Genomic DNA, 72,089 nt, shown 5'->3' with positions numbered 1-72,089 from the left:
GTTGAATGTATCGAAACAGACACTGCAGACACTGCCGGCGACCAGCAGCTCACTCAACGCCACTCGCGACCACGGAGATCGCCGGCTCGACTCGGTCTCCCGGGGCCGACAGCGATGCGGCGCGCCGTTGATTTCCTGGGTCAGGGCCACGTGCGAAACGGAAGGGCGAAATGTGAGTCGCTCAGAACCCTCCGTCACCCGACACAGCCAGACCGATTAAACTGTCACGTGGTGTACAAAGCGAGTATCGACGGCAGCTCGAGAATCGTAAGGGACAAGAGACGGCAAGTGGGAGTGTAATCAGGCAGTCATAATAGCCGTGTCTACGGCTCGATTCAGGGCCTTTCATCCCCAGGCATGACTCCTCCCTTGTCGTATTCACGTGCACGCAGAGGTCACTGGGATCACAGCGCTTGGATGAGCCAGAGGCACCACCGCTCATCCCCCCCCACCTACTCCCCCACACTCTTTGATTCCCGCGAAGCCATTCATGAAGTGCAAAGAAAAATATCCCTCATGTAGCCATTTAGGGGCAAGTGCTGTGAGTGAGCACCTGTTGGCCAGGCCAACAATCACGCTCTGTCGCCTTCGTCTCCCAGTGTTCATTATTTGCAACGCGCCACATCAATGTGATAACTTACGGCTGAGGTCCCAGGACCCGTTCAGATATTTGCCACTGATGTCAATCGTGGCTAGGAATAGGAACTCAGGTTTCTGGATTCGTAGCAGAGTGCGTTAACAACAACATTTTCACTCCACACAACGACAAAGATCTCCCCGTCTAGCCTTCACAGACTGCTGGGGCAAGTGGCCTAGGGCCAGTAACACCTCTGACGGCCGGCGCGGCGCACGAGGGGGTGAGTGGCCAACACCACGCACGCTCTGATGGTTTACGCACCGCACCAGGTACTTATTTAAATGATAATTCAATCTAGGGGCGGCCCAGGACCGGTTCATATAATTGTCACTGGCGTTGGTCGTGAGCGGGAATTGTTCTAACCGCTACACTACCGCTACACTGCTAATCCACACACACATACACGAGTACATGCATACTCTATGACAGATCGTGTCTGCGTGTGATTTTTCACTCACAGAAATCAATGCACTCTATCACTCTGACCGCTGTCATTATTCGAGGTGTAATATTATCGATGCCGTGTTATTTCATGAAAATTGATTTTACGTCAGCGCACACGATGTTCTTACCGATTCTGAAATATCGGGACTCCCAGATTAGAGAAGGGGGCCGCTTACTCACCGCAGACGAGACGTCAAAGGTAAAGGCTGCTCGGGAAAATTACGTTTCGCGAGCATCTATTGAGGCCGGAAAACGAGTGGTTTGGCCAGCACCATTGATTTTGATTTGATTTGAAATGTTGTTGTTAACGCACTCTGCTCACCGCAGGACCCCCGAAGGCCCGAGGTGCCGAGTGATCAGCTTGAGACGAATGTTCGAGAGAGGTGGGCAAGAGAGACGATGCTTACACACTGCGACCAGGTTATCATTTGAAGGCTGAGTCGACGACCTATGGGAAGGGGTCGGTCCAGTTACCAGTCCCCTCTCACGTTAAGCCCTGGCCAGGAATCGGATCGAGGTCACCGGGTTCGTAGCGCAGTGGTGTAAACACTGCGCCACCACTCTCCACATTACAGACAAAGAGACCTCCTCCCTCCCGTATAGCCTGTGCTGTTAGTGAGCACCTATATATGCACACGAGGGGGAGTGTGACCAGCACCACGCCGGGCCATCTTTGTTTGCACACAGCACCAGGTACTCGTTTTTAGACTGAGGCGACTTACGGGAGGCCCTAAGTCGACTCAGCCTCAGAATGGTTCAAATAATCGTCACTGGTGTTAGCCGTGAGCAGGAACCGAAGCCGGGTCGCCAAGTTCGTAGCGCAGCGCGCTAACCACAGCACTACATACCACTCATACACGCGTACCGTGTGTATAGATCGTAATTCAATTAGAGCGCTTAAGTCAACCCATAAGTGGCTTAAAGCCTTTCTATGCTGTGTCGTAATGGAGGTTACTTTCACCATACTTGACCTCGCTGGTTAGTGTAAGTGTGAGTTAGTGTGAGTAAGTGTGAGTGTGAGTAAGTGTAAGTGAGTGTGAGTAAGTGTGTGTGAGTAAGTGTGAGTGAGTGTAAGTGTGAGTTAGTGAAAGGGGTGGGGTTCAGGACCGTTTGCAGGTTCTCTGCCAGCCGTCACCGATGTTAGCAGTGGCCAGGAATTGAACTCGGCAAACCGGGTCCATAGCGCAGTAGGTATACTTTTATTTTGGAAGTGCCTTTGAATTGACTCCTATTGAAGGGACTCCTATTGAAGTAACTCCTATTGAAGTGACTCCTATTAAAGTGACTCCTGTTTAAGTGACTCCGATTGAAGGGACTCCTATTAAAGGGCCTCCCATTGAAGTTACTCCTATTGAAGTGACTCCTATTGAAAGGACTCCAGCACCCCCCCCCCCCCCCCCCCCCATTAATCGCATCCCTATTTTATCACTAGTTATATACTGAATTATATATTTGGGTGCTACCCTGGTGCCTGATGTAATCATAATGACAGTACTTTCATGGCGCTTAAATGCATCTGTAATACAATGCACTGGTAATTACAACCCACTGGGCACCAGCCAGCCAGTTCGATCCCATCTCGCAGCGGGGAGTAGTTGAAGCAGAGCTTGCACGATTCTTAAATCCCTCCGCCTGTTTCCACGCAGCCGAACAAATGGGTTCACACGGGTGAGCTGATTGGCTGGTCGCGCGTGGTGAGGTTAAAGGTTGTTCTCCCCTGTGGTCGCGTGGATTTTTTTTCTCCAGGTACGCATTCCTGTCCCCTCCACCCCCCTCCACATTAAGAATCAACGTCACGCGTTTAGAGTGTTTGGCTGCTGCTATAAATGTCCACGCGATGATGATGGTAAGCCACTTCGTTGAGATATCATTTGTGATGGCCAGGTGGCTTCTGAAAAATAGCTGCATAGCAGTTCAGTGGGCTTCACCTGGTAAAATAAAATGAAAAGTGTGGATTCTCCCATCTCTTCAAAGACGTCTGACCAGCGTGGAAGAGTAGACCAATGTCACCCACAAGAGGGGTGTCTTTCCAATGCTACCTGTAGGGGAGGCCCTTCGGCCGGCAGTGCCGTGAGCGGAGCAATTACATAGCTCCACCCTTATAGTTGACAGTATTTACAGTACTAAGATATATAACACTTCTGTAGAATAGGACTTGTGGACACCCCAGGTATTGTAGAATCACGGGGAGACCAGATTCTTATTCAGGGCTGCTCGCCGTTCCTTCCCTCCTCTTCCTCCACTCCACTCGCACTCCTCTCTCTCTCTCTCCACACTTCCACCCGTGGCGGGCACTCGCTAGCCGCCGTCCCTTCCTCCTTCCTCACTCCCTCTCTCGCGAGGCTACTCCTCACGTCCCAACCTTTTCCCCGCTCCCCCGGGACGTCTTCACTCCCAACTCCCCTCTCTCTCCACTCCTGTCCCGATCCCCCTTTTTTATCCCCCTTTCCTGGGGCTCCTTCCTTTCTGCCCCTCTTCCCGCGCTCGCCCCTCGTTGTGTCCTCTCCACTTGTAGTCATAATATAGGCACTTTTGGGGTGAGAGCGCGTAAATACAAATGTGTCGTTAAACCCACCACCACTCAACACAACCAATTAGTAAGGTTTTTGTCACAAATTAAAAAAAAAACATGCCAAATAGTTCCTAGTTAAACACACCGGTGTTTTGGAGAGTAAACAGTGGTTTACGTGACAAACCCTACTAATTGGCTGTGTCGAGTGGTGGCGGGTTTAAATGCAGATTAATATTTTTAGGTGATCTAACCCAAAAAAAAACAAATTATTAATAATATCGGTCGCGAAAGCGTACGTGTAAACTAACCAATTATATTGTTAGCCTAATACGTATACAATTATCCTGCAATCTGCACCGTGACATCATACATCTGTTACATATATAAATAGCATTGCACAGATTACCCTCACTATCATCTTAATTCAGAAATTGCATTAAACACACATTTTCAAACATTGCTTATACATGATTATCCCAGCGATCCAAGCACACATCTGTGTAATTGCCCTGCTCTGTGGATGTAATGTCATCGCATCCTAATGCATTGCACGCAGGGAGAGATGTAAATTACACTGCCAAGGCATTTAAACAAAACCAATTAAATCATTTCTCAACGGTCTTGGTATTATAAACTAAATGCCATACAAGACAATTAATGAACACGTCTAATGCAATATAACAAAGACAAAGCTCTCCCGTTTGGGTTTATAGGTTACCAGGGCCAAGTGCTATTATTGAGCACCGACTACTATTACTATTTTTATTTTACCCGGTAAGGCCCACTGAGCTATGTGGCTCTTTTTCAAAAGTGACTTGGCCACAAATGGTAGCCCAACGAAGTGGCTTATCACGTGGAAATGTATAACAGCCAATTACTCTAAACACATGTTGATTCTAAATGGGAAGGGGAAAACCGGAGGACCAAGAGAAAAATCCACGCGACCACGGGGAGAAAGAGAACATGCAAACTCCAAATATACAGGAGGCGTCACGGTCGGGATCGATCCCACGACGTCCGGTATACCAGGCGAGGTAGTTAACATCTCGAGCCATCATGGCTCGCACTCGAGACGTCGGTGTGTCCAGGGCGGTGCCCAGCGCAGTGCCCAGCGCAGTGCTCAGCAGGCGTTGTCTCCTCAGTGACATTCAATGACTGCATCAGGCACACATTTGAGGCTGAGTTGACACAGGGTTTATCCACGACAGGCTCAGATATTGTAACAAAAATAAAATAAAGAACGGGTACAACCCTGTGATTGTGCCTGTTCACACCATTGCTAGCAGAGGGGCCAGCATTAAAGGAATCTAGAGGGCAATTGGCCTACTCTTCCACGGTGGCCAGATTTGTTGGAAAAAGGTGGGAATAATCCCACTTTACCCTCATCATGCATAACCTGCCAATCGATTAATTCTGGTGAACCTATTTATACTGCGGAGTGAGCACTTAAATGGACTTCAAAGGTCATATATGATTTAAAAAGCCGTGTCCCAAGGGATAGAGACACTGAGCCAGCATCCTCTGAGATCCTGGGTTCAAGTTCAGGTTTCAGCTGCCTCTGTTCATACTGGGTCGACAAGCGGTGGCGGTTATATGCATTTTGTATGTATGTATGTTGTATGTATGTTGAACTTCTTTCGCACCGTATGTGCTAATCGGAGGTGCGGATTGGTGGCTGCAGATGTTTGGGACGTGGTGGAAACGCGGCTTTTTATTGGACAGAGGCAAATGAATTTGCTCGTGAGTTGTTAGCTTCTTTTTTTGTATGGGGTTTCAAGTTTTACGTTGATTTATTTTCTTAACCAGACGAAAGAACTCAAGATATCTGGATGAATGTCGTCAATATATATGTGTGGACATTCTTTGGATCTTTCAGTAAAGCCATGTAGATAGAAACATAATAAAAAATATCACGACGTTTCGATCGCAACACAAGCAATCGTCATCAGGTGAAAAAAAATATAGCGGGAGAGCTGCTGAGGCAGGATGTTATATAGGTTTGAGATGGGCGTAGCCCAAGGGTAAGTGGGCGGGGCTAGAGAGGGAATTTGCATGTCAATGTAAGATCGGAGAGCTGTTGAAGCAGAATGTTATATAGGTTTAAGATGGGTGTAGCCCAAGGGTAAGTGGGCGGGGCTAGAGAGGGAATTTGCATGTCAATGTAAGATCGGGGAGAGCTGTTGAAGCAGGATGTTATATAGGTTTAAGATGGGTGTAGCCCAAGGATAAGTGGGCGGGGCTAGAGAGGGAATTTGCATGTCAATGTAAGATCAGAGAGCTGCTGAAGCAGGATGTTATATAGGTTTGAGATGGGCGTAGCCCAAGGGTAAGTGGGCAGGGCTAGAGAGGGAATTTGCATGTCAATGTAAGATCGGAGAGCTGTTGAAGCAGGATGTTATATAGGTTTGAGATGGGCGTAGCCCAAGGGTAAGTGGGCGGGGCTAGAGAGGGAATTTGCATGTCAATGTAAGATCGGAGAGCTGCTGAAGCAAGATGTTATATAGGTTTGAGATGGGCGTAGCCCAAGGGTAAGTGGGCGGGGCTAGAGAGGGAATTTGCATGTCAATGTAAGATCGGAGAGCTGTTGAAGCAGGATGTTATATAGGTTTGAGATGGGTGTAGCCCAAGGGTAAGTGGGCGGGGCTAGAGAGGGAATTTGCATGTCAATGTAAGATCGGAGAGCTGTTGAAGCAGGATGTTATATAGGTTTAAGATGGGCGTAGCCCAAGGGTAAGTGGGCGGGGCTAGAGAGGGAATTTGCATGTCAATGTGAGATCGGAGAGCTGATATACCTCCACGGTGACGCAGCTGTGGAGGTGGCCATTGTATTGTGAGAGATTAGCATGTCAATGTAAGCGAACTACCGCAACGGTGGCTGTGTTCATGAGACATCCAGCTCGTTAAAAAACGAGGGACACCGCCAATTTGAGGACAAGGAGCAACGGTGGCTGTGTTAGTGAGACATTTAGCGTGTACGTAACTCAGAAAGTTGGAAATAACTGCTAACATCGGCAGGTAGGATGGAAACATCACAGCCAGTTATGACTTAAACTGGTTAATAACGTCCTTCCTTCTCGGTTGAAATTATGTCGCTGTTTATATATCGAATCTTTGTTGTTTGCCAGTGGTTTTGCAGAGTACCTTCGTCTGGCAAAAATCAATTTCGTGTGTGCTCATAGCGTTAAAACAATGATCAGCCATGGCTGAGGTATTGGACCTACCATGTTTCAGATCTGCCTTATGTTCACGAACACGGTCTGAGACATGTTGCTTAGTTTCCCCAATGTAACTACTGCCGCAGACACAGCTTAGTTTGTAGACACCGGGGTATTGCATGTCAGGGATCACATCCTTCACAGATGGGATCAGATTACGATATTTTATGTACGATGTTAAATCGAACCTGGATCTTGTGTTTGCTCATGATTTTGAAAATCTTTTTGGTAACCACTGCTATGTATGGCAAGGTGATGGTTTTGATTGGGTCCTTAGATGGTTCTTTCCCAACGGTTGAGGTGATGGCTTTATGGATTGTGTAGTGCGAATAACCATTCATCTTGAGGGCTTGGTGTACGTGCTCCATTTCACTGGCTAGGTGGTGATGGTCGGAAATACGAGCCCTATGGTGTAGAGTTTTGATGAGGGAATTCTTCTGGGATGGATGGTGGTGGGAGTCAGGTTTTAGGTAGGCATCTGTATGGGTGGCTTTCCTGTAGACAGTGTTCCATTGAGCCATCTGGTCTCTTTTCGATTAACACATCCAAGAATGGTAATTTGCCATCCTTTTCCACCTCCATGGTGAATTTAATGGCTGGGTGTATGGAATTGATGTTGTTGAAGAATTGGCCCAGCGCTGGTAGGCCATGTGGCCAGATGACGTCATCTACGTATCTCTTCCACAAGGAAGGACGTATGTGTGTGAGCTGTAAATAAACCCCATTACACGAAACTTCGCCTGTTATATTTTCTTTTCTTTTAAGGTAGACCGAAATATTGACGAATGTTTCGAGTTGTATGTTGTTGCTGTTGTTTGTTGCTGTTGTTTGTTGTTGTTGTTTGTTGCTGTTGTTTGTTGTTGCTGTTGTTTGTTGTCGCTGTTGTTTGTTGTTGTTGTTGTTTGTTGTCGTTGTTGTTTGTTGTTGTACTTAGCACTACTAATCGTGTTTTGTAATCTTTGTTGTTGTAACGTCCTTACCCACCTCTACTGGACATCAGTGAAAAAAGAGCTTTATAGCTCATCGGATTCCTCCAGCATAAATATTCTTATTCTGTGTGGGGTGGGTAGGTGATGGGGATGAGTGACGTCAGCAAGCACGAACCTGGCTCACTGCTGTGGGATGCGGTTGCCATCATCGCGCTGTAGTACGTGGTAACGTCACCAGTGAGCCAACCAGCCAGCAAAACTTGTTTTAAGTAAATAAGTAGAGCGATGGTGCTTGTGCACCACTGCCAATGCTAAAGCGTTACGGGCTACCGTTTTGCATCGCGAGCTTACCGCCCCATAGCCGCGAGGCCGCTGCGCGTGCACGTGAGTGCTGCGAGTTGAGTGAGTGAGCGATTCTACACAGGGCTCCATCACTCAAGGCTGAACCCCCCCCCCCCCCCCCCCATTACCTCTCCTCCTCTCCAAGGCTGAGCGCAGTCTCTGAGTTGGGCGGACACAGCGTTCGGCTGCTTTGTTCCCCGTTCCACCCGCACGGCATTTCTCAACAAAGTCCTGCGCAGCCTTCAGCCCCACTGAGCAGTCTATTTGTGTGCTTTTGGCATTGGGGCTTATATGTGTAGTGAGTCCAACTGAGTCGCAGACGTTATTCTTCAGAGGCAACACATTTATTGTAACACGTATATACAAAGGGGTAACTGCCCCTTTACCAGATACAGCCTGGGGTGGTGACCACCCAGCTAACTCCACTATACGTAGGAGTTACAGCTACGAAGGGTCGGACCCTCACTCGGGTACCCGGCCACGTGTTGACACCTCCACAGACATAGGACGTGGAGCTTCCAGCTTGTAGAACGAAGCGACCCCGGTCCCTCTCAGGGACCCCCCTTATATCCTCCCGGGTCGGGGCCGGCTCCGCCCTCGGCCCCGCCCACCTTCGCGAGCGTTCTAGCTCCCTCTCAATCCCTCTCGAGAGCTCTCCCTGGACACGTGATCACCCCCTAGTGCCCCCCCCCTCCCACCTGGGGCCTTCTCTGTAGACACGCCAGATCACGTGTCTACGGGGTCAACCGGAGTGCCATGGCCCGGGGCAACCCTGCCCCTGGGCTGACACTCTCCCACTCCCCCTGGTGGGAGCCCGCACTGCACGCCATGCGTGGTTCCGCCGCTATCCCAGCGCTCACCAATCCCCACTAGGGCTGGTACCACACCCGCCCACGGGGTGTACGCGATGACGGTGCATCGCACGCCGTGCTGTGCTAAAGCCGGCCTCACACAGCAACCCACCCGGTGCTGTCCGCGACGTAGGAACATCGCACGCCACGGTCCTCCCGGGCCGGCACCATACAGTGACATCCCTGATGCCACTACATGTGTGTTATATGTCGTGTGGGTGGGTGCGTCCGTTACTTGTCCTCTGAGTGAAGGAAGCTACTGGGCACGCCGCGAGTTGGCACAGTAGGGAGCACAGGTGGTGCATCTGCCAGTCACCTCAGTCAGATTGAAAACTCCTTTCTTTAGCATTGTTTTTGTGTATAGTTTGTTGTCCTTCCCCAGCACCTCCCATTACCACGGTTGGCTGCGTACGGCACGAAAGAAGTTCAACATACAGACAACCCATGGCAGCGGGCACGTCCTATGATTTCCTACCAGCGAGCCTTCGACACTTTCACGTTGCCTCAAAGTGCACCTAGCCTGGCACACGTGTCGTGGTGACGTCGCTGCCACAGTGGCAAACCGCGGCGTTTGTGCGTGAGTGTGCATGTCTGTCTGTTTCTGTGTGCGACGTGCATTTAGTGCAGCGATACGAACCCAGCGACCCGAGTTCAATGCCCTCTCACGGCCAACATCGCTGTCGAATATCTAAGCCGCTCCCCTTAGGTCGACTCGGCCTAGAATATGTACCTCCCATAGGTCGACTCAGCCTTAAATTTAGTACCTGGTGCGGGGTGTCTAAACATCGCCACCGGGGAGTCAAAGGCAGTCGGGCCTGGTGCTTGGCATCCAATCCGTCCTGCGCCGTGCCAGGGGGGGGGGGGGGGTGGCAGCACCACGCCCGGCCACCTTTGTCTCCCAAGTGATGTTTTACACATCGCACCAGGTACTCATTTGAGGCTGAGTCGACCTAGGTGATGGCCCAAAACCGATTCAGATAATCATCATTGGTGTTGGTGGCTGTGAGCAGGAATCGAACTTGGGCACTAACCGTTTGTGCGACCGCTCCACGCGCACGCACGTACGAGTTTATATATAAACCCACACACACACACACGAGTTTATATATAAACCCAGACACACACGAGTTTATATATAAACCCACACACACACGAGTTTATATATAAACCCACACACACACGAGTTTATATATAAACCCACACACACGAGTTTATATATAAACCCACACACACACACGAGTTTATATATAAACCCACACACACACACGAGTTTATATATAAACCCACACACACACACGAGTTTATATATAAACCCACACACACACACGAGTTTATATATAAACCCACACACACACGAGTTTATATATAAACCCACACACACACACACGAGTTTATATATAAACCCACACACACACACACCAGTTTATATATAAACCCACACACACACACGAGTTTATATATAAACCCACACACACGAGTTTATATATAAACACACACACACACGAGTTTATATATAAACCCAGCCGCGGCTGTAACCTTGGCTCTATCTCAACACCTGGGTCAGTGTCACGTTGCCCCTGGGATCAAATTGAAAACATCTACTCCTTCAAGAATCGCTTATCAGTCTGTGCGCTCTGCAAAGGATTTATTTTCGAGTGGGAACACGCGTGTGTGTACGTGCGCGCGTGTGTGCGTGCTCGCCCGTGCGGTTTGCATTTCATGTTTTCGGATGGGGTGTAGCGGTGGCGGTGGCTGCGATCAGTGCATTGCGCTATGAACAGGGCTGTCGACCCGAGTTTGATTCATGGCCAAGGCGAACATCAGTGGCGAGTGACATCTGAACTGGTCCAGATTGCCCACCAACCCCCCACAACTCTCTCCATTTCACAAAAACAAAGATCCCCCGTGTAGGTTTAACAGACTGTTGGGGAAAGTGATGTTAACATGAGGGCGTGAGTGACCAGCATCACACCCGGTCGCCTTTGTCTCCCCAGTGGCGATGTTTACACCACGCCAGATACTTATTTGAGGCTGACCTGGGGAGCCCCATGACTGGTTCTGATAATTATCGTCACTGGTGTTGGTGGCCGTGAGTGGAAAATCGAACTCGGGTCACTGGGTTCGTAGCGCAGCGCACTCAGTGACGGAGACGTCACCACGGTGCCTGTGCCAGGCTAGGTGCACTTGGAGGCCACGTGAAGTGTCGAAGGCTCGCTGACAGGAGGTCTCGGGACAGACCCAGGTGCCATGGGTTGGCTGGCTGAGATGACCGGCAGATGCACCAGCTGTACCCCTACTGTGCCAACTCACATTTCCATTTCACTCACACACGCATGGTGAAGTATGGCCAAACAACCCCCATAACGAACACGGCATCAGGAAGGCCTTCATCCAGCAGTGGATTGACAGAGGTTTATAAATGTTTGTTGGATACTAGATTTTCGGATTTTATTTGGTTTATACTTTTACTTCCATTGTTTATGCACTGAATGTGATGTTGTAAATCACTTTAAATATGCTGGAATTTGACACATGAAGCTCCGCCAGTCAAACGGCACGTGTTTAATGTAAATACTTGCATATCGCTAGTTTAATCATATGAATTGGCATGGCGTACCGTCAAATTTACGTCACGTGTTGGCATTTTTGGTGACAAAGTCACGGGAGGGACATCACATACCTTCTCCATCAGCAGCATCAGTCGCATCAGCAGCAACATCAGCAATAGCATCAGCAGCAACATCAGCAATAGCATCAGCAATAGCATCAGCAGCAGCAACAGCAGCAATAGCATCAGCAATAGCATCAGCAGCAACACCAGAAATAGCATTAGCAATAGCATCAGCAATAGCATCAGCAGCAACATCAGCAATAGCATCAGCAGCAACATCAGCAATAGCATCAGCAGCAACATCAGCAATAGCATCAGCAATAGCATTAACAGCAACATCAGAAGCAACATCAGCAATAGCATCAGCAATAGCATCAGCAGCAGCAACAGCAGCAACATTAGCAGCAACATCAGCAATAGCATCAGCAGCAACATCAGCAATAGCATCAGCAGCAACATCAGCAATAGCATCAGCAATAGCATCAGCAATAGCATCAGCAGCAATAGCATCAGCAGCAACAGCAGCAACGCCAGAAATAGGATCAGCAACAACAGCATAAACAGCATAATCAACAGCAACATCAGCAACAGCATCAGCAGCAACGCCAGAAATAGCATCAGCAGCATCAGCAACAGCAGAAACAGCAGTATAATCAACATCAACAACAGCAGCAGCATCAGCAGCAGCATCATCAGCAGCTGGGCCGATCACCCATGCACACGCTTGGTAAAAAATGCCCTCCCTCTCCCACACCAATCACCCAGACATCGTTTGCATTCAATCAGCACAACCCTCCCCCCACACCAGGCCGAGTGCACGCACCGATTTACAAACATTTACAGCCAGTTGTGGCTTTACAAACAATTAGCACGCCTGGCCACGTGCGGTGCGAAAGGAGATCAAAGTACAGTGTACATTCATACGTCTTGCATTGTCGATCTTTATTTCAATGAACTGCACAGTTCTGGCTAATCGCCTGATGAAGCTGGATGTTGTAATCACCAGCGAAAGTACCCAACTTTGTAAACGTGGTGGCTTTGCCACGTTTCGTTCACCCGACAAACCTTACTAATTGGCTGTGTTGGGTTCACGTGGGGTTTACGAAACATTTACATTTACGCGATCTAACCCCAAAAAACCGTTATGCACAGTTTTAGTCTTAGACTTAGCGTTGGTCAATTAAATCTCCGGGTTTTTTGGTAACCCATTCTCAAGCCGGTTAGCGGTTTAACCGGTTAGCTTTTTTTAACAACCCCTATTCACACAGCTCCCACTCGCAAGCCAAGCTCCCGACCTTCAGCGCGGAGCACTTTGAAGTCTGGTAGCAGGGATCGTAACGGCTCATAAAATCTGACAAGCGGGGCATTCACCTCACCAAGGTTGAGTCTTCTACGAATATCCAAGGACATTGCCGCGGGAATGTTATGCTTCTGGGCACACACACCACATATATACCATCACACACACATATATACCATAACACACGCATACATACCATCACACACATATATACCAAAACACATATATACCATCACACACATATATACCATCACACAAATATTTACAGTACAGTGAGATGATCCCCTGCTGATTTTGTACGTTTGCCTACTGACAAAGAAATTATCAGTCTATAATTTTAATGGTAGGTTTATTTGAACAGTGAGAGACAGAATAACAACAACAAAATCCAGAAAAACACATGTCAAAAATGTTATAAATTGATTTGCATTTTCATGAGGGAAATAAGTATTTGACCCCCTCTCAATCAGAAAAATGTCTGGCTCCCAAGTGTCTTTTATACAGGTAACGAGCTGAGATGAGGAGCACACTCTTAACGGGAGTGCTCCTAGGGATGTCAGGGACAAGATTGTAGACCTACACAAGGCTGGAATGGGATACAAGACCATTGCCAAGCAGCTTGGTGAGAAGGTGACAACAGTTAGTGCGATTATTCGCAAATGGAAGAAACACAAAATAACTGTCAATCTCCCTCGGCCTGGGGCTCCATGCAAGATCTCACTTCGTGGAGTTGCAATGATCATGAGAACGGTGAGGAATCAGCCCAGAACTACACGGGAGGATCTTGTCAATGATCTCAAGGCAGCTGGGACCATAGTCACCAAGAAAACAATTGGTAACACACTACGCTATGAAGGACTGAAATCCCGCAGCGCCCGCAAGGTCCCCCTGCTCAAGAATGAGCAGGGGGACCTTGATTCAGAGGACAACTGGGTGAAAGTGTTGTGGTCAGATGAGACCAAAATGGAGCTCTTTGGCATCAACTCAACTCGCCGTGTTTGGAGGAGGAATGCCGCCTATGACCCCAAGAACACCATCCCCACCGTCAAACATGGAGGTGGAAACATTATGCTTTGGGGGTGTTTTTCTGCTAAGGGGACAGGACAACTTCACCGCATCAAAGGGACGATGGACAGGGCCATCTACCGTCAAATCTTGGGTGAGAACCTCCTTCTCTCAGCCAGGGCATTGAAAATGGGTCGTGGATAGGTATTCCAGCATAATGATCCAAAACACACGGCCAAGGCAACAAAGGAGTGGCTCAAGACGAAGCACATTAAGGTCCTGGAGTGGCCTAGCCAGTCTCCAGACCTTAATCCCATAGAAAATCTGTGGAGGGAGCTGAAGGTTCGAGTTGCCAAACGTCAGCCACGAAACCTTAATGACTTGGAGAAGATCTGCAAAGAGGAGTGGGGCAAAATCCCTCCTGAGATGTGTGCAAACCTGGTGGCCAACTACAAGAAACGTCTGACCTCTGTGATTGCCAACAAGGGTTTTGCCACCAAGTAGTAAGTCATGTTTTGCAGAGGGGTCAAATACTTATTTCCCTCATTAAAATGCAAATGAATTTATAACATTTTTGACATGCGTTTTTCTGAATTTTTTTGTTGTTGTTCTGTCTCTCACTGTTGAAATAAACCTACCATTAAAATTATAGACTGATCATTTCTTTGTCAGTGGGCAAACGTACAAAATCAGCAGGGGATCAAATACTTTTTTCCCTCACTGTATACCATTGCCTCGCATCGACTGCAACGGGGGTGGGGGCTCAGTCGCTTTTCGTGGCAATAACTGATTCTGGTGCACAGCAAGTGTGAAAGTTTGCGAGGAATTGTGTGGCAGGGTTAGGGATAGTAACTTGTAGGTTGGGAATAAAACGAAAATCCACACGACCACGGGGAGAGAGACATCCAAACTCCAAATATAGAACATGGGACCTTTCTTGCCAGTATCAAAATATAATAAGAGGTTTTACCCTTTCTGGCAATAAAACAGCTGTGTTCAGATACCAAACAGAGAAAAGGTGAACAGCAAGCTGTTTGTCTTTTGGTGTTCTCTGGTCTAACACTGGTTGAGACCAGGGGCGGAGCCACAGGGGGGGCTGGGGAGGCGTAGCCCCCCCTGAAATTTTGGGAAAGTCGGTAATCGGGATAACCGGCTGCTGCAAAATGCTGCAGGCTGCCACCTTGTGCTGCCACCTTGTGCTGCCCTGCAGGCTGCCACCTTGTGCTGCCCTGCAGGCTGCCACCTTGTGCTGCCCTGCAGGCTGCCACCTCGTGCTGCCCTGCAGGCTGCCACCTTGTGCTGCCCTGCAGGCTGCCACCTTGTGCTGCCCTGCAGGCTGCCACCTTGTGCTGCCCTGCAGGCTGCCACCTTGTGCTGCCCTACAGGCTGCTTGAGCGGCAGCCTTTCGAACTTATTAGCCACATCAGCGGCTCCGACCTATTAATAAACTCCGCGTTCAAATCCAATAAAATTTGTTTTATACATTTGTGGCGCCCATTTAAAAACATACACTGGATGTCAAAGTCAAAATCCTGGCTCCGCCCCTGATTGAGACTAGGCCATGAATAAAGCTGTCGCTGGTGTAGACCAATCAGTTTCAAAGACAATGCATATACTGTCAGAGGATGTTTTTTGGTTTGTATGTCCACAAGTATGTGTGATTAATACGGACATGATTCCTTGTAAAAGGCTTCTGTTTGGTGTTTTATTGCCAGAAAGGGTAAAACATATTCTGAAATACAAATATACAGGCGTCAGAGTCGGGGTCGAACCCATGACCTCCTGCATTCCAGGCGAGACAGATAACATCTCGCCTGGTATGGAAGAAAAGCGTAGATTGTTGATGCAATCAGGAAAGTGAGATTGCGATGGTTGGGTTACATCTTGCAGGATGGAGGGGGGGCATAAGTAACTTGTAGCTTCAGCACAGAACGAGGTGGTAAAGCGGTAATCAGGAAAAGGAGGAAGTGATGGGTGGGACGCGTGTGCAGGGTGCAGAAGGAGGATGTAGTGATGGGTGGACGTGAGCGCAGGGTGCAGGAAGAGGAGCTAGTGATGCACGAGACGCGTGCAGGGTGCAGGAGGAGGAGCTAGTGATACGTGAGACGCGTGCAGGGTGCAGGAGGAGATAGTGATGGGTGAGACACGTGCAGGGTGCAGGAGGAGGAGCTAGTGATGCACGAGACGCGTGCAGGGTGCAGGAGGAGCTAGTGATGCGTGAGACGCGTGCAGGGTGCAGGTCACCGAGACCGACATTGGAGCGTCACCCAGAGGTGGCCGACCAAGGGATGAGAATACCTTAAGCCAGATGGGGGCCCGGTGGTGGTGGTGGTGACGAGACTGTGAGAGCGTGACTTGCAGGTCAGACGTCGACTATGCAACAGCTGGGGGATGTGGCAGAAAGACGCGATGATGATGAAGTCAGGACGTGGGTGCAGGGTGCAGGAGGAAGAGGAGGTAGTGATGGGTAGGACGTGGGTGCAGAAGGAGGAGGTAGTGATGGGTGGGACGCGTGTGCAGGGTGCAGACAGGTCACGGAGGCCGCCATCAGAGTGGTACCCAGAGGTGGGTGACCTCAAGGCAAACAGAGATGGCGATGTGGCTGTGAGAGTGGTCCATGGAGGTCAAGGTCAGGAGTCAGTGTGTAACAGATGCGAAATCTGGCAAAAGGAAGCGACGGCGAGGTGCGGTCGCATTAATAACATTTACCTCGACGACCCCTTGACCTTATTACAATCTGGCCAAGTGAAACTGGTTATAAGCAACTGAAATCACAATCGGAAAACTGCTCATTAAAATCCCATCAGCAGCGACAGGCCTATTGGGATGACCGCTCGCTGCCAAGGAATGTGGAGAGTTTCCACCACTGGTGCAGAGCTGCCAGGAGAGTTGACCAGCAGCAGCAGCAGCAGCAACAGCAGCAGCAGCAACAACATCTGCAACAGCAACAACAGCAGCAGCAACAGCAGCAACAACAGAGCTGCCAGGAGAGTTGAGCGCCACCCAATGAACGTTGGAGAGCCGCGGAGACGCGACAACATGGCTCTTACCTTGTGGTCTCGTGCCATCTGCCGGTGGCTGCTTTCACCCCTTGTTGATGGGAGTTTCAGGCGGATTGTGTTCAACCCAGGTGTGACAACTCGAGAGGCCTCGGGATGGAGTCTCATTTTGACCTGGTTCACTGATTAAATATACATTAAAAACATAAAAACCACACCAATGAAGCAAAAATTTAAATCAACAATTGTGTCACGTTATGAGTTGAATATACCGCACTGCACAATCATAAAAATAAAAGTCCAATTACAGATTCCATGCAGCGTTAAGTCGGCTCTTGGGGTCCGACCTCATTTAAAACGAACGCAGCACAACTACAATAACGTTACAGAGCATGTGAGGGAAACAGAAATTGAATAATGGTCGTCCATACATACAATGGACGACCATTGTATATATGTTGAACTTATTTCGCACCGCACGTAGCCAACCCTGCTAATCGTAGGTGTGGGGGAAGGACATGTAACTAACATAGCTAGATATGTACTAACATAGCTAGATATAGACTAATATAGCTAGATACTGTATATGTAACAACGACCAACACAAGTTCTCTCACTTTACTAAGATCCTTTATTGGTGGACACGAACACTCTTCTTTAAGCCCGAACTTCGTCTTCTCTCCAACTGTCTCTTCCCCTTCTGCTATCCACTTTTATATCCCTCGAGCTCCCTTTCTCGAAGATTCACTCACCGTTTATCCCTCAGCCAATCCCCGTCCTCCTTCTTTAATGGTTGTTAACCATTCCCCCATCAGTCAACCCTCGTTTCCCGTCTTCTGCGTTTGTATTGCTCCTCCAATCACTTAAATTTTCTGTCTTCAGCCAATCCTCTGCTCAGGCTTCCCCGCACCAATCAGTGGCCTTGATTTGCTTCCTGACTGTCTGCGCCTGCATGCGCACCATATCAGGTAAGTGGTCTGTTCTTTTCGGTCTTTACATCACACCCTCCCCCTTTAAAAAAGAGTCGCCCCGGCGAACATCAGGGGAGAGAATGACAAGCACAACAGACCACGGGACGCCGAGGTGAAGTGATGACATCACAATAGTCTCATGTTTCTGTGACTCATGTAAGCTTCTTGTGGTATGGCCCAACAATAATGTGCTTATGTGTCCAAATATGGCCAAAAAATTCCATGAACAAACTTGACCTTTTGTCTGTGTATGTAGGAATAAATGATCGTGTGGTATGAGTGTATTGTGCGGCACGCAGATTATGCACATTCTACAGTTAGTCAAACAACAAGACTGAGAACAACGAGGTGGAACAACCCCTTTCTCCGTCCAGAAACAGCGTTTAGCGCAACTGTGCACATCTTTCATTAGACCTTATTGCCGGACCAGCGTATGCTGCAGGGTCTAGTCGTCCTGTATTAGGCTCAGTCCTGTGGGTGGCAAAGGAGCATGTACAAGTGACATAGGTGCTCCGGGCAGCTGCTGTGGATTGTCGGACACCCCAGACTCCGGCGGAACAGGGCATGGAGATGAGGTGCATAGATGATGATGGTGTAAAGACAACTTCGACGCACTTATCTTGAGATGGTTTCTTTATTAAGAAGCCACGTGCTCACACTCGGACAGGCGGAGACCCCCACTATAACAGCCCCGAGTCTCCCGCACATCTCCCTTGTCTACGGTCTGAGGCGACGCCCCCATTCCCGAACCTTCTTGCTGGTTCTAGACTGCTCGCTCTACCAGCAGACTCCATTGTCTTCTTCCGTCACCTAGCCACGCTCCTATTCTCGATCATTCCCATAGCCACTAGTCCATTCATACTGCAGGCTGACTCCCCTGTCATTGCCTCCCGTGGCCACAGGTCCACTCACACCGTAGGTTGACTCGACTATCATTACAAAAGTAAGGTTTGAGGTGCGATGGGTGAACATACCAACGGCGATGTCCTGACTGTACACGCACCTCCATAATTTCAACCGGGCCCTGCCACGGCTGAAGCAGTTTGGAAGAGGTACGTAATGGGAACTGCAGGCAATTTAATGATGCTTTGTCGCCTACTGCTCAGGGAAGTGTGTGAACCCGTCCCAGTGTATTTCACTTGTTAGCGGACTTTTCTTTCGCGGTGTTTGCCATTCCGCTGTCCGCGCTTCGATCAATCTGTCAAGCGTAACCCACAAGGAAGCAGGCCAATCGGACATACGTAGGGGGCATACCCAGCTGAGTCTCTATAGGACATTCAGGTTCACGGCCGTACATGAGATCGAAGGGAGAAAACCCCATGGAGGCATGTGAGGCCAGCCTATATGCTGCCAAGACCCCTATTACATGGAGATCCCAGTCAGTGTGAGTCATATCCACGATTTGGCAGAGCATAGCTGTTAGGGTTCTATTCAGCCATTCCACCATACCATCCTTTTGAGGGTGGTACAGGGAAGTACGAACATTCTTTGTGCCCAGCGCTTCGCACACCTCCCGGTCGGTGAGGAGCTGCTCTGGAGGGCCTTCGTCCCTCATGTATTCGTGAAGGAATGCATTGGGAAAATAAAGCTTTCGTGACTGCAAGGATTCATCTTCTTTGGTTCTTTCGGTAAAGTCACGTAGAATGAGAATAAAACAATAAAATAAAACAATAAAATTCTCACGACGTTTCGGCCACAACACAAGTGGCCTTCTTCAGGTGAAAGGAACAAACCTGTCGGGACGACAGAGCTACAATGAACGCTGCTAAGATTCGCAGCGTCTTTTAAGCTGGTTGAGAGAAGTGAGGCACCTTGACAAAGGGGTTTACATATCAAACAGGAGAATTTAGCATTGAAACAGTTGAGGGATTAGCTTGTGACTGGTCAAAGCCTACACATCCACAGAGGCACCTAGTGCATGGATGCCAAAGGGGCTGCAACAACTCAACTATCATACAGTAAACCGATGTGAAAAAAAACAGCGCCTCGCAGCTGTTTCTCTCCTCTGTTCCGACCATGATGGACTCGTCCATCTGAACGGGGCTCGTAGCGGTCCGTGGTGCTGATGTGGAGGGTGAGAATCCACCCATTTTTTCGCCATATAGCATCGTGATATATAACGACTTACTGTTGGTAGCTCAGCTGATTGGAGAATATAGAGTTTCTTGATAACATTGAGGTAGTTTATATTTTAGTTTTTTTTATGTTTACTATATGGTATTCATTATATAGTGTATACCCAGTTGCTGTTAATAGCTCTGCTTATTGAAGAATATATTGAGAACATTTATTATATTGATGTAATTTAGACTTAGGTGTTTTTTTCACATCGGTTTACTGTACGATAGTTGAGTTGTTGTAGCCCCTTTGGCGTCCATGCACTAGGTGCCTCTCTGGATGTGTAGGCTTTGACCAGTCACAAGCTAATCCCTCAACTGTTTCAATGCTAAATTCTCCTGTTTAATATGTAAACCCCTTTGTCAAGGTGCCTCACTTCTCTCAACCAGCTTAAAAGATGCTGCGAACCTTAGCAGCGTTCATTGAAGCTCTGTCGTCCCGACAGGTTTGTTCCTTTCACCTGAAGAAGGCCACTTGTGTTGTGGCCGAAACGTCGTGATAATTTTATTGTTTTATTTTATAATTTTATTCTCATTCTACGTTACTTTACCGAAAGAACCAAAGAAGATGAATGCATCGGGAATTGATCCGGCCGAACGCAGCACAGCCCTCACCTCGTAAAATACTCGACACCCACCAAAGAGAAAATTATTTCCCCATGGTGAGCATGGGAAGGGCCCGAGAATATCAAGGGCGACAAATTTGTTTACCCCGGAGACAGTGATGGATTGCAATGGAGGCTGTGATCTGTGCACTGGCGGTTTTCGACACACACACACCCACGATCAAATAATACAAATCAGCAGACATACGGGGCCAGTAATAATGACGTTGCAAAGTTACCAGTGTCTTGCAGCGCCCTGGGTGCAATAGTTTGCTTGTATGGACAATCTGCCTCGCAGGGATGTGGGCACCACCAGACATCGTCGGTGAGCGATCCTGTCCCACTACATTAGCAACCCCTTGTAGAGCAAAAACTGAGACCCTACTGAGGTTGATGCAGATTGTTCTACATTTATCTGGTGGCGCAAGGGTAGCAGGCTGGCATCATCGACCTGTAGCTGTTCCCACTCTATATAGGTCAGACCCAATGCATAGTCCCTGCATGGTTTGTCTGCCGATGGCTCCATACGCTGTACTTATGCTACCATCACCGGCACCTCCAGAATGGTAGGCTTGCATCGGCCAGCGCCCAATGCACACGCACACGGGCCCTCGTGAGGTAACCTCAAGGATGCGTCGAGATTTCCGTGTTTTAGGCACTGCCAATGTACTATTTGATACGAGTACTGCTGCAATTTCTCTATCCAGCGCATCAACTGACCCGATGGCTGGTCTACGTGCAAGGAGTAGTGCACGGCGGACTGTGAATTCCCTACCGTATAGGTAGGGTCTGTATAGTTGAAAGGAAACGATTGCCAGCAATTCGAAAGAATGTGACTACCGTAGCTAATGACCACTTCTACCCCGCCCTTCACTTGAGAGAGGTCAGCCCCTATCCCCAGATCACTGGCGTCTGTGTCTAGGATGAAGGGCAGGGAGAAGTCCAGGTATGCCAGGGGTGGACGTCTGTGAGCCAATCACATAGCGTGACAAGGGCAGTTTCCTCCTCCACCCCCCAGTTAAACTTTTGGTTCTTTACTGTCAACGTGTACAAGGGCTTCGCGATTGTGGCAAATTTTGGGACAAATTAGCATGAAGCACATCACCCACCAATTTCGGGGTCCACCAATTTTTCATGCACGCCATCTTGTCAGAATCCGTGGCAACACCCGACACCCTCACAATGTCACCCAAATATCGCAATCGCATGGACGTTTGCATGAGGTGACATTTTTATGTTTTAAATTTTAGGCTGGCTGAGCGCACCCTAGATAAAACGTGCGAAGCCGCTGCAAATGTTAATCAAACTTGCGACCGAATACGATTATGTCGTCCAGATATATAAGGCACGAGTCCAACTGCAATCTTGCTAGAACCAACTCCATCAGCCTTTGAAACGTAGCAGGTGCCGTTTGAAACCCCATCGGGAGACAGTTAAAATGGGACAGTCATTGAGGTGTATGGAACGCCATTTTAGGCTTTGAGGACTTGTCTAAGGACAGTTACCAAAATCCTGACAGCATGTCCAATGGGAATAAAAATTGCCCTCTTGTTGTATAGCTATTCAGTGCTAATGTAGGTGCCTGGTCCATCCAGGAACTATTGTTGAGATTCATGTTATCTAAGACAATGTTATGATGCTGCAGCGTTCATTCATTGTATTGATATTGCAAGTATTAATGGATTATGTATTTTGTGTTGTGTTTTTCCATCAGTTTTACCTCGTTTCATTCATTAAATACGTTGGAGTCAGTTGTTCACCCTGGCTCTGAAGGTGTATTGAATGCGAGGTTAACTACTCGGTGAGTGGTGCAATGCAGCACACAGCAAGACCGAGACAGTTGGCTAGTGGGTCGAAAACTTCTGCCATCTCGTGATAGGCTGCTTGCAGCGTGGCCCTCCGCTCCACCGGTATGGTTTTGAAGATGGCAAAGGCTTCATCGCTGAAGGCCGTAAGTATTGCCTTTAGTGCCTCTTCTTCAGTCCAATCGAAGACTTAGTATGCAGCCTCAAACCATCTGGTAAAGGCTCCCCAGTCACTTCCTGCTGCCATGAACTCCTTAACCGGCCCCAGCCAGTGAGGTCTGTCGGCTGCTCTCTTACATGCCACCGGGACTGCCTCCCGTGACATTGCCCCAACAATTGCAGCCACCGCCGCACCGAGCATCCCCGGCTCCCCAGCCCCTGCTGCCATCGCCCGGATGGCTCCGCTGGTTCTCTCATCGCCATTTACGCAGCTCCTGTCCTTCCCTCCTTCTCGGCAAGCTGCAGCACGATCCGGGAGACCGTGTGTGTGAGGCGGTATATTCGCCCTTCCAGCCATTCCCATCCTTTGGCCACCAGCGGCGCTTGGGTGAGTGGATGCTCATGTCGCTGCGGCTGTCCGTTTCATCTCAGCCGGCGCCTTTATTGGAAGAGCCTTTATTGGATACGAACTCTCTTCTTTAAGCCCAAACTTCGTCTTCTCTCCGTCTTTTCCCCTTGTGCTAACCCCTTTTATATCCCTCGCTAACCATATTTCCCTCAATCAATCCCTGTCCTCCTTCTCCAATGGTTGTCGAACCATTACCCCCATCAGTCAAGCCTCGTTTCCCGCCTTCTGTGTTTGTATTGCTCCTCTAGCTAATCCTCTTTCAGGCCTTACTGCACCAATCAGAGGCCTTTATTTGCTTCCTGACTGTCCGCTCCTGCACGCGCACCATGTCAGGTGAGTGGTCTGTTGTTTTCTGTCTTTACATATGTGTAGTGGCATAGAATTGGCTGCTGGCAGAAAAGGGGATCGGCGGCGTACGGCGTTCTGACGTCAGCAGGCCAGGATATACACGAGAGGGGGATCTAGGGGAAAGGTCACAGATGGGGCACACCAGGAACCCGCTAGTAGGTTCCAGAAAGGAGGCGTGGCCGGGGCAGAGCGAGGCCATGCTGACAGTATAAGAGGGGCCCCTGTGAGGGACCTTGGGGTTGTTGTTGGAGTGGGATCCCCGTCGTGCTGCTGAAGTCCATCGTCGCCATTCTTCTCGTCGTCTTCACCATTCTTCTCGTCGTCGTCTCCATCTCAGGGTGCTGCTAGTCAGGCAGCCTACCAACTGTCCTGGCTGAGTAGCATCACCGACAATAGACGGACTAATTCTTAAGTGTGTTAATAAAGAAGTGCCTCCAGGCTTATCGTCTCCGAGTCAGTCACTACATATGTACTAACATAGCTAGATATGTACTAACATATGTACTAACATAGCTAGATATATACTAATGTGTCTAGCGGTGTGAGTGCATCTCGACTCGGCATGAAATAAACACACGGACAATGCTTCCCTTTCCCATGTCTATCGCTCTATGTGACAGAAAATGTATATATACTTTAAACATCCCACCAGACACACAGCCTGCCTTCTGGAGTATTTGGCTGCTATAAATGCCCACGTCATGATAAACCACTTCGCTGAGCTATCATTTGTGGCAAGGTCGCCTCTGAAACATAACTAATAGCTCAGTGAGCCTTACCTATTAAGTTTATTTATTTTTAGTCATTTGCTTACCTTTTGTTTACTTTGCACTCATGGCGTTTTTGTATTATTTGTTGTTGTAACTTTCAAATCCGCCCCTACTGGACATCTTAAAAAAAAGAGCTTCATAGCTCATTGTATTCCTCCAATCTAAATAATGATTCAAATTATGATTCATTTTTTGTATCAGCAGCTTCGGTTCAACAAAGACGTTGTCGCTCAGCAGTCTCATTCTGTTTATTTGCCTATAAATATCCGACAGTTCCCAAGCATTGGTTTAAGAAAGCCTGACTTCTGCTCAGGGTGAACGTCGAAACCGGTCCAGAGTTTGGTGTTAGCTACACTCCTGGTCATTGGTGGCGTATAGTATAAGACCGTATACTCTCCACTCTTGAAAACTCGCTATATAAAACTCAACCAAAATTTTTATTTTTATTTTTCCAGGTAAGGCTCACTGAGCTGTGCAGCTCTTTTTTAGAAACGACCTGGCCACAACTAATAGCGCTACCAAGTGGCTCATCATCACCACGTGGAAATGTATATCAGCCAAATACTCTAAACGTGTGACGTTGAGTCTAAATGAGGAGAGAGAATCGGACCGGCGAGAAAGAGACATACAAACTCAAAATATACAGCAGCAAGCGTCAGGGTTGGGATCGAACCCACAACCTCCTGTATACCAGGCGAGAGAGTTAACGTCTCCTAGCCACCGACGCTTGTGACACGATCATTGTGAACTTCCCTGAGGCACCCTGCAGCTTGCGCAATGCTCCCATTGTCTCCTAAAGGTGCCAGTAACGGCATGGGTAGCACATCCCACGTTCAATTCTTCAAACAGGTTTTTTTTTTTACCACAATAACCCTGTGGAAAATTCAACAGTGGGTGAACTGTCTCTAAACTTGGCCTTGTCATGGGAATGAGGAATTTCGCCCATTGGCTGAGGACCACCAACAGAGATAGTAGAGGTTTTTTTGAGTTATCAATTGAGTCTCCTTGTTGGCACCTGTGTTCTGCAACTGTCGACAGCTGTGATATTCATAATGTTAAGGTTGTGTGCAAAACAAGTTACTACTGGTCAAGACTAATTAGAGAATCTATTGAAATTGAGATAAAAAATGTTTTACCGTTCTGATAGCTGCAGGCTTAGTGCTGATTGGAAGCGTATTATGAAGTAATACACTGCTTAATTGCATGCCTATACAGGTCATCATACGTCGATGGTGATTCGCAATGAGCAGCGAAAAACAGGTAATGCGATTTTCTTACCCAAAAACGGCAGAATTTGCATACATAATGTACATGCATGATGTACATTATGCATGTACATAATGTACATGCATGATGTACATTATGTATGTTGATTAACTGTGAGTAATCCAACTAATAATAGATATCCATTGTAATTTATATGAATACATGAACCCCCCCCCCCCCCCCGGTCCTCGCACCTGATTGGCTCACAAGTGACGACATCACATTCACCCCCTCTCTATTTAAGACCGAAACAGCAGGAGGATTTCTCCACAGTTCTGGCTGTCGCCTGATGAGGTTGGTTGTACTTACCGGCGAAACGTCGCAGTACTCGAATTGTAAATGTTGTGGGTTTACTCTCCAACACACAACCTGTGTGCTACATCCGTGATTTAATCCCTGACATGCAATACCCTGGTGTCTACAAACTGAGTTGTGGTTGCGGCAGCAGTTACATTGGGGGAACGAAACGAAATGACTGCTTTCTTGAACACAAGGCAGATCTGAAACACGGTAGGACCAATACCTCTGCCGTTGCCAATCATTGTTTTAACGCTGTGGGTTCACACGAAATACATTTTTTCCAAGACGGAGGTACTCTGCAAACCTACTGGCTACCTTCAGAGATTTGTTCATAGCCATCCAGATATATAAACAGACACAACTTCAACCGAGATGGGTACAAATCATTGGAAGGACGTTATTAACCAGGTAAAGTCTTAACTGACTGTGATGTTTCCATCCTACCTGCCTATGTCAGCTGTCATTTTCGACTCTCTGTGTGCCTTTCTCTATGCCTCTCTCTTAGATCTCTCATGCCCACATGTCCTTTGCATTGCACTCTCATACTCACATGCCCTTTGGATTGCACCCTTTGGGTTGCACTCATGCCTTTGGATTGCACCACTCTTCGATTTTACATTCACATTAAGATAGCCACTTCCGTATCCTTGTCTAGGAGGCCGCTTTCGATTGCACCACTCTTCGATTTCACATTAACATGCTAATATCTTACATTAAAATAGCCACTTCCGTGTCCTCGTCGAGGTGGCCGCTTTCCTATCTTACAGTTACATGCTAATTTATCACATTAACATCACTAGCTCCGGCCACTTCTTTATGACCCTTGGGCTACACCCATTTCAAACCTTTTAAAACAGTCTGCCTCAGCAGCAGACCATGCTTTCCCACCTGATGACGGACGCTTGTGTTGCGCCCGAAACGTCGTGATTTATTTTATTTTATACATACGTGACTTTACCGAAAGAACCAAAAAGTATGGATTCCTGCAGTCACGAAAGCTTCAAATCAAGGTAGAAACTAATTGGCATGTTTTGAGACAAAGTTACTAATTGGACTGTCGGGTGGTGGAGGGTTTAACGACACGTTTATATTGATGCTATTTAACCCAACAAAAACCTCAATTATGAATAATATTGGTCGCAAAAGCCTACTACAGAGATGAGCGTGATTGATCAGAGAGAAACCGAGGGACTGTATTGACAAGAATAAGCATAATCCTGTAGGGGGAGCAGTGGTGCCGTGGTTAGCACACTGCACTCTGAACCCGGTGACCTGAGTTTTGACCACGGCTAACATCCGTGGCGGGTGATATCCAAACCGGTCCTAGTCGCCCCCCCCAACTCTCTCCCCATCCACACGCACTGACCAGCGTGGTGAAGTAGGGCCAAACAACAATGACCGACACGGCGATGGGAGGCCTTCATCCAGCAGTAGATTGACAAAGGGCTGTACACGAACGTATTTCGCAAATTGTGTTTACAGTCACTCCCCAAGAGGTGGCAGGATAACGCAGCGCCTTCATAATGGCCAAATCAGAGGCACTCGAACATGCATTACTGAGAGCCTCGGTTAAAATCCAGGGTCACGTTAAACTTGTTTTATTTTACCGGTAAGGCCTCACTGAGCTAAGTAGCTCTTTTTCAGCAACGACCTGGCCACAAGTGAACGCTCAACGAAGTGGCTTATCACGTGGAAATTTCTAGCAGGCAAACACTCTAAACGCGCGTTGATTCTAAATGTGGAGAGAAAACCCCGGAGAAAAATCCACGCGACCACGGGGAGAGAGACACATGCAAACTCCAAATTTACAGGCGCCAGGGTCGGGGTCGGGATCGAACCCATGACCTCCTGTATACAAGGCGATGTAGTTAACATCTCCTAGCCACCGTGGCGCCACATTGATTGCGCGGTATCTGAGAGAGCATCCCGCCCGCAGGCGTATTGTTCGAGAGCACCGATTGAGGCGGGCAACGGGTTACAAGAGGAGTTGCGACGTGGCGAGGAACCCGGCCCGGACGGCTTTGTCTCCCCAGTGGCGGTGTTTACACGCGGGAGCAGTCGACAGGGTCACGCATGCCCACAAAGAAAAAAAACGCGCATCCCCCTCTCTCTCCGCCATCCCCCCGCCCCCCTACAGGAGAACAAATACTGCGAGTGGGAGCCTAACACGCACAGCGGCGAGTGTAATCACTGGAGGTCGTTGTGCGGAGTGTGTTGAGGAATTCGCTGAATTCGTCGTGCCAAGTGGACCGCGGCAGTAAAGTTACCAAAAGGGAAGTGAAAGTTGCTGACAGTTTCGTGGGGTTTTTCCCCATGCTGCTGCTGCTGCAGCTGCTGTGTTATCTCTGTCATTAAGTGCGGCTCGCTGCTGCTGCATCGTCAACACCGTGGGTCGTTTGCATCTCACCGACCACGAGGAAGTGCACGGTCTTTATCTTCACTCACCTGCCAATTTCTCGGAACGCAGCGGAGCCGTCGGACGGACATTCAACTTGAGTGGCAGTCGCCCGTCAACAGCAGCAGACAGCAGCCGCGCCATGGATGCATCGCTCGGCATTTAAACCACAGCAGAAGGAACGAGTGAACGATCGATGCCGCCACCGCAATAGAGCGACGCGAGTCTCTGGCTGGCGACGGGCCAGAAATGTGCTAAAGTCCAACCCGCCGTGTCAGAAGCATGGAGCCCTCGCAGGGAGCCGTGAAGACCGTGCCCAGGAGTTCAGTGGAGAGCAAATACCAGGACGAGTTGAAGCCGGGTCGCCAGTCTCCCCGTACCTGTTGCGTTTGGACAGCCCTGAAGCGCGCCCTGTGCTGCGGCTGCCGTGCGGGCAGCGAGGCGGACGATGCCGAGCAGTCGGGCGGCTCGGCAGGGAGAGCCGCTCAGCCGTTCGTCCTCGCTGCCTCCGGTGACGCCAAAGGAGAGAGCGCCGCCGCTGCTGCTGCTACTGCAGCAGCGAAGCAGCAACAGGAGGAGAAGCAGCAGCAGCAGGGCACCTTGAAGAAGATGCACGGAGCTAAGTGGAGCTTTGACCCCGATGCGGTGGTGGCCCACGGGCAGCTGCACAAGAAAGCCTTCGACGGAGGGACGGCGCCTTCCAAGGGGCAGACGACGACGCTCAATCCGTACGGCAACGGCGGGGTGGAGGCAGGGGACGTCCAGCTCCTGCAGGAGGGCTCCGACAGCGAAACGTCGGTGAGCGACGAAAGGCTGCCCCTGGGTGCCGCCGGTGAGGCCGACCCTCAGCAGGTACGGCCAGGGTCGAGGCCTCACGCCAGGCTGGCGTCCGTGCAGGTGGAGTACGACGACGTGACCATCGCCGCACACTCTCCGCCGCCGCCGCGGTCGCCGCGGTCGCCGAAGGACCCCGGCAACCCGCACGGTGCCCCGGGGGAGCCGCGCACGACCGCCGCGGCCGAGTTCGCTTCCGGCGCGGGGGACAACTGCCTGCTGACGGCGGCCACCTTGGCTGACATCCTCCAGAGAGACGACAGCGGGAGGAGTCGCGACGACCATCACCACCACAACCATCACCACAACCACCGACACCTCAACAACAACAACAGCAGCCAGCAGAAGAATAACAAGCGGAGGAGGCCGCAGTCGCGAGACCTGGAAGCCGAGTTGGATCGTAAGGTCTCGCAGCTGCTGAAGAAACACCAAGTGGACCTCCTGCAGACCTACTCGCCCAGCAACGTGATGGACATCATGGCGCGCCACTTTCGCTTCTCGCAGGAGGTGAGCGAGCTGAGCGAGCTGGGCCTGCACGAGGTGAGCGCCGGCCTGGCGGAGATCAGCCGAGAGGTGTGCGAAGACATGAGTTGTCCTGAGGACGAGGCCAGGGAGCTGGTGAGGAGCAGCGTCCGCAGGGTCTCCTCCAAGCGCTCGGGGGCCCTGAGTTCGCCGACCTTCCAGGTGTCGCAGGAGGACAGCGGAGACGAGGCGCTGAGGCTGGGGCACCTGGTGGCCCAGGGGGACGAGTGCTGAGGACGGGCGGGACGTGTCAAGCCGCCGCCGCCGCCGCCGCCGCTGCTGATGATGATGATGATCCCAGAAGGTACGCGCTCGGTCGTGGTGGAGAGATGCCGCCGCTGCAGTCTTAGCTTCCAGTGGCGTCCTAATATGGGAAAGAAGTCCATTCCAAATGGCCGCAGTAGTGCATCTGAAACCACACAATGCGATGACCGTCTTTGTTCGACGGCGAGCCAAAAGCCGCTGCTGCTGCTGCTGCTGCGAGGATGACCGGAGTCCGCTTGCTGTTCGTTTGCGCCCCTTGACGAGATCAGCGAGGTGTTCATGAATTGTGGCAAGCACTTTGTGGGTAATGAGCGCGACCTTGTAACGTATTCGTTTGGGAATCGGAAGCCAATGCAGCTCGGCGAGCCCTGGACAGACACGGTCGGACTGGAATCGCCAGACCAGGAGTCGGCAACCTGCAGCTCTTTAAGTGACTGCTTCGTGATGTTATTTATTAAGGACCATCACCGTCTCGGATTCACATTGCATCGCAGCTCTTGAATTATCGAGTTCATTATTGTCTTCGACACGAATGTCTCATTTTTATTTTGGATACCGACCCCTGGATTACACCAACGACCTCGAACGCGTGCGCCGAGTTGGTCTTCGTCGTCTCCCGTCCAACCTCTGTGGATTTTTTTCTGCACAGGCCACCACTTCCGGTTTTGGCATTGCCAAATCCTTGAGGAGTAGCATTGTGTGGTGCTGCAGGGAATCTCAGGAGCTGATCCGTGTGGTTTTCTTTCCACCCCGAAACCCACTCTCAGTCTGTTTAAGCTCCGTCATGTGAGCAAATTTGGAAATGGAGCTGGATGCGAGCTCCTTCCAGCTCCAGTTACCAACTTAGTTACCAACTCACTGCCACTGAGATTCATTCCGTTTACATTGAATGGGTAAGCGTGGGGGGACGAGGCACCATTGCAGATGCTGCCGATTCGATCTCCAGTCACGGCAGTTGAAACAATGGGTCCAAGTGTCTTACATCACTCCCCCCACCACCACCGCGTCTGTCCACCCAGCAGTTCATGTGAGTGCACTACGGTTAGTCGATCGGCACAGGTCGTGAGTGGTGGGGTAAAGTGTGGGTACTCCCCCCGCTTCCACGACGTCCGACCAGTGTGGAAGAGTCGGCCAAAAATTCCCCTCTGAAGTGTGCTTCTCCATATCTTCGTCCTACAACAGAAGCCCCCTCGTTTTTGTCTGCAGTGGCGCCAGCGAGCACATTCAGGGCTGCCCCTTTTGCCCCGGACGAGCGCGAGGTGCCGGTTGGTGACCGCCCATGGCCGAGGGGTTAATAACTTTGTAGCGCTGCAGTTTGCAACATCATGTGCCCTTATGACATCGTGGACAATACATTCCCACGGCTTCTTTATGGCCACATAAAATACATTTTTAAATGTGTAATTTTCCCCGTCAGCCCCATGGATTGATGTTTCCCAGTGGCGTCTGTGTTTGAAGCGAACGAAATTCTCGGACAGGGTGAACCCAAGATATAGAAGCCCACGAAATCACACGTAATTTAATTATATTATTCCATCGCATTTGTCATTTATCATTGGTATCTACTCAGCTCAAAGTAATGCCTAGGTTCCCTTTTTTTGTTCAATTACATTCATTCAATAACTTTTTTTCAAATTTACAATTCACTTGCACCAACTCGCACCAAATTTGAGAAGTTGGAAAAAATAAAACCGATCGTTTGGTGATGATGATGTTGCTGCTGCTTCGTTGGCAGTGGTGCACAAGTAGAGAACAATTAATAAAACGACAACACACTCGTCAACAACACTGTGTGTGTGGCCTTAAATTAAAATATATTTCATAAGCCACGTTTCAGGCAATGGTTCTTTGGTGGTCGCGTGGATTTATTTTTCTCTGGGTCCTCTGGTTTTTCCCTTCACATTTAGAAAAACGCGTCTAAATTATATAGATTATTTTACTGCTGTGGATTTTCCCGTGACGATGAGCCCCTTCGTTGAGCTATCATTTGTGGTCAGGTCGCTTCTGAAAACGAAGCTCGTGGCTCAGTGGGCCTTACGTTGTACTGTAAGATTTGAAAAAAAATGCTTAGTTTTATCTGTATATATTTTTAAGTGGTATGTTTACCTTTCCGATAATTTGCACTCCTGACTTGTTTTTGCATTATTTGTTGTAACGTTCTGCACCTGCCCCTCCTGAACATTTGTCAAAATGTTCAGCTCATCGGATTCATCCAGTGTCAATAAATATTCTGATCATTCTGAAAAAGTGATGTGAAAAAAGGCCGTTGCCCAAAGCCCTACCGATTGTGTTTCGTTTGAGGCAACACACAGTGGTATTGTTGAAGAATAACAATATAATAATTCATAACAAAACATTATATTTATAAAGTGATCGTTGTACAAGGCACAGCAGCAGACACTCATTATATATGAAAGAAATAACTCATGCAACTTAAAGAAAATACGAATTTGTTGCGCTTGAGAGCAACTATATTTCTGGTCCCTTTGACAGCGCGAGCTTTGAAATTGAAATTATCAGCCGTAAATTTGGATTGAAATAAATATACGAACAAATGAATGTTGCCCATCTGTGTTCAGCGGGCCCGTTAAAACAAATGCTGCTGCTCCTGCTGGCTTTCCTCGCGTTATTGGCTCGAGCACTCCGCAAACAGCGTGGGGCCCCATCGGCGAGAAACAAACCCCCTGAAGGTCGACCAATTCGGCAATCTTCTCTGCTTAAACACGTGCTGCTGGAAAGCATTGGCCCAGCGTCACTCTGCTCCATTTCTGTACACACCTCTCCTCTTATTTCACACTATCCCTTACTAAATATTTGGAATATACCGTAAAAATATATATAATTCTTTCGTGACGTTTGTTTTTAAAAGAATTAAATAGGCCTTAAGGATCAACAGCATGCCACTCATATGGGCACAGCTAGGCACTGTACCACTCGCCCGTCCTCTGCTGTCACCGGGTCTCGCCATCTCATCGCTGTTCAATACATTTCTTTTCGCTCGTCCTCGTTCGTCCACGGGAATCCATCGCTTCGCGGCGCCCGATACACCCGCAGACACAGCTGAACCATCGCGTGGCATGCGAATAAAAAAGCCTAAGCACCGTTCGTCAACAACACTGCGTGGGTGTCCTTAAAATACATATCGATAAAAACCTAGGTGACGTTTAGGGCAATGGCCCTGCTTCGTATCGCACATCACTCATGTACAGTGAGGGAAAAAAAGTATTTGATCCCCTGCTGATTTTGTACGTTTGCCCACTGACAAAGAAATGATCAGTTTATAATTTTAACGGTAGGTTTATTTGAACAGTGAGAGACAGAATAACAACAAAAATCCAGAAAAACGCATGTCAAAAATGTTATAAATTGATTTGCATTTTAATGAGGGAAATAAGTATTTGACCCCTCTGCAAAACATGACTTAATACTTGGTGGCAAAACCCTTGTTGGCAATCACAGAAGTCAGACGTTTCTTGTAGTTGGCCACCAGGTTTGCACACATCTCAGGAGGGATTTTGTCCCATTCCTCTTTGCAGATCTTCTCCAAGTCATTACGGTTTCGAGGCTGACTTTGGCAACTCAAACCTTCAGCTCCTTCCACAGATTTTCTATGGGATTAAGGTCTGGAGACTGGCTAGGCCACTCCAGGACCTTAATGTGCTTCTTCTTGAGCCACTCCTGTGCTGCCTTGGCCGTGTGTTTTGGGTCATTGTCATGCTGGAATACCCATCCACGACCCATTTTCAATGCCTTGGCTGAGGGAAGGAGGTTCTCACCCAAGATTTGACGGTACATGGCCCTGTCCATCGTCCCGTTGATGCGGTGAAGTTGTCCTGTCCCCTTAGCAGAAAAACACTCCCAAGGCATAATGTTTCCACCTCCATGTTTGACGGTGGGGATGGTGTTCTTGGGGTCATAGGCAGCATTCCTCCTCCTCCAAACACGGCGAGCTGAGATGATGCCAAAGAGCTCCATTTTGGTCTCATCTGACCACAACACTTTCACCCAGTTGTCCTTTGAATCATTCAGATGTTCATTGCCAAACTTCAGACGGGCATGAATATGTGCTTTCTTGAGCAGGCGGACCATGCAGGTGCTGCAGGATTTCAGTCCTTCACGGCGTAGTGTGTTAATTGTTTTCTTGGTGACTATGGTCCCAGCTGCCTTGAGATCATTGACAAGATCCTCCCGTGTAGTTCTGGGCTGATTCCTCACCGTTCTCATGATCATTGCAACTCCACGAGGTGAGATTTTGCATGGAGCCCCAGGCCGAGGGAAATTGACAGTTCTTTTGTGTTTCTTCCATTTGCGAATAATCGCACCAACTGTTGTCACCTTATATATTCTTGGTTCTTTCGGTAAAGTCACGTAGAAGGGAAACAAAATAATAAAAATATAAAACAATAAAATTCTCATGACGTTTCGACTGCAACACAAGCAATCATCATCAGGTGTGAAAACCACATGGTGGAGAGTTTGGAATCTGATTGATTGATTGCTTCTGTGGACAGGTGTCTTTTATACAGGTAACAAGCTGAGATTAGGAGCACTCCCTTTAAGAGTGTGCTCCTAATCTCAGCTCGTTACCTGTATAAAAGACACCTGGGAGCCAGAAATCTTTCTGATTGAGAGGGGGTCAAATACTTATTTCCCTCATTAAAATGCAAATCAATTTATAACATTTTTGACATGCGTTTTTCTGGATTTTCTTGTTGTTATTCATTCTCTCACTGTTCAAATAAACCTACCATTAAAATTATAGACTGATCATTTCTTTGTCAGTGGGCAAACGTACAAAATTAGCAGGGGATAAAATACTTTTTTTCCCTCACTGTACATTCTTCATAGCACATAAATGACACACTATGCAGAAGGGCCATTGTAAATAGCCACGGCCACCCTGACAGATGAAAGGAGTATGCAGCTACTGCGGATAATAGGACGTACCGGTGATAAGGGCGCAGGTAATAGGAATGCTTTTTTCTCTTTTGGCACCCTTTAATCACGCGGGGGAAGGGGTGGGGCTGAGTAAAACGAGCGATGCTTCTCTGCACTTCGCACCCCGAGGGACAGTGCGCGTCTCTTGCACCACAACCCCGCGTGACGCTGTCCATTCCTGCGCTGTATAAACAGCCCCCCCCCCACCTCCTACCCCCCACGTGTTATTAGCGAAGGCCGGGCGGGTGACATCTCAAACTGGTCTCTGGGCCCTCCGGTTTCCTCCGGACACAGAGAACACTCCTTCAAACGGAATTTGCAAAGATTGAACAACAACAAAAAAACACAAATCCACAATTTTCTTGCTGCCAGCCAAAGGGCGCTTGTTGAGACTCTCCAAGGGTTCCCCGTGCACGACATTGGGACAGACCCAAGTGCTGCCATGGGTTGACTGACTGAGATGACTGGCAGATGTACCAAAAAAATCACTGGAAAAAAAGACGAAGAAAGGTCCCCCGTACAGCCTCAACAAACTGTCGGGGAGAGTGCTGTTCGCGAGTAGCACCGATGAATGCCGGAACGTTACACGAGGGGGTGGGTGGCCAGCACCAATCTGGACCACCTTTGTCTCCCGAGCGGCGATGTTTACACACCACACCACGTACTCATATAAGTTTGAGTCGACCTAGATGGGGGGGGGGGGCAGGACTGGTTAAGATATTCGTCACTGGTATTGTCCGTGACTGGGAATAGAACTCGCGTCGTGGGGTTCATCGTGCAGCACGCTAACCGCTACACTTCGGCTCCCCACTAACACAGACACATCACACCAAAGATGCACACAGTGAAATCAGACAAACACACGCACACACACAAGCCACTCACAAAAACACGTACACACAAAATATAAGGACACAGACACACACATCAAAGACAAAGATTCCCCGTATAGACTTAACAGCATGTTGGGGCAAGTCCTGTTAGCGAGCACCTATGAAGGCCGGCACGGCACACGAAGGGGTGGGTGGCTAACACCGCACCCTTTGTCTCTCTAGTGGCGATGTTTACACACCGCAATAGATACTCATTGGAAGCTGAGTCGACCAGGCCCATGACCAGTTCAAATAATCGCCACTGGTACTCTTTGGTTCTTTCGGTAAAGTCATGTAGATAGAAAATTAATAGATCACGACGTTTCGATAGCAACACAAGCGACCGTCTTCAGGTGAGAGAAAGAAAGCTACTTATATAGGCCTGAGATGGCTGCAGCCATCTCAGGCCTATATAAGACCTTGTATCAGTAGCTGTCCCTCTTTCCCGCCTGAAGACGGTCACTTGTGTTGCGATCGAAACGTCGTGATCTATTAATTTTCCATCTATGTGACTTTACCAAAAGAACCAAAGAGTATATGGATCCCTGCAGTCACGAAAGCTTCAAATCAAGATCACCACTGGTGTTGGCCATGAGCAGGAATGGAACTCGGTTCAACGGGTTCGGGCCACAGCGCGCTAACCACTTCACTTCCGCTCCGCACATTCAGGGACACAAGCAGACACACACACAGACACACACACAGACACACACACAGACACACACACAGACACACACACAGACACACACACGCCTCACTTGCACAACATACTCGTCTCAGGTAAGGGTCGGCAAACCCGCGGCTTCGGAGCCGCATGCGGCTCTTTAAGGGACTTGCTTTGCTTCGTGACACGTTATTTATTAAGGGACCACCGTCTCGTATTCACCAGACTCCATTGCGGCTCTCGAAATATTTAGTTCTTTTTTATCCAATTCTAAAAATGCCTCATTGCTTTTTTTTGCCCACCTCTAGCTCCAGGGGAAAACATATTTCAAATAAATAATACATTATACGAGCAACTTTCTGCCTAAACCTGTTCTGCCTTGTGTAACATGACTGATACTTTGTAATGCAAAGGGGCGATGGAAAGTGTGTGGCATTTTACAGGGAGGGGGGGGGGGCAGCACGTGGAGCTTTCTGCAGCCGTAGAAAACCAGTGAGGTGGAACCAGAATCAGAATATGTATTTATACTGGAGGAATCCGGTGAGCTATAAGGCTCTTTTTCACAGATGTCAAAGTAACAGGCGGAGTGGCCACGATTTCGTCCATGGGCCGGACCAGACACGGACACACAGGCAGCTACAGTGAGGGAAAAAAGTATTTGATCCCCTACTGATTTTGTACGTTTGCCCACTGACAAAGAAATGATCAGTCTATAATTTTAATGGTAGGTTTATTTGAACAGTGAGAGACAGAATAACAAAAAAATCCAGAAAAACGCATGTCAAAAATGTTATAAATTGATTTGCATTTTAATGAGGGCAATAAGTATTTGACCCCCTCTCAATCAGAAAGATTTCTGGCTCCCAGGTATCTTTTATACAGGTAACGAGCTGAGATTAGGAGCACACTCTTAAAGGGAGTGCTCCTAATCTCAGCTTGTTACCTGTATAAAAGACACCTGTCCACAGAAGCAATCAATCAATCAGATTCCAAACTCTCCACCATGGCCAAGACCAAAGAGCTCTCCAAGGATGTCAGGGACAAGATTGTAGACCTACACAAGGCTAGAATGGGCTACAAGGCCATTGCCAAGCAGCTTGGTGAGAAGGTGACAACAGTTGGTGCGATTATGCGCAAATGGAAGAAACACAAAAGAACTGTCAATCTCCCTCGGCCTGGGGCTCCATGCAGGATCTCACCTCGTGGAGTTGCAATGATCATGAGAATGGTGAGGAATCAGCCCAGAACTACACGGGAGGATCTTGTCAATGATCTGAAGGCAGCTGGGACCATAGTCACCAAGAAAACAATTGGTAACACACTATGCCGTGAAGGAGTGAAATCCTGCAGCGCCCGCAAGGTCCCCCTGCTCAAAAAAGCACATATACATGCCCGTCTGAAGTTTGCCAATGAACATCTGAATGATTCAGAGGACAACTGGGTGAAAGTGTTGTGGTCAGATGAGACCAAAATGGAGCTCTTTGGCATCAACTCAACTCGCCGTGTTTGGAGGAGGAATGCTGCCTATGACCCCTAGAACACCATCTCCACCGTCAAACATGGAGGTGGAAACATTATGCTTTGGGAGTGTTTTTCTGCTAAGGGGACAGGACAACTTCGCCGCATCAAAGGGACGATGTACGGGGCCATGTACCGTCAAATCTTGGGTAAGAACCTCCTTCCCTCAGCCAGGGCATTGAAAATGGGTCGTGGATGGGTATTCCAGCATGACAATGACCCAAAACACACGGCCAAGGCAACAAAAAAATGGCTCAAGAAGAAGCACATTAAGGTCCTGGAGTGGCCTAGCCAGTCTCCAGACCTTAAGCCCATAAAAAATCTATGGAGGGAGCTGAAGGTTCGAGTTGCCAAACGTCAGCCTCGAAACCTTAATGACTTTGGAGAAGATCTGCAAAGAGGAGTGGGACAAAATCCCTCCTGAGATGTGTGCAAACCTGGTGGCCAACTACAAGAAACATCTGACCTCTGTGATTGCCAACAAGGGTTTTGCCACCAAGTACTAAGTCATGTTTTGCAGAGGGGTCAAATACTTATTTCCCTCATTAAAATGCAAATCAATTTATAACATTTTTGACATGCGTTTTCTGGATTTTGTTGTTATTTTGTCTCTCAGTGGGCAAACGTACAAAATCAGCAGGGGATCAAATACTTTTTTCCCTCACTGTAAGCACGGACAACTCCTGTCGCACCAATTTATTTCACGTGGCCAGTGAGAGTGAATGGTTTATTTTCATCTTCCCACTCGCTTCTCTGATCGCAGCAATCATTCGCCGTTGTTGGCCACGTTTATCGGAATCATAATATGTATTCATACGTTACAACAGCAAACAGTGCAGAAACATGAAGGAAATTGTAGACCCACTAAACCAATGCTGCCACCCCAGGTGGCACCGGACAAGCCAGGTCTCTACTCCCGGCTCAGGGGGTACTTTTTCCTGGAAGATTTGCTGGTTTATCCAGGATGTTTCTGTTGCGCGTTGTCGCTTTAAGATGCTCTCTGTTCATATTTTGTTTGTTGTGGTTGCACCCGACTCAAGAGCCGCATGGCTCACAGGGCTATACCTAATAAATGAAACTTTAAACTAAGTGGGATGAGGGGGGGGGCATCATTCGGTGGGTTCGAGAGGAAGCTGTCATCTCCTGGCCTTGCAGCCTGGCTATAGTTGCCACCTGTCCCGGTTTTTCCAACTTGTTGTGGAGGTAGCTGCTATGCTGGAAGGATCTGTCACTCTTCCTGGGGACATTAAAAGTTATTGTGTTGTCAGTTCCGTAGTAGTGATAACAATAATGCACCGTTCAAGTCAATGCATTTTTTATACATACAAATTTTTGATCGCAACTAAACGCGAGCCCGGTCCATCACGCCGAAAGATTTCAGTGACTGGGCACAGAGAAAAGTGTAATGCATTTAAACAGGCTCATCATCACCACGACCCCCTCCTGGCTTTAGGCCTTCTCTTCCCCTTGGCCACTGACCTCTGGGTGCCACTCAGTGACGTGCCCTGTACAACCCTGCACATGCGTATTCTGCCACTGCCGGCAGTTGTGTTTGGGAGTACTTAATATTCCTTTTGGTGTTCTTTTAGTCTCATGCTCTCATGCTGTGCACTCAATTGAGTTTGATAATATTGAGGTTTTGTGCAAAACTAATTACTGCTATATATTCTTAGCTCTTTCGGTAAAGTCACGTTGAAGGGAAATAATAAAATAATAATAAAAATATAAAACAATAAAAATTCTCACGACGTTTCGACCATAACACAAACGGTCGTCATCAGGTGTGTCGGTTTGCATTAATTTATTTATATTTATTTATTTATAAAAACGTCAGCGCCACGCGCAGCGATTTGGCAGTTTATTTAGAAGGACTAGTCCATCTATGTTCTGAAAAGAGTAGGGGGGAGACGAAAAATTTATGTATGCTGTCTGAAAGCCACTGTAAGCGTGAACAATCAATTAAGACCTGAAATGGTTTATCAAATCTTTCCAATGATTGCTAAGCCAGAATCCATCTTCTCAGTTGAAATTGTCTCTGTGCTTGTATATGTGGATAGCCTCATGAACGAATCTCTCATGGTACCCAGATCGCTTACAAAGAACCTCTGTCTTGGAAAAGTCGATGTCATGTGAGCCTACTGAATTATAACAATGATCTGCCACGGCCGAGGTGTTGGTCCTACCGTGTTTAAGGTCTGCTTTGTGTTCACGAATGCGGTCCGAGACATGGCGTTTGGTTTCTCCAATGTAACTACTACCACAGAGGCAACTTAGTTTGTAGACACCAGGGTACTGTATGTCCGGAATCACATCTTTTACAGACGGAACCAGATCATGGATTTTATGTAATGTGTTGAAACGGACCTGGACCTTGTATTTATTCAAGATTTTGGAGATCTTTTTTGTGATCCCCGCAATGTAGGGTAAAGTGATGGTTTTGAAAGGCTCCTCAAGAGGGTCCTTCTTCATGGTTTGAGTGATAGCTTTGCGGATTGTATAGTCGGAGTAACCATTAGCTTTAAGAGCTTGGTGTACGTGCTTGAGTTCACTGCCTATGTGTTCCTGGTCGGAAATGCATTGGGCTCTATGATACAGAGTCTTGATGAGAGAATTCTTCTGTGATGGATGGTGGTGGGAATCCAGTTTCAGATAAGCATCCGTATGGGTAGCTTTCCTGTAAACTGCTAAATCGCTGCGCGTGGCGCTGACGTTTTTATAAATAAACAAATGCGGCGTTTAAAACTAAATAAATAAATGCAAACCGACACACCTGATGACGACCGTTTGTGTTATGGTCGAAACGTCGTGAGAATTTGTATTGTTTTTATATATTTATATATATATTATTATTTTATTGTTTCCCTTCAACGTGACTATACCGAAAGAGCTAAGAATATGAATTACTGCAGTCACGAAAGCTTTAAATCAAAATTTAATTACTGCTAGCCAAGACTAATTAGATAATCTTTAGAATTTTAGAGAAATACAAATAATTTAACTGCTCTGATAGCTACAGGCTAAGTGCTACTTGGCAGCGTATTATCAAGTGACACACTTTAACTGCATGCCTATACAGGTCACCATACTTCGATGGTGATTAACTGAGCAGCCAATAACAGTTCCTGCGATTTTTCCACCCAAAAACGGCAGCATGTGCATGCACATGCATGCACATGCATGCACACCATTCATGAATGTGTATGCATAATGTCCATACATAATGTACATGCATGATGTACATTATGTATGCTGATGAACTGTTAATAACCCAGCCATTAATAGATATCCATTATCTTCTATATATATAAAAAAGTAAAAAAATTGTCTGTTTGTGGTTTGGTTTGTGGGGTTGTGTCTGTTCGCGCACTTGCAAACGATTTGTCTCTCCAACGGTGGGGTTTACGTAAAAGAAAATAGCCAGGTACCAAGCCGTAAGCCCTAAGGTGAGCAAGCGCTATTCCATTTTCACCTCCGTCAACTTTAAATTAGTTTAATTAGCGATTTAGTGCGATTTTTGTACGCTTATCATTTTATGTATTTATTTATGACTAGCGGTTAGTACCTGGCGTTGCCCGGGCGAAAAAGGCAGACACACACATAGACTTACAAACAGACATGGACCCATACACATAGAAATTTACTGACTTACACGCACGCAGACACATATGGACTCACACACACAGACATCGACTTGAGAGACACATGTAGTTACACACACAAATTGACTCAAACACACAGAGTTACACACACATATCGACTCACACATACATACATAGACTGAACAACAACAACCGCCATTCGCCACTAAGTGGCAGTGACGTCACCACAAGGCTTGTGGCAGGCTATGTGCACCTTGAGGCCACGTGAAGTGACCAACACCTGCTGGCAGGAGGTCACGGGGCAGGCCCAGATGGCACAGGTCGACTGAGATAACTGGCAGATGCACCACCTGTGCTCTGTACCCTGCTAACTTGCTGTGCTTTAGCCACACGGTGCACCGCTCGTTCTTGTGAGCATCGCTCCTCCGCCCTCCGTTGTTGTTGGAGGCCGACTGCCTCCAACTGGCCTGTAGCGTCCTTCACGAGGCTCCTCCACAGATACCGACCTTGACACCGCTGGTACCAGTCATCGACAAGTCCACTCAGCTGCACATCGTCCTGTAGCACATCACTCCATCTCTTCTCTAGCCTGTGCCGCGCCCGTTTAGAGACCTCGATCCGGCGGAACAAAAGGTGTTTATGCATGCGGTGGCTGGGCATGCGGGCTACACCGCCCAGCCAACGCAGCCTTGCCTGGCGTAGGTCACCAATGGGACTTTGTCCAGATCTTTCAAGTATTTGTGAGCTCATCACACAATCCAGCCTGGTTAAACCCAGGATCGTAGGCAGGCCAGCGTAAATGTTTGTAACCGGCGAAAATGTTGCATTAGGGGGGTCCAAGTTTCACAAGTGTAGAGAAGGGAGGGAATGACCGTGGGCGAGACGACGTGGAGCTTCGTGCGGAGCAAGAGAGCAGGTAGCTTCAACACAGTGTTACACAGCCGATGAAAAGATAATGCCGCTCAACTGATTCAGAGTGAGACCTGTGGTGTTAAACCGGAGCCGGTCATGAGTACACTGGGCAGATATGGGAAACTCTGTACTCTCCACAACTGGCCCATCACCAATTGTGAGTTATGGGGGTGGATTGTCCGATGGTACAAAATGCCCAGGCAGGTGCTTAGTTTTGGTGGGGCTGATGGTAAGGCCCCACCTGTTAGTGGCAAGCTCCAGGTTGAGCAGCAGCGCATCCAACTCCTCTTTTGAGTGAGCATTAATTACCAGATCATGGGCATACATAACGTGGTTGACCAATAGGGAGCCATCGATTGACCGCACTCGGATATCGACGAGCCTCTCATTGTATCTGTACCAGATGTGAATTCTTCCGGTAGAGGCAATGAAGGCTTAACGAAGTACGTGGTCCAAATATATGTAAAAGAATGTGGGAGGCAGTGGACATCCCTGTCGCACCCAAAGATGTACAGGGAGTGGCTCTGATTCACGGTCACGTAGTTTGATGTGGGGCCGCTTACCATCATGAAGGTCCTTAAGGATCGTGAGCAGAGGGTCAGGGACTCGAAAAGTACGAGGAGCAACCCAGAGCCCAGGCCTAATGATGGTGTCATAGGCCCTGAGCAAGTGAATAAAGCACACATATGGACTAATACGCACACATGGACCTACAGGAACGCAACGAAATGGACTAACACTGACTAACATGGAGCCACGCACACACAGCGACGAACACACATGCACATGGACTGACACACACATATCAAGTCACACACACACATTGACTTACACACACATCGAGTGACACGCACACATACATAGACTTACAGACACATTGACCTACACACACACACATATGGACTTACAGACACACACACAGGGACTTGCACACACACATGGACCCACACACACACATCGACTGACACACATAGACTCCCACACAAACATACATGGACTGACACATGCACATAGAGCAGGGGTCGGGAACCTATGGCTCGCGAGCCAGATGTGGCTCTTTTGATGATTGCATATGGCTCGCAGATAAAACAAAATATTCTCACTTGTTTTAATCCATCCATCGATTTTTCACTGCGCATGTCCTGTTCAGGGCTGCAGGAGCAATTGTCCATTATTTTAATTGGATGATACTGGCCTACGTTTGCCGTTGCTGGGTAAAACAGGTAAACGCCCCCTTTTGAATCAGTCTGAGACTGCGTCTGCTCGGTCATTAGCTCAAAGCTAACCCTTCGACGAAGAAGATGGCGAAAAGAAAAAAAAGACGACGAGTATCGTACATTTCAGGACGAATGGACCGAAGAATTCGCCTTTGTGGAGAGAGCGGGTTCTGCGGTGTGTCTAATTTGCAATGACAAAATTACATCGTTGAAACGGTCGAATGTAAAGCGGCACTTCGGCACGCGCCACGCTACCTTTGCATCAAAATACCCTGTGGGAGACAGCAGAAAGAAAGCGTGCCAAGAGCTTCTGAGCAGGGTGCAAGCTAGCCAGCAGCAACTCCGCGTATGGACCCGGCAAGGTGACTATAATTCGGCTAGCTTTGCTGGTTCTTTAGCAATAGTGAGGAACGGAAAACCATTCACAGATGGCGAGTATGCTAAAACGTTCATGCTGGATGTAGCCAATGAACTTTTTGATGATCTTCCGAACAAAGACAAGATAATCAAACGGATACAAGACATGCCTCTGTCGGCAAGAACTGTTCATGATCGTACCATCGTGATGGCAAACAAAGTGGAGGAAACGCAAGTGAAGGACATAAATGCAGCGCCGTTCTTTTCTCTGGCTTTGGATGAGTCAACAGACGTGAGCCATTTGTCGCAGTTCAGCGTGATTGCAAGATATGCTGTTGGTGACACACTGCGCGAAGAAAGTCTTGCTGTTCTGCCATTAAAAGGGTCCACAAGAGGTGAGGATTTATTCAAGTCTTTCATGGAGTTTGCTCAAGAAAAAAGTCTACCTATGGATAAACTTCTCTCAGTGTGTACTGATGGTGCTCCGTGTATGGTGGGGAAAAACAAAGGATTTGTGGCGCTTCTCCGTGAACATGAAAATAGACCCATCCTAAGTTTCCATTGCATTATACACCAGGAGGCACTTTGTGCTCAGATGTGTGACAGGCAGTTTGGCGAAGTGATGTCGCTGGTCATTCGTGTGATCAACTTTATTGTTGCCCGAGCCTTAAATGATCGCCAGTTTAAAACACTGCTGGATGAAGTTGTAAATAACTATCCTGGTCTGCTTTTGCACAGCAATGTGCGTTGGTTGTCAAGAGGGAAGGTGCTTAGCCGTTTTGCGGCTTGCCTGAACGAAATCCGGACTTTCCTTGAAATGAAAGGCGTTGGGCATCCTGAGCTAGCCGACACCGAGTGGCTCCTCAAGTTTTACTATCTCGTAGATCTGACTGAACATCTGAACCAGCTCAACGTGAAAATGCAAGGCATTGGAAATACAGTGTTATCCCTTCAACAAGCTGTATTTGCTTTTGAAAACAAGCTGGAGCTTTTCATCACGGATCTTGAAACAGGTCGTTTACTACATTTTTAAAAACTGAGCCAATTTAAAGATGCATGCACAGCAAGTGAGCCCATTCAAAACCTTGATCTCCACCAGCTAGCTGGCTGCACATCCAGTCTCCTACAGTCCTTCAAAGCACGCTTTGGAGAATTTCGTGAGCACACTCGTCTTTTTAAGTTCATCACCCATCCAAACGAGTGTTCACTGAACACAGCCGACCTGAATTACATCCCTGGTGTCTCCGTCAGAGATTTTGAAGCAGAAGTGGCTGACCTGAAGGCCTCAGACATGTGGGTGAATAAGTTCAAGTCACTGAATGAAGATTTGGAAAGAATCACACGACAGAAAGCGGAGTTGGCGAGCAAGCACATGTGGACAGAAATGAAAAAACTCCAACCCGAAGACCAGCTGATTCTCAAAACTTGGAACGCGCTTCCTGTCACATACCACACACTGCAGCGTGTGAGTATTGCTGTATTGACCATGTTTGGATCTACGTATGCATGTGAGCAGTCATTCTCACATCTTAAAAACATCAAGTCCAACCTACGATCACGTTTAACGGATGAAAGCCTCAACGCTTGCATGAAGCTTAACCTCACCAAGTACCAACCCGACTACAAAGTACCAACCCGACTACAAAGACATCAGCAAATCCATGCAGCACCAGAAGTCGCATTAATGGTGAGTGTTATAACAACATTATTTAAAATAATAAATTCAGAGGCTTATTATACTGACATTTAGTTGAATTCACTTTTAAAATATATTATATGGCTCTCACTGAAATAAATTTCAATTTTTTTTGCTTTCATGGCTCTCTTAGTCAAACAGGTTCCCGACCCCTGACATAGAGGCACACAAAATGGACTGAGACACACACATGGACGTACGCACACACATGGACGTACGGACACACACACACACATGTACGTACAGACACACACACATGGACTCACACGCACACATGGACCAGAAAACACACACATAGAAAGAAATGTACTTACACTGACTGACATGGAGCGACGCACACACACACATTGACTCACACACACACATGGTCGCAGACATGCACATCGACCCACACACACACATGGACTTAGACGCAGGCATGATTACTGTGAAAGAAGTAACTTAATTAAAAAAAGAGTAGATTTCTACACACACACATACCACGCACACACACATTGACTTACGCACACACACACAAATGGACTTAGACGCAGGCATGATTACTGTGAAAGAAGTAACTTAATTAAAAAAGAGTAGTTTTATACACACGCACACCACGCACACACATGGACTTACGCACACACACCACGACGGTTTGCACTATCACTACAGCAGTGCATACCGACTGTGGTGGTACCTGTTTTCATTACAGCAGTGCACACGGCCTGTGGTGGTACCTGCTTGAACTACAGCAGTGCAAACCGACTGTGGTGGTTTGTGGTATCACTACAGCAGTGCCTAGTGACTGTGGTGGAACCTGCCATCACAAAGGCAGTGCATACTGACAGTGGTGGTAGCGGCTATTACAAAAGCAGTGTATACTAACTGTGGTGGTAGCTGCTATGATAACAGCAGTGCATACTGTGGTGGTACATGGTTTAACAACAGCAGTGCATACTGAATGTGCTGGTACCTGGTATGATTACAGCAGTGCATATTGTGGTGGTACCTGCTTTCCCTGCAGCAGTGCATGCATAGTTGTGGTAGCTGGTATGATAACAGTGCATACAGTGGTGGTACCTGCTTTCCCTGTAGCAGTGCATGCATACTGTTGTGGTAGCTGGTATAACAGTGCATACAGTGGTGGTACCTGCTTTCCCTGCAGCAGTGCATGTATACTGTGGTGTAAGCTATGATTACAACAGGACAAGCGACAGTGGTGGTACCTGCTATGAGTAGAGTAGTACATGTAGACTCTATAGCAGTATATATCGACTGTACAGTAGTACATTCTTACTGTATAGCAGTATTTATGGACTGTACAGTAGTACATGCTTACTGTATAGCAGTATTAATGGACTGTACAGTAGTACATGCAGACTCTATAGCAGTATATATCGACTGTACAGTAGTACATGCTTACTGTATAGCAGTATTTCTGTACAGTAGTACATGCTGACTGTATATCAGTATATTTAGTGAGTCTATAGCACAAAGTACTCACGTGACAGAGTGCCGTGGTGTGGCCGTGAGCTCAACTGAACGCGCATCACGTGACAGGGTCCGCCCCCCCCCCCCCACGCAATTGGCGTCAGTTGGTACGGTCGTGCTCGTGCAGTAAGTAAATAATTAAAATAAGAATGGCACTAAATCGCTAATTAAACTAATTTAAAGTTGACGGCTGGGAAAATTGAATAGCCTATACCAAGCAGGGGGCTCGGAGCGTGCCACCCGGCAATTTTTTTCGGACTTAAACCCCACCGTATGAGAGCCAAATCCCCCTTAAGCGCGCGCACGCGGAGACTTTTATATATAAGAAAAGGCGCGTGCACGACCATACCAACTCACGCGCCTTTGGTGGGGGGGACGGCCCATGCCAAGTCGCACGCCTTCGGTGGGAGTGAGGGGGACATTTTCTTTCCCGTTAAAAGTGTTATAAAAATACACTAAACGCTGACGTTAATTCTTCACTGTGTGATGTCCCCCCCTCCCCCACCCCGATGCGTGCAGTTATTACTACTATATACACTCACTAGATGCTACCACTATAGGCCGTAGATATTACTGCAGAGCGGCCGGGGAGATCGTGGCTGGGGGGTCAGGGGTAGCAGCCCAGCCTGCCAAGGTGCCACCTCGGCTGGCTGGACAATCTAGGCGAGGCCGGAGGCTCTGAACGGGACTAGGCCTCACCACGCCACTCTGTCAGGTGAGTACTTTGTGCTATAGAGTCAGCATGTACTACTGTAGTGATAGCAGGTACCACCACAGTCAGTATGCACTGCTGTAATCATAGCAGGAACCACCACAGTATGCACTGCTGTAATCATAGCAGGTACCACCACAGTCAGTACGCACTGCTGTTAGATTTTTCAGAGTAGTTTTGAAATATTTTTAAGACCCGGGCAATGCCGGGTGCTTCCCGCTAGTAATGTATATGAGTACATTAACTTTCCTGCTCTGATCTTCACACCTGATTAGCTCTCAAGTGGTGACATCACATTTACCCCGTCTATTTAAGACCGAAGCAGGAGGATTTCTCCACAACTCTGGCTATCCCCTGATGAGGCTGGTTGTAATTACTAGCGAAGCGTCGTACTCGAATTGTAAATATTGTGATAAAGGTTTTTGGGTTAGATCGCGTTATTTATAAATGTGTCGTAACCCTCCACCACCCGACATGGCCAAACAGTAAAAAAAGTGTCACGTTTACGAAGGACAAATAGTTCACTACTTAATATTGGTCGTGAAAGCCTACGTGTTAAACTAAATATTGTGAGTTTACTCTCCAACGCACCGGTGTGCTGAACGAGTAATGGTTTGGCACGTTTTGTTTACGTGGCAGGTTTATTGACACATTTATATTTACACGATCTAATTAAAAAAAAATCTCTTGTGGAGAATATTGGTTGCAAAAGCCTACTACGTGTTAAACTGCTTACTCTGACTTTAAACAAAGTTCCCAGCATAATATGCAGGATGCCCCTGCGCTCAGGGGCCGGGTGCTTGGATTCTATTTCCATTGCCAAAATAAACTAAAAAGCTAAACTAAAACATTTTTTTTTATTTTACTAGGTAAAGCCCCACAGAGCTATGTAGTTATTTTTCTTTCAGAAGAAACTTGGCCACACAAATGATAGCTCAACGAAGTTGCTTATCATGTGGAAATTTATAGCAGCCAAATACTCTCAACGTATGTTGATTTTAAATATGGAGGAAAAACCTGGAGGACCCGGAGAACAATCCACGCAACCACGGAGAGAGAGAGACATGCAAACTCCAAATATACATGTGTCACGGTCGGGATCGAGCCCACAGCCTTTATATACCAGGCGAGGTAGTTACCATCTCGCCACCGTGGTGCCTTCAAGTCGCATGGCAACACAGACACCACTCTCATCATGCATAGCCATGCGTTGATAAATGTGGGTACCACTTTGTGGACAAGTGAGCAGTGCCTTGTCCTATGGAGAGAATCCCCCTCTCCCCCTTGCTCTGCAGGGCTGTATTAGAAGAGTGAACCACTGATGCTTCCTCAAGGCTCATTTGAGTAAGCAGACAGAACACTGGACGGACGCAAAATGCCCGCTTTCTACACCCACCTCTCCACGTAAACCATTAAAAGTGCTTCTTACACAACCCACCTTGATTCATTACACTCGGTCGTGAACCCAGTCACAACGCCCTCCCATATATCCACATACAGACTCGCACACAACGTGCATGCCCCCCCCTCCCCGTTTACAACCACCGGTCGTGTTCACAGCCCCTTGGCCTGGTAATAGCATGTGCCTCACTAACCCTATCATGTTTGTTAATCAGTACCCATTTCATCGTCAGCCACATCAGCCGGGGGTGTCTCTGTGTGTCTGTGTGTGAGTGCATGTATTAGGGAGGTGCTCGCTAACAGCACTTGCCCCTACAGTCTGTTAAGGCTATACGGGGGATCTTTGTCTTTGTATTAGGGAGCCTGGGAACCGGTAGTGGTAGCGGTTAGTGCGCTGCACTACGAACCCGGCGACCGGAGTTTGATTCCCGCTTGCGGCCAACACCGATGTCGATTATCGGAACCGGTCCTGGGCCTCCCCTAGGTCGACTCATCCTAAAATAAGTACCTGATGCTGCGTGTAAACATTGCCACTGAGAAGACAAAGGCGGCCGGGGGTTGTGTTGCCCACACACGCTCTCGCGTGCCGTGCCGATCTTCATAGGTACTCGCTATACGGGGGATCTTTGTCTTATTGTGTGTATTAGGGACCTATTTGTTAAACGAAACTATTTTTATTCTTTGGGTCTTTTGGTAAAGTCACGTAGATAGGTTCAAAGAAAATAACAAAAAACTACGACGTTTCGATCGCAACACAAGCGTTCGTCATTTTGTTATTTTCTTTGAACCTATCTACGTGACTATACCGAAAGACCCAAAGAATATGAATTCCTGCAGTCACGAAAGCTTTAAGTCAAGATTTAAACTTTTTATGTTACCAGGTAAAGCCCACTAAGCTGTAAAGCTCTTTTTGACAAGCAACTTGACCACAAATGATAGCACATCGAAGTTGCTTATCAAGTGGAAATTTATAGCAGCCAAATAAGCTCAAAGCACGTTGATTATGAATGTGGAGGGAAAACCGGTGAACCCGGGGAAAAATCCACGCAACCACGGGGAAAACACGCAAACTCTAGATAAATAACAGGCGTCAGGGTCGAGATCGAACTCACGACCTCGTGCATACCAAGCAAGGAAGATAACATCTCGCCACCGTGGCACCTCGAGGGTGCTACTCGCTAACAGCACTTTCCCCAACAGTCTGTTAAGGCTGTATGGGGGATCTTTGTCTTTGCAAAAGGGACCTCTTTCCGATTCGCAAATTAATACATTTCGGAGCATCCCAAAAAGAGTGATGGCTTGGGATCATTCTGAACATGTGACGGGACAGACAGAGACGTTACTTCAGTGGCTACGGATAATAATGGAACAGCAGCCAAGGAATGGAATGCGTTAGAGAGGGAGCCTGCCTAGGGAGATGGAGTGATAAAATCAGCTTCCGTTGCAAGTGCTAGGTGGATTATTACATCGTGGGGAGCGGTTGCGCAGCGGTTAGTGTACTGCACTACAAACCTGGTTATCTGAATTCGATTCCCGCTCATGACCAATAACAGTGGGGAATATTAGAACCAGTCTTGGGACTCCCCTGGGTCGACTCAGCCTTAAATGAATACCCGGTGCGGTAGTATTATTTAAACATCAACACTGGGGAAACACCGGTGGCCGGGCGTTGTGTTGGCCACCCACCCCCTCGTGCGCCGTTCTGCTAAAAGCACTTGCCCCGAGAGTCTGTTCAAGGCAATGCGGGATTTCTTTGTCATTTTTTTTTCATTACATCGAAAGGTTTGTGGTTAGTGAGGCTTTCATCCATATGTAGAGACACAAAATGGTCTCTACGCTGTTGCGCCAGCCACGCAGAGCGCCGGGAACCTCCATTGGAGGACTGGCGGTCACGTGACCGGGAGCAGGGAGCTCCAGTCGGGATACAGGAGGGGGCGTGGCCGAGGGCAGCGCGAGGCGGCGGCCAGGGGATAAGGGGGGGGGGGGGCGCCTGGGGGACTCGGGGCTCGTTTGGGGATCCACTGAAGAGGTCTTCGCTGCCGCTCTTCGTCGTCATGTAGGTTTAGTCAGGGAAACGTGGAGCCGTAGCAAGTGTGATCCGGTGATAGCTAACTCATACACACACAGTGAACAGTCTAGGACAGTATAGCCACACTTGACAATAGAACCCAGTGATCAGTGAGTTGTTTAATAAAAACGGTGCCTCCACAAATATAGTGTGTGCGCCTCAGTAAGTACACACGCTACACATAAATGGATTTACCATGACGAATGATGAGGATGTATCTTATCTGTATTTCTTTCTCCCATTAAAATGTCAACGCTCGTGTAAAAATGAAATAATAACAGTGATGCTGCTGTTGTTTTTTGACAGATTCTGATTTAAATCATCGGTTGAAACATGAAGATAACTGCCGCGGTAAAGACAGCGGTCGTGTTGAACATGTGATAATATCTCTCAAGTGCAAAAGACACATTCGATGGCAAAAAAAGCATCAAGACGCCAACACGAATCTTTGCTCAATTCCGACATCGACCGATGAGCGCTTAACACTGACGCTTTCATCCTTCCTAGCGCGCGCTGAGAGAAGTCTCTTTAACTTCCTCTGTCATCCTACCGCCCTTGGTGACCCCAGCTTTTGGCTGGACACCTACTGCGGAGAGCTGAACCATTCCCGAGTACATCAGGTTCTTCCAGCCTCCGGAAAACTAACTCTGTCCCACGGGGGGACGCAGTTTGTCAAATGATTCTGTTCGTTTGTCAAAACTTCCGTGTTGTGTGTGCAGTACTGTTATGTTGTCATCTGCTCATCCGTAGACTGTTTAGCTGCCGCCCTTACCACCTGTAAACATAGCGTGGGACAGTGAGCAACGATGTCTGGACTGTACCTGCTGGAACGCTCACATCACTGGTGGGGCGACCGGGCGTGAAGAGGCACGTACGGTTGGCTATCTACCATGGTGCGACGGTCAGCGGTTAAAACGATGGTGCAAGTTTGTCCACTCGCTCCACTCCTCCCTGCCTCTGTCCACCCAAGCAGTGTCAATGAGTTCCATCACACAGCAGAACGACTGGTCTCGCGCGTGGTGGGTGTAAAGGGTGGGTGCTCCCACACCGCTTCCATGACGTCCGGCCAGAGTGGATATAAGTGGACCAAATACCCTTCCCCTGGATGGGCCCTCTAGAGAGGGAATCCCGATAGTGGGGACCCCTTCTGCCAGCAGTGGCATGAACCAAGTATTCGCGGGGGCTGTGCCTTAGCTATTTAAAGTCGCTTGACGGCAGAATTACCACACACGATAGAGGGAAAGACGAGCTGATGGTCAAGAACACAGCGTCTCGTGCACACATGTCCACGGTCATAATTGAAAGCCATGGAATCATTCCGAATGCCTTACCTGGCCGCGGCGGGGCACCAACGAGTCGGGATTGAATGCCGGTTGGAATGGAACACGTCAAGAGTGGAACGTCCACCACGGAGATGGAGCCGCAAAAGGGGCGCGGATGCTGGACCCGTCATCGTATTGCAGGATCGCGAGAAGCCGCAATGACACGGGGGAGGCTTTCATCTAGCAGTGGATTGACTGTGGCCAATAAAGATAATAACGATGGCGATGATGCTAATGATGATGAGGAAGGACGTCAAGGTGGGTGAGAGAACCAGGCTGAGGCATGCCATGCTACTTCAGAGTGGTGGTGAGTTGCTACGGGAGGCTGCAGCAGGCAAGGCACTGGAAGAGTTGAGCTGAGATGGGGCCGCCATGGGGTGGGTTTTGAGATCTCAAACACTGAAGCAAGCACCACGAGACACTCGCCAAAGCGTTGCCCTGACAATGTCTCCCACAATGCACCGCGCGTCGCTTTACTTTGAAGCGCACGGCAGACAATGAAGCAGTGGCGGTACGAACCCGCACTCTGACGGCACTCGTAAAGGTCGCGTGATCGCAACTTTAAAATGGATAAATACAGTATGTTTTTTATTCTCATTCACAGAATATGCTTGTGTTGGGCGCCTCTCCCTACACCGTTTTCTATTCCTGGACATGCAAAGTCACTTTCCTAACTTACGTTTTTATCATGTAATTTAAGGATTTTTTTCGTAAATGGCATGTACATGTGATTTCGTTGTATGTTGATTTTTATTAACACTTTTTTGCAAACAATATTAAATATATGTGGGCGTAAGTTGGGTGAGGTGAGTGGCTCTCAAATTGGCTCAACTTCCTCTTTTCTACTGCCCAACCGAGCCGTACTGGGGCCGTGCCAAGCCACCTCGGCATGGTTCAGGATTGGCCCGGTGGTTTTTCGCACTGCAAAAGCCGAGGCCGTGCCGCTGACATCGCAAACATCACTGGCCATGACCCTGGCCCTGCTTGGCCTCAAGCCAGATGAAAGTGCCATTGCGAGGCCCGCAATTTCACGTTCCGGTTCTGCCTAAGTCTCACAAATCGCTGGTGGGAGAAAAATAAAAACTCATGAAATTAGGGGCCCCCACAATGCCTCAATTCGGATGTGGCAGATGAAAAAAGGATAAAGGTTTTTAATGTTAGCCCAGAGCCAGTTATGGAAATTCCATGAAACCAATAGTAGGATTATAGAGGAGCTGTAGTGACGAAAAGAGTTCACGATGGCCGTGTCAGAGCCTCGGAAGCAGCGCCATTGATGCTCTGGGTGCTAAACTAAAACAACAATTTTTTGTTTATTTTTCCAGGTCAGGCCCACTGGGCTATGTGTCTCTTTCAGAAGCGACCTGGCCACAACAATCATAGCTCAACGAAGTGGATTACCACGTGGAAATTTATAGCAGCAAAATACTATTAATGGACGTTGAATCTAAATTTGGAGAACATGCAAACTCCAAATATACAGCAGGCGTTAGGGTCGAAATCGAACCCACGACCTCCTGTATACCAAGCGAGGTAGTTAACATCTCGCAACCGTGGTTTGATTCCGGTGTCGGCCGTCCGTGATTAAACCGGGCTGTAACGTGTAACGGGTTGATGTTCTCAGACCTGGCACCAAATATTGCTCGAAAATATAATTTCAGCTTTGTTACATAATTTACTTCTAAATGAAACTCGACCTTCATTGAAAGACCCAGGGGAACACAGCGTTAAGAAGCACCCTCTCGTATTGGGTGAGATGGACCCCTATATGGGCGGCCCCTATTGTGGCGGCCACTATTGGAATGACTACTCGAATGTATGTATATTCTTGGTTCTTTCGGTAAAGTCACGTGTTTTATATTTTTGTTTTATTTTATTGTTTCCCTTCTACGTGACTTTACCGAATGAACCAAGAATATGAATCCTTGGAGTCACGAAAGCTTTAAATCAGAATGTATGTATGATAAACTTTTATCGCATTGTACGTAGCTAACCTCGATAATTGTGCTATTGGGGCGGCCCCTATTGAGGTGACCCTATTGGGACGGCCCCTAGGAAGGCGACCCCTATTGGGGCGACTCTATTGGGGCAGCCCCATTGTAGTGAGCATATTGGGGCGGCTTCTATTGGAGCTACCACATTCGGGTGACTCCTTTGGAGCGACCCTATTTGGATGGCGCCTAATGTGGCGGCCCCTATTGGGATGGCCCCTATTGAGACGACCCTATCAGAGTGACTCTGTTGTATCGTGACTGGAAGTGAGGCTCTGACTGGACGCGAGGCCCTGGCTGGACACGAGGCCCTCGCAGGATGCAGGAGTTCCAGGAGGAGGTCTCACCACTGTCACGAAGCTGCACGTTCAACTTCGATGCGGAAACTTTGAAGTAGATTTATAATTTATTTTTTCGCTACAGTGAAGCTAACGTGTTGCTTCGTTCGATGTTAAACTTAGCCAATGTGCCGAGCCACGGATCTGCGTTTTGCATCGGCCTTGGAAGGAGTTGCAAATGCACATTATTATCTTGATTAATATTATTTAGGTTATAGTAACGGGGAGGGATTTTGTTACGTATCATTGGAAGGTGATCTCTGTATTTGTGTACAAAATTATATAAAGTCACGTTTCAACATTTAACAGTGTTCGAGAAGTTACAGCTTTTATCGTTACTTGTGTACCCAGGGGAGCCACACTGAGCTCGACCCACTTCTGGAGGGTGCTGCTGCATTGTTTGGCTAGCACGGGTGACTTTGTGTATCGGAAGCAAACCGGAGCCCCTACGTGGCTGTTTATCTCATGGTCAGGTCACCTCTTTTCCTTTTTATGATCATTATTGTTTTTTGTACGCGTCGCCCTGTCTTAATGCGCAAATTCTCGACTAAAAAAGGTATATTTTTAAAAAAGGTATATTTTTAAAAATGTCTTTATCTCTCTTCAGTTATTTTCAAACGTCTTCCTCAATTATTTTTTTCTTCCCTTGGTTGATGATAAACTGTGTTCAACCTTTTCATGCACGGCGTCCTGAGAACGATTGTCTGATGGGCGCTTTATACGTGAAAATGTATTATTATTCTTAAATTCCAGCAGCAGCACTTCAGTTGGCGGTCAACGTTCGAAGCTGACTGCGACCCTCGAAGGAGCAGAGTCGCCCCCCTTGGGCGCCCCCCCCCCCACTCGTGACCCGTGGTCCAAACAAATCACTGGAGACGCTGTGAACGGCAGCGAGAGCAGTTCAGGCGAACGCTGTCATCGCAAGAGGTCACGTTTGGCGCAACGCTCCTTCGCTGACTGTGCGTGCTGTATGAGTTATCGTCCTTATATGACAACTTGTGTACCCAGAGAAAGCCTTACTGAGTACCATGAATATATTTCAGGAGGGTCCTGCCACGTATTCGTAGGACTGAGGGTGATGCTGCTGCTGTTGTGTGATCCCAATTGAGTATGAGAATAGGTTTTCCCCCTTTTTTCTGGCAACAGAACAGGTGTTAAGATGTTAAAACACCAAACTAAAACCTTTTACAATTGAGTAATTTGCAGGTTATTTTTTACCATTGGGGTGTCTTGGCCGATACTGGATACATTATACGATGTGCGTGTTTGGCGTTGGGAGGAAGCTAGAGAACCCGGAGGAAACCAAAACAACACGGGGAGAACATTATAAAAGGCCACACAGAAATTGGCCTGAATGAGGAATCGAACCCAGGGCTACTCGCTGTGAGCAAAGAAGCGCCACAACTGCGCCTCCCTGCCACCTTTGTTGTATTTAGTACGAGCATATCGAGTGTACGTGATGCTGAACTAGCTACTGCTATTCGAAGTTCAACAGCCACCAATGTTTGAGCAGCCGGGTGCAATCCTAGGACCTGTGTGTCTCTATAAAAAGTTGACTGCGCACGTTAACGTTTCTGTTCCAGAAAAAATGCAATCGAGGGTACGTGGACAGCAGCACATGTCAAGAGAACAGCTGACGAGAGATAAGAGACAAAAATAACTCGATTAGAGTGAATACCACGAGAGAGAAGGGAAGAGAGGAAGCAGCAGCAGTGAGACAACATCTTGGAATTCGGAGGCGCAGACTGAACAGGAATAAAATGTGGGAGACCTTTGCCTAGTAGTGGGAAGTTAGAGGCAGGTAACAACAACAACAGACTCGCACGGAGATCCACGGACAGGAGATAGAGGTTTAGTGAAATAAGACAAATCTAGACAAATATAGACGTAGTAAGATGACGCGAGATATAGACAAGAGATATAGGTGCAGTGGGATAAATGTAGAGACATGCATATGGAGAGATGTAGTGAGATGACCTAGATACAGTCAAGATATAGAGATACCAGTGATATGACAGATGAGAGATTGGAAAACAAGATAGACGCGAGAGAGCGTAATTTGCTCGTTTTCTTAATAATTTCGTTATATTTGAGCATTGGGATTGCCAGCTGAAATTTGTGATGCCCTCTACTGTTGTCGTCAATCCGGGTACCACTTGAGCAGCTTGGAGCCCGAAGCGGGGGCGGGAGGGGCGGGTGGACTGAGGGGGCAGAGTATTTTTAGGATAACCGCTGATTCTTGCAAAGTACCTAGTACCTATTTTATTGATCCACGGGATATGATTATGATGATGACGATGGGCTGGGTTGATGTACGAGCAGGATTTGAAATTAAAAAAACCTCTCCCATTGTGGGGCAAAGTGCATTCATCCAACAGGATGGACCAGATATAAAATCAGGTTCCACTGTTGTGTGTGTGGCGCCTCGGTGGCGAGATGTTAACTCCCCCGCCCAGAATACAGGAGTGGGTGGGTTTGATCCCGACCCTAAAACCTGTATATTTGAAGTTTTCATGTCTCTCTTTCTCCGTGGTCGCGTGGATTTTTCTCCGGGTCCTCCGGTTTTTCCCCTCCACATTTAGAGTTCACATCACGCATTGAGAGTATTTGGCTGATATAAATCTCCATGTGATGATAAGCCACTTCGTTGAGCTTTCATTTGTGTGGTCAGGTCGCTTCTAGAAAAGAGAGCTATTGAGCACAGCGGGCCTTACCTGGTAAAATAAAAAAAAATAGTGCGTGCATGTTACAGTACATTCCATTGAGCCATGAAATCCATGGTGATATAGAAATAACAAGCCGCTCCAGGGCTATTATGGTATTGTGTTACATCGAGTCCTCTCCGATCTTATCAAACCTGTTTTTAAAATGTATAGGCTGAAAGTTGCGAGCTCCAATCCCGGGTTAAGTGTCGATTCAGTCAGTCACCATCATCACCACCATCATCATCGTCATCTGCCTTGTGTTGTTCGGCGGGGTGTCCGACGTTTCACTCCACGTGCCGGGAAGCTTCTTCCATAACTGTCTCCGTTCAGCTTCTGTACTGGCTCGATTCCCCGCCCTAGAAGCTCGCTTGAGTTGCTGGAGAAGCTCCCAGGCACGCGGAGCAATGGGTTGGTCATCGCACCATAACAACAACGTGCGGTTTCAACCCGAGAGAACGCACCTGGGGGAGCTGCAAACAGCCCAACCGCAAGGACGCTCAGCAGGGACGCAGCAACCTGCTACAACGTGGGGGAGGGCTATGCAAGATCCGACTGTGCCCCCCCCCCCCCCCCTCTTTTATACTGACTCACTTTTTACTGAAATAGCTAACGGATGTTTTTAACCCAGTTGTGTCGGCCTCGCTGTTCGCTGCGTTGCACCACTGTCGCATTCAATAAACCTTCAGAGGCAGGTTGAACATCTGACTCCGACGTATTTATTGAATAGAACGAGGTAAAACTGATGTAAAACACAGTACAAGATAGAGCATCTGTTAATACTTGCAATAGCAATACAATGAATGAATACTGCAGCATTATAACATTGTCTTAGATAACATGAAACTCAACAATAGGTCCTGGATGGACCAGGCACCTACAATAGCACTGTGTAATCACCATACTGCAGCCTAAATGTACAGCGCTGCACATAAAACTTAACTGTGGATCAGATACTTCTTCATCCTTGCTCTCAAGAACGCATTAAAGTTACATGGGCACAAGTCTTGCTCGACTTATCCAACTACAAATATCTTTCACAATAATGCAAGTGGCATGCTTCATTGTTAACTAGGCCTCATATTTATCATTACAATTTAACAGCATTATAAAGGCATTTACAGGATTATAACGTCAATCCTAACATTATAACAGCATTCCCAGTATTATAAGAACATAAACGAACTTTTAGACAATGCTTCCTAAAGTCCCACAATGAACATATGCACCTGTCTTCACTGAGACGCTATTTGTGCCTCCATTTTGTACTCTGTGTAATGACTGACACCCTTCCTCATGGCTTAGAGAATCTTAAATCGTACCTTCCTGGTCACGTGACCAAACTCAACACCATATCAGGAAGTTCCTGTGTAACCATATCTGCCATGAGGCAGAACACCCGTATACAATAATACGTTAGGCATTGACTATATACTCTTTGTTTTTTTTCGGTAAAGTCACGTATAAATAAGAAATAATAAAATTACATAATAGCATATGACGTTTCGATTGCAACGCAAGCAATCATCATCAGGCATAGAAGAGCTAAATTTAAGAGAGAGAAGAAACGCAGACCGAAGATATATATACAGACACCTAAGTAGAGGGAGTTAACAAAGAGACACAAGGAGAGACAACGTATGGAGCACAGAGAGATATGGTCTCTGTGCCGAGGCCTTAGCATGTAGGGGAGACAGAGAGATGGAGAAGCACATCAAATCGAACAAGATTTAGTAAAATTTGGAAACAATATAATGCAACAAAGAGGGTCGGTCAAAACACAATTAACGCATGGTCTGGCTGATTACGTTATTTCAAAGATTGCTAAATATAAGGTTAAGAGTTATAGAGTACAGATCGCAGAGACATATATAGACATCTAAGCAGAGAGAGTTAGCACAGAGACACACAGAGAGAGACACTCACATGGGACACAGTGAAACAGTGCTTCTGTGTCGAAGCCTTAAATAGAGGGAGAGGGTGGGGGGCAGAGACTGAGAGATAAAGGGATACAAATTAGCAGGGACTGACTTGGAGCAAGTAGAGGCACACACATGCAGCCGCAGCGTGGGGAGGGGGGAGGGGCACAAAATCAGATTAGCATGCCCACAGGGACTGTGGAGAGAGACAAGACACATACACGTAGACACAAAGGCAAAAACACAGGTAGAGATAACACAGAGACAGAAACTTAAGTTAAGTGTGACATTTGAGAGAGAGACAAGACACATACACGGAGACACAAACGGAGACAACGCAAAGACACAGACTTGATACCTCCCCGTAGAGGTGGTTCAAACTTCATTTGGCGCTTTCGTGACTGCAGGAATTACTCTTTGTTTTTTTCGGCTAAGGCCTCAGCACAGAGACCCTATCTCTCTGTGCTCCATACGTTGTGTCTCTCTTTGTGTCTCTGTGTTAACTCCCTCTACTTAGGTGTCTGTATATATATCTGCGGTTCTGTGTTTCCTCTCTCTCTTAAATTTAGCTCATCTATGCCTGATGATGATTGCTTGCGTTGCAATCGAAACGTCCTATGCTATTATGTAATTTTATTATTATTTCTTATTTCTACGTGACTTTACCGAACAAAACCAAAGAGTAATTCCTGCAGTCACGAAAGCACCAAATCAAGTTTTAATCACTATATTATATTATTGTATAGGAAGACAGTCTCACGGTGACAGTAATAATAACAAAAATGTAACAATAACAATCCTCACAATCAAGTTATCGCACGTCTTGCTTTGATGCGTATGCCAGTTAGCAAACAACCCTGCTGGTGTTCAGCAACAACCAACCAGCAGTAGCGCTGCTATATTCTTTGCTGTGTGTATTTTTCGGAAGTATTATTTCATTTGCAACAATGTGTTTTGTTGGCATGTATGGTTCATGTGCCACTGTATCCTTAGTACGTCTTTACCTCCGAATGCAAAATGCCAGCATGTTATTATATTCCCTCCCCACCAACGACAAGACCCTTACAAGAGCGCACGATCTGTATTCACATACTGCAGTGTCGAAACCAGCCCATTAGTGTTTCTCGTGGAATGTTATGACATGTGCATCCACTCATGCGTGCACACACACACTCACTCACATGTACTCCTACAATACATTGCATTTTCTTCCTGATTGCACAATTTTCTTGAGGCACTGGCTATTACAAAAAAAAAACCGTTCCACTCGAGTGATATCATGTACTCGGCACCCACAGACACTCACATTACGTTATCTCCTCGCTCAAAGCCCAACCACGAAGCTCAGTGACACTGCAATTGCAAGGTTTGGGAGTTTACATCCCTGGTTCTGGGTTGACTCGGCCCATCACCTCTCTGGCGTTGATAAAGCAAATGCCTATTTGGTGAAAACAAGTGTAAAGCGTTTGTCTTATGGATAGACTTGCCCTCGGCAGAGAAGTGTGTCATTTCCAGCTTTGACTCAGGACTGTAAACGGAGGATGAACAATGCCTCAATGGGTTTTTGGAGCAGGGAAATTACATCGGTCATTCTTCACTGACGACTCTAGCTGGGGCTATGATCCAATGACTTAAGTAATCAGATTATTGTACCGATCATCGGATCGATTATTGGACTAATCAGAGCACAGGGACATTGCTAGGAGGATTTGTTTGTTTTTACCTCCTGCTCCCACGTGTGCCGCTGGACGGGAGGTTATGGGTGGAGCAAGGGTACGTCATCAGCATCACTATCGACGTTGGCGTAATGCATGGTGTGGCTCGTAGGGAGATTCCTGCATTCGGGAAACGAAATATGAACCGAAATATAATCTTCTATATATATAAAAGTCAAAAATTATCTGTTTGTGGGTTTGTTTGTGGGCTTGTGTCTGTTCGCGCGCTTGCGAACGATTTGCCTCTCCAACGGTGGGGTTTACGTTAAAAAAAATAGCCAGGTGGCAAGTGCTATTCCTTTTTCACGTCTGTCAACTTTAAGTTTGTTTAATTAGCAATTTGGTGCGATGTTTGTGCGCTTATCAATTATTTATGTATTCATCTATTTATTTATTTATGACGCATGCACGACCATACCAACTCACGCGCCTTTGGTGGAGGGTATGGCCCATGCCAAGTCGCACATCTTCGGTGGGAGTGAGGGGGACATTTTTTTCGCGTTAAAAATGCTATAAAAATACACTAAATGCTGACGTTAATTCTTCACTGTGTGATGTCCCCCCCACCCCGATGCGTGCAGTTATTACTACTGTAGTGGGTTCACGGGACACGGAGACAGTGGAGTAGAGGCAGCACTGTTTATTCAAGCTTAACAAGGGTTACACTGGAAGGGTTAACGGCCCCTTCACCCGTATACACGCTGGGACACCCCTTAGCTATCTAGCCTAATTCCTGTGCTCCCAGTTCCTCCGCTACAGGCGCTAGAGGAGGCTATCTGATCTGGTCCTGGTCAAAGCACAGATCACAGCACCCCACCAAATAGACCGACCCTTAAAAGGGCTCCGGCTCTGAGGCTCTGGGGCCGCACCACTGGCTTACCCTGCCAGCCCTCAAAAGGACAGCGGTCAGGGAAGTCCCAGGGTCTATCTAGCCGGTCTTCCTTCTTCACTGGTTCTTCATTCTTGGCCCCAACACACTGCCCTGAGCTCTCTGGCTCCCCGCCCTTTATACCCATACACCACTGAGGGCGGGGCTATAGCGGACGTAGTTGTAGCCACCATGGTGTGACTGTGTGTTACCTTCCCGCAACACCCCTACACTACTATACACTCGCTAGACGCTACCACTATAGGCCAAAGATATTACTGCAGAGCGACCGGGGAGATCGTGGCTGGGGGGGGGGGGGTCAGGGGTAGCAGCCCAGCCCCAGCCTGCCAAGGTGCCATCTCGGCTGGCTGGACAATCTAGGCGAGGCCGGAGGCTCTGCACGGGACTAGGCCACACCACGCCACTATGTCAGGTGAGTACTTTGTGCTATAGAGTCGATAAATGCTGCTATAGAGTCAGCATGTACTACTGTAGTGATAGCAGGCACCACCACAGTCGGTATGCACTGCTGTAATCATAGCAGGTACCACCACAGTCAGTACGCACTGCTGTTAGATTTTTCAGAATAGTTTTGAAATATTTTAAGACCCGGGCAACGCCGGGTACTTCCCGCTAGTATATAACATAACATATAATATTCTTAGTTTTTTCGGTAAAGTCACGTTGAAGAGAAACAACAAAATAACAAAATATATATAAAACAATAAAAAATTCTCACGACGTTTCGACCATAACTCAAACGGTCATCATCAGGTGTGTCGGTTTGCATAAAATAAAATAAAAATTTATGCAAACCGACACACCTGATGATGACCGTTTGAGTTATGGTCGAAACGTCGTGAGAATTTTTTATTGTTTTATATATATTTTGTTATTTTGTTATTTCTCTTCAACGTGACTTTACCGAAAAAACTAAGAATATGAATTACTGCAGTCACGAAAGCTTTAAATCAAAATAACATATAATATTAAATATTTCATATAAACCTACCATAACGCGCAGTTGACTGTAGTGTTTAGTTGATTGATCGACTTAGCTCACCGTCTGGACACGTGCTGTCATCTGCACGGTATTTGATTAACAGCGAAAGCTAAGTTGAACACATATTAGGGTTTTTTTATGTTAGATCGCGTAAATATAGAGGTGTCATTAAATTCGCCACCACCCGACACAGCCAATTAGTAAGGTTTGTCACGTAAACAAAACGTGCCAATTATTTACTTGCTTAGCACACCGGTGTGTTGGAGACTAAACCCACTGGCAAAACTTAGTACTCGAATTGTAAATGTGGGTTTACTCTCCAACCCACCGGTTAGTGCTGTATAAGTAACTAATTGGCATGTTTTGTTCACGTGACAACCCATACCAATCGGCTGTGTCAGGTGGTGATGACACATTTACATTTACGCAATCTAACCCCAAACAAACCTCTATTATAGTGAAAGCTAAGTTGTCTCCTGTGATTGCTCAAGAGCACGATGCTGTGATGTAATTGTCATGATTGGCCCCAAGGCACCGCTGTACCTTTCACAACCTCACGACAGCAGCCTGCCAATCTAAGTAAGCACATCCATCAATAATTGTGGTCTGAAAAGTAAAAAAATTGTATGGGCGACGTTTCGAGCGATGGGCCATCTTTATAGCACGTGGATGAGGAACGGATTTGCACCAACAATGTGACGCCTGATCAGAAAATCCACCACCACTCTGGCAGGCTTCCATCGTCTGTGGAAACATATAGACAGTGCTTAACTGGTTCCACAGAACATGCGGATATCTAATGCACTTGGTGAAAACTCAGAGACTCTCTTTGTGAGTTTGCGGCTACAAACACGAAACCATGGACATTTAAATGCGCACTCCCCAAAAACTGCAATTTGGAAGGCGGTGGTGGATGATTAAGCTGAGTTAGTGAGTGGGTGAGTAAATGGGTGGGTGGCGAGGCTCGTGAATGACGATACTGCGCAAAAGGAAGGCAGTAGCTCTCCAACAACAGCGGAGGAGTGATGCTCACATGAACGAGAAGAACGCCGGGCAGCTAAAATGCAGGAATTCATATTCTTTGGGTCTTTCGGTAAAGTCACGTAGATGGTTAAAATAAAATAAGAAAACCTACGACGTTTCGATCACAACACACTCCACCCTCTTTCCTCCTGATGATGATCACTTGTGTTGTGATCGAAACGCCGTAGTTTTTTGTTATTTTCTTTGAACCATTTACGTGACTTTACCGAAAGACCCAAAGAATATCACATAGATAGGTTCAAAGAAAATAATAAAAAAAAACACGTTTCGATCGTAACACAAGCGGTCGTCATCAGGAAAAGGGGGTTAGCTTATAAAGGCAAACTGTTTATAAATGTTTAAAATGGGCATAACCCCAATGTCAACTAATGTTAATGCAAGTGATGGGCAGCGCCCGCGATTGCGGTAGGTTTTCACCAATTAAAGGGCTTCTAGTTAAAAATGTGCATGTTAATGTAGGATCAGTCATCGGCCTCCATGGCGAGCGCTCTGAGGTGGCTATGTTAATGTGAGAGATTATCATGTTAATGTAAGAATGCAGAGCCGCCGCCACGCCGAGGTACGGCGTGCGAAGGTGGTTGTGTTGGTGTGAGAAATTTAACCTGTTAATGTAAAATCGGAGAGCCGAAAATAGCAACTAACATCGGAAGGTGGCAGCATGAGAACATAACAGCCAGTTATGACTTAAACTGGTTGATAACGTCCATCCAATGATTGCTAAGGTTGTACCCATCTTCTCGGTTGAAATTGTGTCTGTGTCTGTATATATGGATGGCTTCATGAACGAATCTCTGTTGATAGCCAGTGGTTTGCATGATCTCAAGTCAACCCAATGGCACCTGGGTCTGTCCTGCAAACTACTGTCAGTGAGCCATCGACACTTCACGTGACCTCAAAGTGCACCTAGCCAGGCACAAGCGCCAGGATAACGTTTCCTCCACCTCGTGGCGAATTGCGGCTATTGTTTAGTGGGGGTGGGTGTATCTCCAATTCACCAATGTCCAACGCGATGGAATGGCTGAACTACTTAAAAATGAAAATCGTGGGACTGCTCTGCACTGGTGCCAGCATTTAGTTGGAGATTCATGACAAGAAGCTGCAGTCTTGTTAAATCGACCTTGGCTGAGAAACGTGTTCCGTGTGTTTAGTGGTGTCCTTCTCCTGCACATCCGATTAGCACGGTTGGCTACGTGTGGTGCTAAAGAATCTTGATTTGAAGCTTTCGTGACTGCAGGAATCCATACTCTCTGGTTCTTTCGGTAAAGCCACGTAAATAGAAAATAAATAGATCACTAACGTTTCGTGATCTATTAGGAGAACTCCTACATCAGCAGTTCTCCTGCTGTGTTTGTTTCACCTGATTACGGTTTATTGCGTTGCGATCGAAACGTCGTGATCTATTAATTTTCTGTCTACGTGACTTTACCGAAAAAAACAGCGAATATGGTGCTAAACAAGTTCAACGTATGGCACATCCATACATGGTGACCAGAAGCGCGAGACATGTTTATGGCAGTGGCGTCATTTACTGGGAACTCGCTGGAGTCGAGAGCCACCATGTGTATACTCACAGCACTCATTGAACAACCAACACCCAAATGCAAGGAACAACCCACATTCACCCAACCCGACATGGACCAAACCTGACACTCACCGAACACCACAAGCACCGAACAATCCACACATACTGAACCCCACACTCACCAAACCCCACATGCACTGAACAACCCACACGCACGAACCCGACACTCACTGAACAACCCAAACGCACCGAACCCCACACTCATGGAATCAGACACACACCGAACAACTGACACGCACCGGACCCCACACTTACCGAAGAACCCATACACTGAAAAACCACATTCATCGAACTCCGCAATCAGCGAACCCCACATGCACTGAACAACCCAAACGCACCGAACCCCACACTCATGGAATCAGACATACACCGACCAACTGATACGCACCAAACCCCACACTCACCAAACAACCCAAATGCACCGAATTCCACACGCAACGAAATCCACAATCAACGAACCCCGCACTCACCAAATCCTGCATGCACCGAACAACTAACATCCACTGAATCCCAACCTCACCGTACCACACAGTTACCAAACCCCACACGCACCAAACAATCCACACGCACCAAACCCCACACGCACCATACAATCCACACTCACCGATCCCCACACGCACTGAACCCCACAGGCACCGAATAACCCACACGTGCCGAACCCCACACGTACCAAAATCGACGCTCACCAAACAACCCAAACGCACTGAACCCCACACGCACCAAAAATCCCACACGCTCCAATCACCAAATGCACCGAACAGCCCACACGCACGAACCCGACACTCACCAAACAACCCACGCACCGAACCCCACACTCATAGAACCAGACAAGCACCGAACAACTGACACTCACCGGACCACACAGTTACCGAACTGCACTTGCATCGACCAACCCACACACACCAAACCCTACACTCACCGATCCCCACACGGAGTGAACCCGACACTCACCAAACCCCAAACGCATCGAACAACCAACACTCACCAAACCCACACTCAACAAACAACACACATGCACCAAAACTCCACACTCACCAAACAACCCACACTCACCAAGCCCCACACTTACTTAACCCCACATGCATCGAACAACCCACACTCATATAATACTGTGATGAGCCAAGAGTTGTGAGAAGCTAAGAGGTGTGCGAAAACATTTTATGAGTTTTGGAGAGTGAGTGAGGAGCAGCGGACGAGCAGCTCACAGCAGGTGCCCTCCTGTGGGAAGGGGGGGGGCACCAAGGGTGGTCGCGCAAAGCAAACTGCTCCTCACAAGACCAGCAGCGGCTAACGACTAACCACGAGCGTGCCGACTCAGCAACCACTCCAGCGGTGGACAGAGCTTGACGGTGCAGCCGAGAGCGCCCTGTGTTCGACACACACACACCCGCCGACCCAGCGCCCCCTGCTGGGGCCGTGAGGTATTTTTGGTTCAAGGAAAAACGCTGTGCGCCGACTCATCGCCATCTGGACCCAAGGACCACAGTTGGCAGGGATAGTGCGTGGACGGTTCAAACCATACTGCCCGCAATAATTGTTGGACCTCGTGGTGACTGCCGTCCAACACACACACAGCGCGCATATTAGTACGAATAAGATTGTTCCAAGAGGTTTTTTTGTTTTGTTTCGAAAAGGGTTGCCATTCCATGGTGGTATGTTAACTATTAGCTGGTCGTGAAAAGCATTGTTCTGTCCCTAGAGTAACATGAGTGCAGTCGTTTAGAAGTGTTTTGGTCATTCGTTTTATTTTTATCACATAATCTTACCAATGAATTAATTGATGTCACACTAAACATTTATAAGCATCCATTAGCCAAACCTACACACTCACATGACCAATATTGTTTCAGGATATTTATTTTAATTGCGTAATCTTACAATTGAATTAATTGATGTCACGCTAAACATTTATCAGCACCTACATTACGAATATACACACTCGCATGAATATTATTGTTGAGATATTTTAATCGCACAATCTTGCCCGCGAATTCATGTGTATCCTACTTGCCAATTGATAAGCATCTATTAGCCAAACCGACACACTCGCATAGACACTATTGTTTTGAAATATTTATTTTAATCACGTAATCTTACCAATGAATTCATTTATGCCCCCTTTTGCAATTGGACACGTTTCTTTAACACGGTTTCGTATGAATAATATAATTTGTAAGGACTTCCCTATAGTCGTGTGCTGTCGCGCTATTATGAGAAGCTATCCTATTGTTCTATTGCTCAGTTTAACAACGTAACCATTGAGGTTTAAATTGGACGGATCGATGAGTATTATATCTGCAGGAGTACTGTTGTGACAATTCCGATCATAAGTGTGTTCGCATATTAGTGGTTCCTTCCTAAGTTCATGCGTAATTATCTTAATTATAAGAACTGTTTCCTGCGGCGAGATCTGAATCCTGAGACCGGACATAATTACACTAAAATTATAACCAGTAAATGTTTTAGCGAGAATCCTAATCAGTAAAAGGTAAAGCGAGAATCATTGTATTATCACAATTGGTAATACACCCCTAGACAACGAAGCTAAGGATCACACACACCGAGCATCACATCACACACACATCAATCACAAATAACCACACACATAGAATACACCCCGAGACAACGAAGCCGAGCCAATAATAAAGAATAATACATGTAACTACACGCACAACCTAATGATCATAATACAAACTAACACACATTAATAATACTCCCATACACACACACATAGATCAAATACATACATTTATACGTAATATTTTACACACCTTTAATCACACATACAATTGATCACATTACACTTACACTCAATTAGTATCAATTAACATGAAATACACACACGTCTAATTAATTTATAAATGTTGTCTAATTTTCATACTTATGTAGTGAGTTCAACTGAGTCGCAGACGTACTCTTGGAGGCCAACACATTTATTCAACACCATCACATGGGGTAACTGCCCCTTAACAGAATAACAACCGATGGTGGTGACCACCAGGCTAACTACACTAATTACAACGTAACTGGTGTAGCTGGCCAAGTGGTAACCACCAGGCTAACTACACTAGTTACTACACTAATTACAACACTAATTACAACGTAACTAGCCACTACAGACCGGACCACAGCTTGGGTCCAGGTCCACGTGTTGGAGACTCTGTAGGACGTAGAACATAGACGAAGGGTGCTTCAGGATGAACAACAACAACGCCGTTCCCTCTGGGGGACCCGGCTTATATTCTCTGCAGCGTGGCTGGCTCCGCCCTTGGCCACGACCACCTTCCAGAATCCTTGAGCAGGATTTGGACCCCGACCACGTGACCACCCCCAGCCCCCACTTGTGGCCCCTCTGTAGACTTCACCGGTCACGTGTCCTCTCGGGTCAACCAGAGTGCCATGGCCTTTAGTAACCCCTTTCCTACGACCGGCACCCTCACACCCTATCCTGTAGGGCTGGGACTGCACGCCGAGCATGGTGCCATCCAGCGCTATAAATCAGCGCTCACAGTGCCTCTCGAGGGCTGGCACTACATCAGTGACATCCCGCGATGTCACTACACTTATGTAATGACATGATGGCACCTGCTGGCTGGGAAAGGGAAGCACAGGTACGGGCACGGTTAAGGTAACATCCAATCGGAGAGGGAGAGGTATCTGGGGGAAAGGTAATAGGTGGAGTTGGCCGAGATACTCCGGTTCCACGAGAGAGCGTGGCCGGAGGCAGGGCCTAGCCACGCCTGGGGAGATATAAGGGGGAGCGGACCCGGGGCTCGGGGTTCGCGTGTGGATTCTTGGGTCCGGGCTACGTCGCTGCTCGACATCATCTCTCTCCTGCGGGGTTTCCATCGCCATCCTCGTCATGCCGCCAGGCAGCGACGTAGCCGAGTGAGGGCGGTTGGACCACGCCGAGTGATCGGCTGTGTGTAGCCAGTAGAGACGTTAATATCTAGTGTTGTACTCAGAGTGAGAAGAATAATGTTGGCCTGTGTTGTGCCCAGTGTGAGAAATAATAGAAGTACCCTCCACACGACGTGTCGCGGAAGTCGTTCATTACACTAACATACATTTACATTATTTCATAAATTTCCATAATTTCCATATTTTAAATGTTTAATTTAATTTTAACCCTACATGCACCGAAAAATGCACACCCACCGAACTCTACACTCACAGAACCCTACACGCACAGAACCACACACTCACCAAACCCCAAACACACCGTACCCAAAAAACACCAAATAAGCCACATGCACCGATCCCCGCACTCACTGAACCCCACACTCACCGCACCATGCACTCAACGAACTCCACACGTACTGAACCCAACACTCATCGAATACCACACTCATGAAGCCCCACACTCACGAAACCCCAGAAGTACCGACCAACTCACGGAACCCCACATGCACCGAACCCCACACGCACTGAACCCTACGTGCACCAAACACCACACTCTCCGAAGCACACACGCACCAAACCCAACACGCACCAAACCCCACACGTACCAAAGAACCCACACTCACTGAACCCCACACGCACCGAACCCCACAACATTCTTCTAACCTCACATGCGCCGAACTCCACACTCAACGATGCCACACTCATCGAACCCCACACTCACTGAACTCCACACGCAATGAACCCCATATGCACCGAACCCAACACACACCAAACCCCACACGTACTGAACAACCCACACTCACCGAACCATACAGGCACCAAACTACACATGTACCGAACAACTTGTCATCTGGCCACATGGCCGACCAGCTCTGAACCAATTCCTCAACCACATCAACTCCATACACCCAGCCATCAAATTCACCATGGATGTGGAAAAGGATGGCAAGCTACCATTCTTAGATGTTTTAATATAAAAGAGACCGGATGGCTCAATGGGACACTCTGTCTACAGGAAAGCAACCCATGTGCCTACCTAAAACCTGACTCCCACCACCATCCATCCCAGAATAATTATCTCATCAAAACTCTACACCATAGAGCTCGATGTATTTCTGACCATCATCACCTAGCCAGTGAACTGGAACACGTACACCAAGCTCTCAAGACGAATGAATATTCAGACTACACAATCCGTAAAGCTATCACCCCAACCGTTCGGAAAGAACCATCTGAGGACCCAAGCAAAGCCATCACCTTGCCATACATAGCAGGGGTCACCAAAAATATTTCCAAAATCATGAGCAAACACAATATCCAGGTTCGATTTAACACAGTACATAAAATTCGTGATCTGATCCCATCTGTGAAGGATGTGATCCCTGACATACAATACCCCGGCGTCTACAAGCTAAGCTGTGTCTACGGCAGTAATTACATTGGGGAAACTAAGCGACATGTTTCGGACCGTGTTCGTGGACATAAGGCAGATCTGAAACATGGTTGGGCCAATACCTCGGCCGTGGCTAATCATTGTTTTAATGCGGTTGGCTCACGCGAAATTGATTTATCTAAGACGAAGGTACTTTGCAAACCCACTGGCTATCAACAAAGATTTGTTCATGAAGCCATCCATATATACAGACATAGACACAATTTAAATCGAGAAGATGGCTACAAACTCAGCATTCACGGTAAGGATGTTAGCAACCAGTTTGTCATAACTGGCTGTAATGTTTCCATTTTAGACCTGGCATACACTTTAATTGGTGGAAGCCCACCACCAGCACCATCACAACCAACAACTACCATCACCTCTAGCAGCCCTTCAATTGGTGGAAGCCAACCACCAGGACCATTACTGCCCACTTCCTTTATTGGTGGAAGCCCACCACCAGCACCATCACGATCAACAACTACCATCACCTCTTGCAGCAACTTCCCTTACATTAACATTGGCTGCCCCGCCCATGCTGCTGACACTGGAGCTACGCCCATTTTTAACCCTTTATAAAGTTTGCTTTTAGAGGCTAACCCCCTTTTCCTGATGACAACAGCTTGTGTTGCGATCGAAATGTCGTAGTTTTTTTGTTATTTTCTTTGAACCTATCTACGTGACTTTATTGAAAGACCCAAAGAATATGAATTCCTGCAGTCACAAAAGCTTTAAGTTAAGATTGAACTCACACTCATCAAAACCCACGCAGATCGAACCCCACACTCACCGAACCCCACACGCAATGAACACCACGCACCAAACCCGACATGCACTGAACCCAACATCTATCGAATAACCTAATCTCACCTAGCAACCCACATGTACCGAAGGCCACACTCACGGAGCTGCACACTCACCCAATCCTGCACTCAACGAACCCCAAACGCACTTAATCCCACACTAATCGAATGCCACACTTACCGAACTCCAAATGCACCGAACCCCATAATCACCGAACTCCACACTGACCGAACCCCAGGTGCACCGACAAACCAAAATGCACCAAACCCCACACTCACTTAACAACCCAAACTCACAGAACCCTACACTCACGGAACCGCGCAAGCACCGAACAACCCACACTCACCGAACACCCCACACGCACTGAACCCTACACTCACCGAAGCCTACACGCACCAAACCACATACTCACCGAGCCCCACATGCACCGAA

The 72,089-nt window shown here is 47.6% G+C and overlaps 1 protein-coding gene across 2 annotated transcripts; it reads left to right on the top strand.

Moving 5' to 3' along the window:
- The first annotated feature begins 27,643 nt into the window (after positions 1 to 27,643).
- Positions 27,644 to 58,085, top strand: LOC142931215 (uncharacterized). Of its 2 annotated transcripts, none has more exons than XM_076074900.1 (2): positions 27,644 to 29,650; positions 51,341 to 58,085. In XM_076074900.1, the coding sequence occupies exon 1, from the start codon at positions 28,273 to 28,275 to the stop codon at positions 29,578 to 29,580; it is 1,308 nt and encodes a 435-aa protein (XP_075931015.1). In that variant the 5' UTR covers positions 27,644 to 28,272; the 3' UTR covers positions 29,581 to 29,650; positions 51,341 to 58,085. The 2 variants fall into 2 exon arrangements, 1 of the variants encoding a protein (XP_075931015.1); XR_012947219.1 differs by lacking the exon at positions 27,644 to 29,650 and adding an exon at positions 40,850 to 47,568.
- Positions 58,086 to 72,089: the final 14,004 nt, after the last annotated feature.

Source organism: Petromyzon marinus, chromosome 51 (genome assembly GCF_048934315.1).
Source record: "Petromyzon marinus isolate PM22_M1 ecotype Great Lakes invasive population chromosome 51, UKy_Petmar_22M1.pri1.0, whole genome shotgun sequence".
NCBI lineage: Eukaryota > Metazoa > Chordata > Hyperoartia > Petromyzontiformes > Petromyzontidae > Petromyzon > Petromyzon marinus.
This window is presented reverse-complemented; position numbering and strand designations above follow the sequence as displayed.

Bases quoted from the DNA above. Each gene is read 5' to 3' on its own strand.
- LOC142931215 (XM_076074900.1), top strand. From the start codon at position 28,273: ATGGAGCCCTCGCAGGGAGCCGTGAAGACCGTGCCCAGGAGTTCAGTG.